This window comes from Rhinolophus sinicus, chromosome 3, assembly GCF_057876585.1.
Source record: "Rhinolophus sinicus isolate RSI-liver-muscle chromosome 3, RSI-T2T, whole genome shotgun sequence".
In the NCBI taxonomy this organism is placed as follows: Eukaryota; Metazoa; Chordata; class Mammalia; order Chiroptera; family Rhinolophidae; genus Rhinolophus; species Rhinolophus sinicus.
The window spans coordinates 138,149,015-138,210,224 of record NC_142503.1 but is presented as its reverse complement, the minus strand read 5'-3'; the positions used below and the strand labels follow the sequence as shown (position 1 = coordinate 138,210,224).

Here is a 61,210-nt window from a genome sequence, read left to right as displayed (position 1 = left end):
TTAGGAAGTGGATGTATGTGGGAAATAAGTTCAGTTTTATGCCTGTTGAGCTTGAGGTCAGCTCATAAAAAGGGCAGCTCCAGAAGTGATTTCTCTCTGGGATTTGGAATAAAGGGTAGGGAGCATAAGCAATAACAACTTGAAACTGTTCTCAAAACTTTGGAGTCCATTAATTCTTTATTCTGGTAGTGAACTTGGGAGTTAGACCCCAGTCTTACTGGGCACAGGCGGACTGATGAGTTCTTGGTCTCTGGCTCCTTTTTTCTTTTCCTCCTTTACTGTGTAAATTACATTTTCTCCAGCAGGTTTACAATACATATCACAAATGTGCATGCCTTAAAATAGTAATAAAAGAAAATATTGCATCATACACAGAGAAACCCCTGGGGAAATAAATACATACCTAGGTATCCAGTTCGCTGCCAGTTAGCTTGAATAGGTGTTAAGCATTCAGGTAGAAAAACAACCTAAATAAGGCGCAGCTATCTTTTTACTCCAAAGGAGTTTTCCTAAGATATAACCCCTAGATTTCTCTCCCAAAACATGTCCTTGGAACTGAGACCATGGCCAAGATGATCCAAAACGACCAGGCCAGCTCCCCCATTTCTAGCCTCCCTGAAGCCGGGTGCCCTTCTGTGAGGCAGGGTCCACCTTTTGATGACCTGATTATCTCTATTAATTGGTTCAGAGTCTGAAAAGTGGTTCAGATCTGAGAGTGGGCAAAGGATGTTCACTTTTTATTGGGGCAACTGCCCTCAGCCCCCTGATCAGCCAACTTTGATTTCTCCTGATTCAAAATTGGAGAGCACCCTTGGCTATCCATCTATTTTGCCCTTGGGGATGCTATGTTCTGTTAACCATCTCCATAATTCTCTGAGGGTCAGGCCTCCTTGGTTGTCATTCTGAGCTCTCCACTCATAATAATTGCATCTACCTGGCTTCTGGCAGTTAAGTGCTGCCACCTGGCCTCTTGTGTCAAGGTCCCGTCACCCCATGACTGTGGTTAGCTGAGTTTTGTAACAGCTTCTCCTACTGTCAGTCCTGTCCTACATAGGAGAATCACTACTGAACTTTCAGGGATTCCTGTGCACCTTTTACCTTCACATTCCTGATGGCATATCCTGTTGGTATTCCCATGGAACAATCATTTGGGGGGATTCCTGACCTTGTATAGTAGATCCACTTTGTACTTCTCAGCTTTTCAATCCCATCCTACACCATGTGTTTTGGCAACTCTGGCTTTTTTTTTTTTTTAACTTCATGTGGGCTGTAGAGTTTTCCATGCTTTAAGAGTCATACTAATAGCAAATTTGCACCATTTCCTGGGTCCTCAGCAGAGTGATAATTTCTATGGCCCAGGAGAGTGCTCCCAATCAATAAACACTCCTTAATTCAATTTTACAATCTGGTCCCCTTGATTAAGCACTCTCAGAATCCAGCGTCTTGCTACTCTTCCAACTTTTGCTATTATGTGCTTAGCTAGTTCTTGCAGCACCTTTAGGGTATAGTCCCTTTCCTCATCAGGTTCAATCTGTCTCCCACTGGGTTATGTAATGTTTTAATACTAGTTATTGGCCTATCCAGGCGGGAGATAAAGGCAGATGCGGTCTTATTTGGTACAGGTCTCTGCACTGTCTAATAGCAAGATGGGAGAGCTGCATGGTGAGCCATTTCTGCAGGTTCAGAAGGCTCAGGAGAGTGATCATTCAAGATCTTCAGTGGCATCAATCATAACCCCAACTCAAATGTCTGGTCCCATCATTTCTCAACTAGCGCCTTGGTTTAGATGACCTGCCTGGCTTGGAAGTATAACCTTATTAGAGCTCAGACTATTCTGCTCATTGTCCAGGGCCTCAGTTTCCCCTGCCCTCCCACAGTAGGTGTTGAAGCCCTCTTCATATGCAATTAAGGAGGCCCTCCAGCTTTCACACTTGGCTTTCAGTAACAGTCACCCAATTATACTATCATAGTTCCTATGCCCCCCCCCCCCCGATATTTTTAAAATTCCTGATACATCCCACCAGCTGGTACCTTCCATTCCGCCAGCATACTATCCCTATTCACCAACAATGCAATATTTAACAACTGGACCATCAGATCTTCATTGCTAGTTGTGTGCTGGGTAACCCAGCTTCTAAACATTATTTTATTACCTCCTTTCTCAGACCACTCCTGTTGCAGGTTGGGTGCTCCAAGAAGCAGACTCTGAGATGGAGTTTAGTGTGCAGAATGCTTATCAGGGAGTGTCCATGGGGTTGACAACTGTGGAAGGGAGAGAAAGTGCATACCTGACTACAGAGTCAACTGATCACGTGGGTACTCTGAAGCTAAAATAGATGGTCAGAGTTGTCCCACATTTGGGCTGAAATGGCCAGGCCTTTATAGCCCACATATTGGTGGGGGATGGATTAGGGTTTACCTGCCTGGAGTCCACTAAGATGAGTCAAAGGAAAATAATATGTCTGTGTCCAGATATTTATTAAAGTGTCATAAAAATATCTGGCCTCAGCACTGCAGATAGAAATATCCCCAAATAAGGGTATACAATTCATTTTGTTTAATGGAAAATCTGCTTGAACTGCCAGCTCTAAGTAGTTGACTCTCATTACTTCCTAGTCTGTGTGGATTGCAGGGTGGGCTTCCCCATCAGGAGGGACTGTCCTGGATAAATGGCCTTGGATCTCAAATCAGGCCCACTTTCTGTTGTAGGTGAATGAATGGTCATTCTGGTTTATCGTGTCTCCTCCTCTAAAGTTGCTTGGCATGAATGAAGTAATCCTCTGAGTAAACAGATACAATCAAGTTACTGGACTGACAGCAGAGAACTAACCCTGGATCTGTAATGACACCACCATGACCCCAAATTCCCATGAGGTAATTTCCTTTTCTGAAACCATCTATTTCCTTTGCCAGGATCATACCCTGATCATCCTTAAACTCTGAGGGGACCCCATCAAGATATGAAACTGCTGAATCACATTAGCCTCTTGCCTGAACTATTACAATATTCTTTGCTGGCCAGTATCACTACAGCCCTACCTAAAAGTTTGCATGAAATTTGTCCTTTGTTCGGACTCTGGAGGCAGTCCCCATTCTGTGTCTAAATTTGTGCAGGTTATTGTAGAACGTATGTAGTTTAAAGTATATAATAAAATCAGTACCTTCGAGGTTTTTACCTTCCTGTTGAAGAGAAAAAGGCTTGTACACATAAAATGACGAATGAGCAGTTTAGTCATGTTTATAATCTAGTTTTCATTTGAACATAATTTAATGTCAGAGTGTATAGCATAAAGAATAGATACTGGCTGTCAGAAGGAGAGTATCATTTGAGATGGATGTATTAGGGAAAGCTTTTAAGGAGAACATGGGATTTAAGGTGTGTTCTGAATAGGTGCAGTCAATGTATCAATTAGGACCTATTGGTTGCAAGTGATAGAAACCCAGCACAGGTTAATTGAGGAAAAAGGAATTTATTGGTGCTTGCAAGTTGAGGAAAGACTAAATAGCCAAGCCATATGAAGACAACAGATGCAGCTGGACCTCAGGAACAACTAGAATTGGTAACATAAAGGCTCACTTAACCTTCTTTTATCCTCCTATTCCTGTCTCTCAGTACCATTATTTTATCTTGCTGCAAACCGGTTTTGTTCACTATATTAGTAGGTAGCCCAGGAGCTCCACAAGAGCCACCAGCGTTAAAAGGGCTCTTTTCCCATTTTAGTTCAGAAAATCCCTCGGAATAACCTGATTGGCTCAGTGCAGACCAAGTGGTTACCACTGGACCAATCAGCTGAACTGCGGAGAGTCATGTAAACACCTGAGATCAAACTTTGGAGATGCAGAAGAGGGAGGAATGCTGAGCAGAAAAAATATTAATTCGATTTTTGAGGAGGAATGAGTGTGGTTTAGGCAAATAGCAGCTTGGATGAGAAATTGAGGATAAGTATGAGTATTACAGATGGAGTAGGAGATTATGGAGGGTTTAGAATTTATACACTGGTGTGTCTGGAGGCCAAAGGAATATGGTATTTAGCTCTGGGTGCCACATTTTAAAAATGAAAATAGACAAACTGTTCTGTCCAAAGCAAGGCAGTTAATAGATTGAATGTAAATTATATAAGGGCAATAACTACCTGGGTTTCGCTGGGTTTGGAAAGAAGGAGCAGAAGATCAAAGACAGCAAAGAGAGCTCAGTAAGATTTAGGGTTGTTGAGAGGAGGGCTTAAGAAGAGAAGCCAAAGATAGCCAATGATTTCCAGCTTAGAAGGACGTGGGCTTTTACAGAAACAGGGAAGATAAGAGGAGGAGTTAATATGGGTAAAAATGATAGTTCAGTTTTAGACATACCGAATTTGAGATGCTAGTAGTATTACCCACTGCTGGAACTGCTATCAAGAGGTTGGAAATGTATGCTGGAGTTTAGGGAAGTAGATTGTCAAATTGTCTTTAGATGACTCATCTGAAAGTAGAAAAGAGGGAGGCACAGGCTGGGCTTTGGAGACAACCTCATTTGAGGTTGTGGGAAGAGAAAGAAGAGGCAGTGAAAGTGGCAGCTAGGGAAGGTCCCAGGAGGTAGGAGAACCAGGCAAGTGTAAAGACTAGAAAAGTCGAAGCAGAATTTCAAGAAGGAATAGGTCGTGGCGTGGAAACCAGTGATGGAGGATAATTGGAAAAGGCCATTATATTTGGTGAGGTCTTTCAGAATCCTGGGAGAAGAACGGTGTTAACTGCCAGAGGTTACAATTCATTCAAATTCATGCTGAGAGCTTAATTCCTGCCAGCGCCATCCTAGGTTCTGGAGACCCAAAGAACAGCGCAGTTCTGGACCCAAAAAGCTCACAGCGTGGTGGAAGAAGTGAGAAGTAAATGATTAATAATCAAGATACTATATTGAAAGTGCTTAAACAGAGGTGTGCACAAGATATAGAAGCCCTGCGGAGTGGGCGACCCCACCGGGCGGGACTGGAAACGGCGGGTAGGACGGTTTGCTGTCCAGGAGCGTGGTGGGTTTCCAAAGATTCCGCGTGGGCAATTCCAGCAAAACCAGTCCTCTGAGGTCATAGACAGCTCTCCGGCGGCTGCGGAATGATGGGTCACGAGGGGAGCCTGGCGCCTCGGGGCGAAGGAGCGTTAGCAATATTTGGGTCCTATTTGAAAGATGAGGGATGGATATAGCAGCCAGAAGATGGGATGCAGGAAGAAGAGGCGACAAGCTTTCCTAAATTCTCTCCTTTCTCACATAGGGCAGAAAAAATCATGTGGTGTGGAAACCGGGCGTTTTTGGAAGCTAGTCGGCTGAAAATCCTCAGGTCTTCGGGTTTGGGGATCCTTGTTACTACGCATACCCCGGCCTCCGTATTAGGCCGGAACTCTAGTATCATAATGCCTGTTTGGCACCGGACTGTAAAAGCAGATGGACCTACACGGGAAAGGGGAGTGCGGATAGGGAAAAGCTGGGGACCGGGACGGAGTCCACTCTTGACCCGCGGCTGCGGAGACAAGCCGGCGGCTGGGGGCTATTGGTGCGTCCCGGACGTGCCGCGGCGCCAGAGCCTTAGCAGGTAAGGGTTGAGCCGCCGCACGGCCGGGACTGCTCCCTGACTGTAGAGTTAGTTTTGACACATACCGTGTTACCCGAAAATAAAACGTAGGAGGACTATCAGCTCTAATTCGTCTTTTGGAGAAAAAATTAATATAAGACTCGGTCTTATTTTACTATAATATAAAATCTGGTCTTATATGTATAATACCCGCTCTCATTTTACTATAAAACACGGTCTTATATAATGTAAGACCAGGTCTTATATTAATTTTTGTTCCAAAAGACTCATTAGAGCTGATTGTCCGGCTAGGTCTTGTTTTGGGGGAAACACGATACTAGGTGTATGATGTCGGGCAATTTTGTCTTGGAACCTCGGTTTCCTGGTCTCTAATATGGAAATAATAATAGTACCTCCCTCAGGGTTGTTTAGAATAATAATAGTGCCTCTCTTAGGGCTGTTGTGAGGAGTCAATGAAAATAACACTTAGAACAGTTTCTGGCACATGATAAGCCTTGGCTGTACTATCTGTACAGACTTCTTTTTGCTGCGTGCATTACGTCGCTGTCAAAACTCACCAACTTCGGGCCGGAATCATCTGTTAATGGGTTTGATTTTATTGGTTGGTAAAAATATGAACCAAAACATTTATAATTAATATTTTATTATTAGAGAAGTAACAACACTACTGAGGGTTTGGAAAATAGGTAATAAAAAATTATTACTCGTAATCCCATCATCCTACATGTGACTTTAAGCCTTTTTTCTTCCCCCCCGAAAATATTTTTTTCTGTACATTGTTATACTTGTAATGTTAGCACATAGCAAGTTTCATTCATCCTTATTTGCCTCTTAGTAGGGTAGCTTTAGTAAGGGGTTCAGGAGAATAATCTTTATGATTGCATAAATTCCACATTATGGGCATATCATTTATTTTCCATATTTCTGTATATGTAGAGGTAAGATCATTTAAATACTATCAGTGAGGGAAATTTAAATATTACCTATGATTCCAGGACCTTAGATCAACTTTTTATTTTTCCTAGTTTCTTTTCATTTTTAGTCCATGTGAAAACACTTATTTACATGGTTTTCATTTATTCAGCAAACATTATGAAGCATCAGTTATGTTCAAACCATAATTCCTAAGATTACGGAGGTCAGGTCAATTAGTTAGATAAAAGTAAGAGTCTAAAATTATGTAAGGACTGTGAGAGGTATGCGCAGGTTCTTACGAGAATATGGAGGAAGAGCAATGTCAATGCCCTCCGCAGTCAGAGGTCACCAGGAACATGCCTATAGTTGAACAAGTTGGGTTTATTGCTCCTTGTGAGGGAGAATACACACCATAGGAAACCATGGGGCATCTCAGTAAGAGGGTGTTAGAAGGCATGTATTATAGACATGCTCCACTTAACAACAGATACACTCTGAGAAATGCACCGATAAGTGATTTTGTGGTTTGGACATCATAGAGTGCACTTACACAAATGTAGATGGAATTGCCTATTACACACCTAGGCTATGTGGTAATAGCCTATTTCCTCTACACGACAAGCCTGTACAGCATGTGACTGTACAAAACAACACAAGATTAAATCAAGCACAAGAGAAATGATGCAATCAAGAGATGTGGTAAACATAAGATGTGAGAGGCTGTTGCTAGTGTAACGCGGCACATTGTTTTACAGCAGACTTTTTTTTTTTTTTTTACAAGTAGAAAGAGTCCACTCTAAAATAATGATAAAACGTATAATGAAGTACAAATTGGTACCACAAAATAGTCATGGGGATGTGAAATACAGTATGGGGAATATCTATAATATTGTAAAGATTATGTAGGGTGTCAGATGGGTACTGAATTTATTGGGGGGATCACTTCATAGATTATATAAATGCCTAACCACTATTCTGTACACCTGAAACTAATATAAAATGATATTGAATGTCAACTATAATTAAATATATATATAGTCACGGGATGTGAAGCACAGTATAGGGAATATAGTCAATGGTACTGTCATAACTATGATGTCAGAGGGGTAGTGGACTTGGGGACGTTATCACTTTGTGAGGGGTGTAAATGTCTAATCATGTTGTTTTGTACACCTGAAACTAAAAAAAAAAAAAAATACCAAAACACCAACAAGGTAACTCATGAGATTAAAAAAAAGTATAGTATAGTAAATACATAAACCAACAACATGCCCTGTTTCCCCAAAAATAAGACCTAGCCAGACAATCAGCTCTAATGCGTCTTTTGGAGCAAAAATTACTGTAAGAGCCAGTATTATATTATTATATTATATTATACTATACTATATTATACGTGGTCTTATTGTAAAATAAGACTGGGTCTTATATTAATTTTTGCTCCAAAAGACGCATTAGAGCTGATTGTCCAGCTAGGTCTTATGTTCCAGAAAACACGGTAGTCATTTATTATCATTATTAAGTATTATGCATTGTGTGTAATTGTATGTACTTTTATACAACTGGAAGCACAGTAGGTTTGTTTACATCAGCATCACCACAAACACGTGAGTAATGTGTGACACTATGACATTAGGATGGCTACGATGTCACTAGGCAATAGGAATTTTTCAGCTCCATTATAATCTTATGGGATGAACTTTGTATACTCAGTTTATTGTTGACTGAAACATCATTTGGCATGGGACTATATTGGATTTAGGCTTGTGTTAAGTAATTTTGGAGAAAGTAGTTAGGAGGTGGTCATTCTATGATTAGGTATCTTAGATCTTACGTAGGAGAGAATCTTACCTGTCTAGAGCGAGGCTAATATCATGACTGGTCAAGATACAGCAGTCGCTCCTATTGGCCAGGATAACAGAATGTTTGGCACTTTTGTGGTTTGAACAATGTTCTTTGTGTATATGTGTGTGGGTGTGTGTGTGTGTTTAGATAAGATTCCAGTTGGTCTTAATAGAACTGAGGGTGTTGCTCACGGATGTAAGGAGAAGGTAGGTCAGGGAGTTGGGCACTTTTTGGAGGGCCTTGTGTACCACTTTAGGAGTTTGAATTTCTGGAAGAAATTGCTGATTTATTATAAGGGGAGTGCAGTCATATTTAGAAATATCCCTGTTGCCAGGCAAAGGATGGATTCGGAGAGGAGGGGGAGATCGGAGTCAGGGAGATGTGTTAGACTTGGCTGCTTAAAGGATGGTATTCTATGGGCCAACAACAAGGGCATCACCTGGGAGCTTGTTAGAAATACAGAATCTTGGGCCCCATCCTACACTTACTAAGTCAGAATCTGTAACAAAATTCCCAGATGATTCATAGGCACTTGAAAGTTTGAGAAGCCCTTTGTTAGGGGAATTATAATAGTCCTTGTGAGAAGCAATAAGGCCTTGAACCAAGACACTAGTGATGGAGGTGGAGAAATGTGGAGATGTTATTTAACAAATATTAGAAGTCTTCTGCATGCCTGACACTATCCTGGGAGATGGAAGTACCATAATTAAGATAATCCCTCCCCTCAAGACACTTCCAGTCTGGTGGGGGAGACTGACAAGTGAACTGGTCAGTAAACTGTAGCAGGGAAAGTGTAAGCCTGGGATGCAGTGAGACACATCAAAGGGATGTGGGGCGTGGTGGAGTTGAGTAGTAAAGGAAGGTTCTTGGAGGATGTAATGGACATCAAAGCTGAGTCCCAAAGGATAAATTAGCCAGGCGAAATCGGTAGAGGGCACTTCTGGCCTAGGAGCAGTAATGGACCAAGGCCTGAAGGCCAGAGAGGGAATACTGAGTGGTGCTTGTTGGACCGCAGGTGTTCTCTGATTGGAGCACAGAGTGGGGTGTGAGGAGAGGTGAGGTTGGAGAGATGAGCAGAGGCCAGACCTGGAGGAGTGTTCTATACCCTGTGGAGTTAGCTGGGCTTTATTCTTAAGACCAGGAGGGAGCCTCTGAAGGGTTTGAATCAGAGAAGATAAATGATGAGTTTTGTGTTTTAGGCCTTTCCAAATGCTGAGTAGAAGGAAGAAGTGGGGGTTGCAAGCCTGGAGGCAGGGAGCAGAGTGCAGTGGACAAGGAGAGAAGTGCTGGTCCACCTGCTGTGGTCAGTGAGGAAGGAGGGCATTCTGGGAGGATGACCTGTCCTGTTGTAGTTAAAGCAGTTGGGGTGTTATTTTGGTTCAGACTCTTAGGCCACTGAGGCAGGTCAGCTGGATTTTGGCATTTGGGCCCCCCCCCCTTTTTTTTTAAAATTACGTTTTCAGTGTTCCATTTAGTTTCTCACTGAGTGCCATATTCTGACTAGTGGGTGAGTGAGTGTTTTTTTCTCTCTCCTGGTCTTGGGCCAGGACAGGAGAAAGACAAAGAAATTGGCATTGCGTATTTTATTTCCTTTTAGCAGGAGCTGGAACAGGTAGGAAGGGGGACTATTTAGCTTTCCTCGTTCTGGTAGCACTTCCTGCCAACACTCATTAAATGTTGCTCCTAAGAGCAAAGTTGTTTTGCTAGGGCTATAGAAGTTATATTGCTAATGTTTTACATATAGAGAAGCAGTAGCATCTCGTGGAAGGATTTAAGGCCAGGGTTCTAGTTATAGCTTCCCTATTGATTAGCATTGTGAGCTTAGGCAAGTTACCTCACTTGGTATCTCTTTCCTAAAGGAAGGAAATATCTACCTGCCTTGTCTTATAGGAGCTGTATGTGCATTAAATGAGATAATATGTAAGGGTGATTTGAAAATATTAAGAATGGTATTTAAATGTGGTGGTATTAGTGCTATTTATTTTCTATCTTTGAGGAGCTCAAATAGTGACTTCTAGTCAAAGCTTTGTTACTCAAAGTGTGAGCCTTGGACTAGGAGCTTGTTGGACATGAAGAATCTTGCAGATAATTGTCTGACTTAACTGGATCAGAGAACCCTCTTATAGCCATCATTCCATCTGAGCTTCAGAAGAATCCCTTAAGTAGGTAGGGGAGGTGTTAACACAGTCTTACCTCAGGAAATGGAGGCCTCAAAAGAGCAACTGTTTTACCTGAGGTAACAGTTTTATTAGGGTTAGCCATGTGAAACTGCCAATATTCACAATATATCCTAATAAGAGGGCAGAGCCAGGTGTCTTAAGTTTTCTGACTCCACATACAATGCACACTGTACTCCCTGTTTTTATAGATAAAGTGCTAACATGTCAGCTTAGGTCCTGGAGTGAATTCATTGAATATTTTATTTTAGGAACCAATTATTTCTTTAAAAATCCAGCATAAAAATTTGTTTTAAAATTGACACAACCTTTGGAAACACATACTTGAATTATTTTGGGGTTGATTATAAATTCCATGAGGGGGACCTGTGTTTATATTCATCTTGGTATTTTTTCACACGGCAGTGGGATGCATTACGTACAGTGCAAACAGTATTTGCTTCATAGTAGCCCTGGGTAAATGTTTATAGAATTAGAAAATAAGTTCATGAATTTCACAATGCATGATCCCTGTTGAATTTGAAATTGTATTCATTGCTACCCTGGTAACTCTTCAATGTCTCTTCTGTTATAGGTGGAGTTGGGCTATTTGCTGAAGCTTCTTTCCCTGATAGCCCAGGGAGAAATTTAGATTTTGACTTTTTCTTACCATGGCTTTGGTTCACAAATTGCTGAATGGCACATATATTCTCAGGAAATGCCCACAGCCAAGTGTTGCCTCGTGTCCATTTTTGAGTACTCGCGTTGCAGGCTATTGTTCCAAGAGTCTTCAGAAACCAGTGGCTACTCCCAGCAAAGGCCCCTCTCAGAGGAACACTGAAGAGTCTATGCAAGGACATCACCAGAGAGAAGTTGCTTTGGATATAACTTCTCCTGAGGAGAAGCCTGAAGTTAGTTTTGATAAAGCAATTACAGATGAAATAAAGGACCATTTTAGGCGGTTGAAGGATGATATTGTGAATCATTGGATAGGGCCTGAAGGCCGCCCTCTGCAAGAGGTCTTGCTGGAACAAGCCAAGGTTGTCTGGCAGTTCCGTGGAAAAGAAGATTTGGACAAGTGGATAGTGACTTCCGATAAGACAATTGGAGGCAGAAGTGAAGTGTTCCTGAAAATGGGCAAGAATAACCAAAGTGCACTGCTGTATGGAACGCTGAGCTCTGAGGCCCCCCACGATGGGGAAAGTGGTCGCAGTGGGTACTGTGCAATGATGTCCAAGGTTCCCAGGGTAGGTGAGGCCCAGGAACCTATTTTCTAGTGAACTGGTGTGAACTTTACTGTAGCCTGAACTATAGCAGAGAACTTTTGTTTCTGTAAATGAAAACACGTGGCATCTCATCTGTATATGGGGTTAAATAACTACTGGGCACAAGTGTAAAGTGGAAGCACAAGGGGAAGTGGTTCCCGAGGAGGGACTGCTTGTTTCTGGGCATCGCTTTGGGCCAGAGTGGGGCATTCCTATGTTTGAGGAGCCCTGAGAGGTTAAACATTTGAATAATGATCAGGGGAGTTTGCATCCCGTCTTCTGTCGGCCGCAGACCTTGTAACGGCCAGGGGTTCCTTAGAGTGGATGTATGGTCAGCCTGTGGCTTTTTTTTTTTTTTCAACTTTTAATTTTAGAATGGTTTTCATTTTATAGAAAAAATTGCCAAGTAGTGCAGAGTTCCTGTATGCCCTCACCTAGCTTCTCCAATTGTTACCATCTTATATTGTTACAGTGTATGTGTCACAAGAAACTAACATTGGTACATTACTATTAACTAATTGCAGACTTTATTTGGATTTCCCTAGTTTTTCCACTAATATCCTTTTTATGTTTTAAGATCCCATCCAGGATACCACATTATAGCTAGTTGTCATTAGTCTCTAGTCTGTGACAATTTCTTAGTCTGTCCTTATTTTTCATGACGATTTGAGAAATACTGGTCATGTATTTTTATAGAATGACCCTCGATTTGGGATTTTCTATTTTTTCTCCTGGCTAGACTGGGATTCTGGGTTTTTAGGAAAAATGCCAGAGTAAAGTACGCTTCTCATCACACGTCGGGTCCATGCCAGCAATGTGACTTATCACTGATGTGTTAACCCGATCACCTAGTCGAGGGAGTGTTTGCCAGGTTCCTCCATTGTTACTTTTTTTTCTTTTTTCTATACTCTGATCTTTCGAAGCAAATCACTAAGTGTACCCTACTTTCAAGATGCAGGGTAGGGCATGGGATTAAGTTCTATCTCCTGGAAGACATAGTATTTACATAAGTTATTTGGGGTTCTTCAGAAAGGAAGATTTGTTTCTTGCACATTTATTCACTCAGTAATTTAGTATGGACTCACACTTCGAGTTATAACCCAATATTATTTATTTTGTTGCTCAAATTGTTCTAGCTTTGGCCATTGGGATCTCTTTTAGGTTGGCTCCTGTTCCTTTGATATGATTTTGAGCACTTTTTGGCACTACAAGATGTTCTAAACCCATCTTGTATTTTCCCTGTCCCAACCCTAGAATTAGACATTTCTCGAAAGAGTCCTGGTTCCTTTTTTTGGAGAATGGTATCAGAAACCAAGATCTGGGCACTGAGGATGTTTGTTGCTACTGGGCTGATACTACTTCTAGGACATCTCCATGGACATAGCTAGGTAGCATATGTATACATACCCAGTTGTGGAAGCGCGTCTGTAATTATATCTGTATCTATATTAAGCTAAATGTGAGTCCATACTAAGGCTCTGACTCTAATTTAGTACCACGTGGTTCAGGCTAGCCTTACCCCTCTAGCTTATCTGTAACTTCCCTGCGTAACGGTGAGAAACATGTTTCCCACCATTTACTTAACTCAACCCCAGTATACGTGTAAAGCAATTTCAGAATTTTTAACTCATAAACCTGAGAGAGACAATTTTACCAACTAGAATCCAGTGTTTATGTATAGTTTCTTTTGTCTCTAGCCTTGCAGTTTCCAGTCAGAAAACTATTTTCCATAATTACTTAGGTCAGTTCCTTTATCTCGCTTCTGGCCTATGGCTTTTTGCCAATTTGCTGACCAGGTGTTGTTTCAGGGCTGCTCTGGATAGGTTTCCATGCCTGGCCTTGGTCACAGCCCCCGGCTGTTTGCTTAGATATTGTGCTTTAAGGAGAGAGGGAAATGTTTGGAGTAGTATTAGGCTTCCCTCTCTCCAGATAATGATGAAAAAGAAAGGTATGTATTCTTTCAAAGGCAACAAACTATACATACAAGATTTTTTTCCAGGCCTTGAAAATCCACAAGATGGCTTTGATCAGTCCACATGTGAAAATAATTCTGTGGCTAGATACTGTGGAGTAATGAAAAATGTTGATAACATTTAAGTGTATCCTGCCAGTCCTTGTGCTAATTACTTTATGTATGTTATCCCTTTTATTCCTCACAATTTTGTAAGGTATGATCATCCCAGTTTTACAGATGAGGAGACTGAGGCTTGGGGAGATTTAGTGATTTGTCCAAAGTTATACAGCTACTGTGTTTCCCCAAAAATAAGACCTAGCCAGACCATCAGCTCTGATGCGTCTTTTGGAGCAAAAATTAATGTAAGACCAGGTCCTCAGTTGGTTACAGCGCGGTACTCTTAACAAGGTTGCCGGTTCGATTCCTACATGGGTCACTGTGAGCTGCGCCCTCCACAACTAGATTGAAACAACTACTTGACTTGGAGCTGATGGGTCCTGGAAAAACACACTTAAAATAAATAAAAGTTTTTAAAAAGAAAAAGAAGACAGATTTTGGAGTTAAACAGCCCGGGTTTATCACTTACTAGTTGAGTGCTCAGTTTCTTCACCTATTAGCTGGAGGACAATGATAGTAGCCATCTCCAGCTGTTGTGAGGATTAAGTTATATATGTAAAATGCCTAATGTAAGTTTTCAATGGATGGTAGCTGTTGTTATAAAAATATCAATTTTAAAACTTGGGCTCTTTCATAGTTTTCTAATTTATGAGAAAGCAGTTGCCATTAAGTTGCCCATTCAGGAGCCATAGGACCAAGGAAAGAAAGTACATATAGCAGTTCTTTTCCATTCAGTGATGCACGTGAGTGCCTTCCTCATGTAAACACTGTCCTGAGCCAATCATGTCTTGAACATTACCTTAGAAACATGTAACTATATCAGTATTTTGTACTAAAATAAGAATCACCAGCTTTATCTGCCTCCTTATGGTGACAGAGCCCAAGGAGACAGACAAATGGCTAGTGGATCCTTTCATTGCTACAAAAGGTGATGACTTACATTTTGCTAATAGTGGAAAATGAGGTGAAATTAACTTTCCTTTCTGTGCCGTAGGGCCCTTTTGAGAGAAAGAGGTCTTATGATTGGTCCCAATTCAACACTCTGTATCTCCGTGTCCGAGGAGATGGTCGGCCTTGGATGGTGAATATCAGGGAGGACACGGATATAATCCAGAGGAAGAATCAGATGTACAGTTACTTCATGTTCACCCGTGGGGGGCCCTACTGGCAGGAGGTCAAGGTAACAGCACAGTTTTTCCATGTATGAAGTCTTTTGAGATCATGATTACATTGTAGCTTTATTATTATTACTTCCTCTAGGAAGGTGTGGGAAGGGAAAGAAGGAATAGGACCTAAGGAGGAGATTTACATAGTTGACTTTTCCTTTCATTAACATAAATGTTAACCAGGATATCAAATATTTTTGGTAAGGATATGGCTAGGCACATGCTAACTCATGGGTACATCTCTGCTCTGTGCCCAAGTAGATGTTCCTTTTTAAGTATCTGCCATTATCACCTCTTCCACGCAACTCTACTGGTGTCCCTAGCTTAGTAGAAAGGCTCCCTTAAGAGGAATAAATACTTCATATTTTACAATCAAAATTTTTATTTATTTCTTGATAGTATAAGGCCATCTTATTTGGTAAATGAGAAGCAGTGTTGAGAAGGTAAAAAATGTTAACCTGGAGGAAAGTAAGTGGAAATTCAGGGAGTGAGGGCAAAGTCAAGTGCCCATTCCTGTTTTCTGACTAGTGCAGGTTTTTAATCCATAAACTCAAAAGAAAACTCCCGTATTGCTCATACTTAAATCTAAGGCTCATCCTTGGGTTCTTTGCTCCCTCATCCCACATCCAGTCTATTAGCGAATCCTGTCACCTCACTTCCAAAATAACACCCAGAATCTGACATTTCTAGCCATCTCTTCCACACTCACCCTAGTTCAGGCCCTTAGATTACTGCAGTAGCTTCTTTGTGGATTTCCCTTTGTCCTCTTGCCTCCTTAAAATCCACTCTGCACACAGCAGCCAGAGTGAGCTTTCTAAAGCGTAGCTCAGATCCCATTACTTCAGTGGTTTCCCCTTACAATTACGATGAAGTCCAAACTCCTTAACATGGCCTACCAGGCCTCCAATACCTGACCTGTCTTCATCTTTCAGTCTCCTTTCCTACCTGTCTCCTCCACACTGGTCCCTTTTCTGTGGGTCAAACTCAACAAGCTTACGTCCATCTCAGACCCTTGGTACTCATGTTGTATCTCCTGGTGTGCTCTTCGGCCGTATCTTCACCTGCTTCCTCTTTCCTGTCACTCACCTTTCAGCTCAAAAGTTGCCTCAGGCCTTTCCAGGTCCATCTAGCTAGAGTTGCACCCTCTAATCCAGTCACTTTCAATACCACCACGCTGTTTCATTTTTTCAAATAACATCAATATGCAAACTTATTTTGTTCATTAATTGTCTGTTAATTGTCACTCTCTATCCTGCTCCCCTGGAACATTAATTCTGTAAATTTTGAGAGCAGGGACCTTGTCTGTATGTTCGCTGTTTTCCTTGTACCTGAAATGGTGCCTGGCACATAATAGGCTCTTGATACATATTTGTGCACTAATACATATAATTATTATATTTGTAACACTTGTATACAAGTAATATGTATAATGAATTATTAAATAAAACAAATATTTATAGAAAATTTGGAAAATGCAGAAAAGGAAAAAATGTTTTGTAGAACCACTACCCAGAGATAAAATAACGTTTTTATTTTAGTATGTACCTTCAGACTTTTATACTTTTTTTAATGAAAATGGCATTGTGCCCTTTTATAACATGTATATGCTGTTTTATAACATGTATTGTTCACTGAATTTTATATACAACTTTCTATTGAAATATATTTCTACATCATTTTAAATAAATGCATATTTTATTATATAAATAGACCACAATTTACTTAATCCATCCTCTATTGTTGTACGTTTAGATTGTTTTCAGAGTTTTTCACTATTGTACCAAACACTGAGGTAAACATCCTGAATCATTTTCTTAGGATATATTCCTGGCTGTCAGCTAGGAGCCACTCTCTCAGCTCCTAGAAGTTACCTATATTCCTTGCCATTCAGCTCCCTCCGTCTTCAAAGCCTGCAGGGAATCTTCCTCCCCATCATTGAATCCCCCTCATGTGGCTAGTCTCTTTCACCAGTTGCTTATGGACTCAAGTGATTAAGTTAGGCCTATAGAGGATAATCTTCCCTATTCTAAGGTCAACTGATTTAGGACCTTACTTCTGCAGTTTCTTCACAGCAGCACTTAGATTAGTGTTCAAGTACCTGGAATAAGATATGTGTACACCAGAAGGTGGAAATCTTTGGGGGCATCTTAGAATCCTACCACAATTGCCAGCTGCCCTCTAAAAGAGTTGTACTAATTTGCACTTCTACTAACAGTATACAGGTGTGCCTGTTTCTCCCCATCCCTATTTTTCTATTGGGTTTAATCTTTTTCTTATATGTCTGTGATCTAGTGACTCGCCACTTGTCATAACTGCACATATTAAATAATTTTAGAATTAAATGTAAACTGTTCTTTTATTATTGCAATTGCAAATGCTTCGGTTACTTACATTTCAGCTATGAAGTACGTGGTTTCTTTTTTTCAGATTCCTTTCTCCAAATTTTTCTTCTCTAATCAAGGAAGAATCCGGGATGCTCAGTACCAGCTTCTGCTTGACAAGGTAACATTTTCCTCTCCTTTCACTCAGAACTGTATTCTCTTTAGTGAAACAGAACTGCTGTGAGGATGAGTTCAGTTCATTTTGAAGACTGGCAAAATGAAAGGTGAAAATTCCTACTCCAGGCCACCCCTGTAATACCCAGACATGCTGACTCAGACCTATTCTTTGAGTCAAACCCTCTTCCTGGAGAAATTTCATTATGGTCTTCTTTTCAGCATGCCTACATTTTATTTTAGCTTTAAAATAAGAAAACAGTATTAAAGTTCAAGAGAGTGTCAAGGCACTTCCGTTAGTCACCCACGTTGTCCTCGTTAGTCGTAACTGGCCCTACATTAAAGGGAGAAAAGTAGAATGTGGTAAAAGCAGCCCTGTACTTCCTCTTATAATTTGCTGTAGCATATGAGAACTGTGGTATACTTGCTACGGGCTGACAGTGTACAGAACCAGCTATAGTAATGACCTCATGGAATTTTAACATTCTAGGAACAACATCAGTACGTTAGTATATGTGATTTTGATAAATTTTTCTATTTTAAATTTAGATCTCTTCTATTGGATTCACCCTGGCTGATAAAGTGGATGGTCCATTCTTCCTAGAAATAGATTTTATTGGAGTGTTTACTGATCCAGCCCACACAGAGGAATTTGCCTATGAAAATTCTCCAGTGCTTAATCCAAGACTTTTTAAATAGAGAGCACATGGTGGTTTTGTATGTCTAAACTAAGGGTGGTAGTATCCACGATAACCCAGGCAAAATAAAGTATTTCTTCAATGGCATCCAATCAATGGCTGGTATGTATTCTCTAAGACAAAACTAAATGCTGCTGCTAAGAGGTACCATACAGAGGGAAACAGCATGAAACCAGTTTCTAAGCTGTACCTCCATGTAAAGAATGCAAGTACTGCTGCAGAGGTGCTTTGTTTACATAGCATGTTTTTGGTTAGAATGATTCCTGTTAGAAACAATTCCTACATGAGTAGGTGGTTTCCAAAGCAAGGAGTCTCTGAGACGACTGTTGATGGGCTTCTACCTCTCTATTCCTTATAGGTTTCTTCTGTTTTCTAATCCATCTTTGAGGAAAGGAGACTGCAGAAAAATATTAAGATAAAGATACTATGGAAGTCACCAAGAAAAGACATACCTACTCTTAGACAGCTTGGGCTACTATAACAATTACAATAGGCTAGGTGGTTTCAACAACAGACACTTACTTCTTACAGTTCTGGAGGCTGGGAAGTCCAAGATCAATGTACCTGCACATGTGGGGTCTGGTGAGTGTCCACTTCTTAGCTTGTAAACAGCTGCCTTCGTGCTGTATCCTCACATGGTCTCTTTTTCTTACAAAAGCACTAATCCCATCCTGAGGGCTCCATTCTTACGACCAAATTACCTCCCAAAACCCCATCTCCCAAGTACCATCACATTGGGAATTAGTGTTTTCAATATATGAATTTTGAGGTGACAAACATGTCCATAAACACCTAGAGAGCTGGTCTGCCAAAGATGCATAATTCTTACCAGTTCTTGCTTTATAGTGACTTTTAAGGTAACCACTGGAGAACTAATCAGGTATTAGACTAATGTCCCCAAAGCTTCCCCAGTCAAAATTTTAAGTATTACAGAGATTGCATATACCAAAAATAAGACCTTGATTGACAGTTTAAATTGATCAATTCTTGTCATCTCAGAGGAGGTAGGAAACTATAATATAGTCAGTATCCTGAGAGCCAAGTTAAATAGAATATACAAAGGCTCATAGCTTTTCCATCATCTTGGCCTAATCTATTTTGTGTATTTTCTTGTAATTATCTTTTTAACAGCTTTATTAAGTTATAATTTACATAAGTCTGCCTGTTTTAAGTATACAATTCAATGATTTTTAGTATATTTACAGAACTGTGCAGTCTTTACCACAAGCTAATTTTAGAACATTTCCATCAGCCTAAAAAGAAACCTCAATACTCCTTTGTAGTCACTTTTCATTCCCATCCCCAACCCCCAGTAACTACTAGATTAGTAATCTACTTTTTCTCTATAGGTTTATCTTCTTTGGATATTTCATTTAAATAGAATCATACAATATGTGATCTTTTGTGTCTGCCTTTTCACTTTGCATAGTTTTTGAGGTTCATCCATGTTGTACCATGTTATCAGTACTTCATTCCTTTTTAGTGCATGTTTTTAAAACCATTCATCCATTGATGGACAGCTGGATTTTTCTCCACTTTTTGGTCACTATTATACTGCTATAAATACTTGTGTACAAGTTTTTGTGTGGACGTGTTTTCATTTCTCTTGGGTATATATACCTAGGTATAGAATTGTTGGGTCATATAGTAGACATATATTTAACTTTTTAAAGAAACTACCAAACTGTTTTTCAAAGTGGTTGTATCATTTTTACCATCCCAGTAGCAGTGTATTTGAACAGTTACCCTGAGGTTTCTTGATTGATCTGATCTCTGCCTCTTGATAGCAAAATCTGAATTTATTAAGCACCCAGGAGTATGTCATATTCTGTGGGTTCATATATGTATAACAATAAGTACAACAATCTGTACAAAAGGACACGGTCATTTCCTCTTGGGGTGGGAGTGGGTGGGCAAGAAAGGACGCATGAGGGATGTAAGCACACTCTTGTTAATTTTAGCTGGTCACCTAAATCTTGGAAGCCAAAGTGTTTACAAAGAATGAGTCTACCACCATGAGAAAAAAAATTTATTTATGAAAATCTTAAGCAGTACAAAACTCAGAAACTTCACTTAGGTGCAACATGGATATGATACTAAGCAACGTTAGTCCTTCCCATAAATTGAATAAGATTTAGGTTTGACAGAGCATAGTAATCCTTAAAGTAGCACTCCTCAAATTGCAGTATGGCCCTGTGTATTTTTAAATAAGTAAGGCTAGAATGAGCTATAGTTTTTAAGAATCTATTGAATGACGGATGGTAATTACATGAAGTGATCTGAACAAAGGTGCACATAAGCTTGAGCACAACTCTTCACATAGGTAAAATACTGATGCCATAATCGACCCACATGGCCCACAGATTCACTAAGACTACTAGATTCTCTAGAGGATGAAGTGATGGTTTTTCCCAGCTTACAGTATTCATAACACGTTATCGTTCAACTTCTATTAAAGCCTGTGGTACAACTAGCTACCATCAGGTAAATGCTTTTGCCTAGAAGAGAACTGCAGTTTTGTTCATGTTAGTGCCAGCAGAGGGAATTTGACATTAAAAATTTGGTCAAAAATCTATAGAAAACTGAATTGTACAGGGACTTAGGTTAAAAACATTTTGCAGAATTTGTGAGCTTTAAGGTAATAACATCTTTTCAGAGTAGCATGTGAGGAACCTACCAACACAACACATTATAAACAAAGAGCAGAAAAAGATCTCGACTAAAGTGAGGACAGTATGAAAATATTTACAAAACAAAAAGGTTCAGAATAAAGGAATATTTACAGAATGCTAAAAAGCTATTAATCTGCAGCCATAATGAGGCCCCTCCGAGCTCCCAAAACCTTTGTTTTCTTCTCCTTTCGTGCTTGCTCATGTTTCTTCCGTTGCTCCTCCCTAAGAGGGACAGGTACACGTTAGGTTCTAGTGAGGCTGCACAACAGACCACTTCAAAGCACTTGTTGTTAGACTAACGTCCAAACTTAAAACGACATCTAGCACACTTGGAGGATACTCACAGGACACTGCCCTATCTGGTGTCCCTGTGATGGAAGCCACACTTGTAAATCACTGTCTTGTTAAAGGACTGGAAATTGGTGTTTTCCTTTTCATCTTAATGCAGATAAGATGGTCAAACAAGGAACTGGAACCAGAGGCACCTTGGTGATTGACTCTGACCCTTATAGTTGTTGTTTTAAATGAAGTCTCTACCTCAAAGTCAAAGGTCAAGCTCAAAATTACAGTCTAGTGAAAATGCTAGAACTAGGAACTAGGGTCTACTGACTTAAGCTACTATGTTTTTCTGAAAGGGATTGGGGTGGGGGGGGAAGCCCAGGATCATGTTAATGATCTTAATAGCAAATATAGTTAGTAAAGGTCTTGATGGCAGCTGAATATAGGCAAGTGAAATGACAGGTACCATATGTCAGGAGGGTTTCATGCAGGGAATCGACATAGCCAAGATCAGCTGTAGCTCAGGGTGAGCTCTGGCTTGAACTTGGTTTTCATGCAGAAGAAAGTCTAAGGACCATCCCGGGGTTTCCCCTGGGTAGGGCGTTGAAACCGAGGTTTCGCTGGGAGTGAGGAATTTACATCCACCTGCACACCTAGGTACCCTGGGCACTTGGATTGTGTCTGGAGGGGTATCCAGGTGCATTGTGTGGGCAGGTAGGTCACATAAGGGCCATACTCTGAATCTGGGTCCTCTTCTGAATCACCATCACCTGTAGAGCTTCCCAAACAATGCAGAAGCTTGGGCCCCACCTCAAACCCGTTGTGTAGAACCCATTGTGGTGCGGCCTAGGCACATGTACTTATAGAAAGTTCTATATGTGATTGCACTTCTAGCCTCTTTAAACACCACTTATTGAGACTCGCTATCCCTCAAAGGCTCTGCTTTTATATACAGTCTTTCAAAATTAAAAGACTTATAGAACTGGGTAATTATGTACTCACCTGGTCTGGAGACAAGGCTGTTTGTAAGTTTTCTTACGGAAGCTAACTCTGTTTACATGCTCGTTATTTTCTTTAGATGATCCCCATGGTTTCAGTTTTCCTAGTTTAGAACAGAGACAAGGACAGATTTATGACGGTTCTTGTATTTATCTTCCCAGTTTGGTTCATCTATGGCTACTTACTTGCTATCACCATTTTTACTTTTTAATAGACATTTGCCAGTATAAGTCTATTAATTTCAACTTCATATTCCAGATATAAACCACATTTTTTTCTCTGAAAAAAAATATGTGTTCTACTTTTTAATCCTTGGAAAGTCACAGGAAAAATCCTAATACTGAAAAAGTCCAACAACTCTTCTTTAGCACATTAAAAGAAGCCATCACAACCAAGTAGTTTATCCCAAGGTTGCATTAGGTATTATGTTTAATATAAAAGTAGCATTTCACCTGTGCAGTTTGCTATTACTGTTATCTATTAAATGCATTTGGGATAGAAGGAGTAGGAATATTTTGTTGGCTTCAGAATTTGGACCAAATTTCCAGATGTTTACGTATTGCTGTAGTTTATGACTTACTTCCGAGTACCAGTGATTGTCATTGGTGGTATTGCCCATTTTATAAAACTCACTTTCACACCCCTTGCATCATTTAATTACCAACATTTGAAGTAGTACTCATTTTCCCTTCCATAAAGGAACTAAGTAACTTGTCTTGGATATGAACATAAGAAGCACAGATGAAGTTCTCATCCCGATTTTCTGCTGTCAGTCCAAGTTAGTGGTGGGCACAGTCATTCCTGCCACAGATACTTTTTGAGCAGCTGGTATGTGCCAGGGACTGTTGTAGGTGTTGAGGACACAGCAGTGAAACAAGCAATCAAACACCCTTGCTGTCCTGGGCTTCCATTCCAGTGCTAGAGGTAGGTGGCAGTCAAGTCACATAATATTAGGTGGTACCACATGCTAGGAAGAAATGTAAAACAGGATGAGGAGTAAAGAGTGTGGAAGGAGGGAAGGAGGGCAGGGAGGAAAGGCCTGAGTTGGTGACAGCTGAGTACATGCCCCATTGAGATGAGGGAGCAGCTATGCAAAGGTCTGCGGGAATAGCATGTATTCCAGCTGGAGCAGAGGGATAACAAGTTCAAAGACCTGGAGGTGGGAATAAGCTGGGTGTGTTTGAGGAGTTGAAACACCTGTGTGTTTGGCACAAAGTCAGGGAAGGGAGGAGGCGACGACTGAACTGGGGAGAGAGATGGGAAACCTTAGGAGGTTCTGAGCAAGGCAGTGATGTGCTCTGGTTTGTTTCTAAGATTGCAGTGGGGTAGAGAGGCTATTCTAGAAGCCTGGGTTAGAGATGATGATGACCTCGACCAAGTGGATTAAAGATCTCTTTCAAAGGTAGAGGCGAAAGGACTAGCTGAGGGGCAGGATATGGGGTCTGAGAGAGACTGGGGAGCCAAAGAGGACCGCTAGGTTTCTGCCATTGCCAAATATGAGAAAACTTGGGGAGAAAAAAATGGGGTGTGTGACAAAAGATTTTTACCAGTTTAGTTGACTCTCACTGCTAAATAAGATTTTTGTTTTAATTATATTTGTTATATTGACATTAGTAAGTTAGAGACAAACACTGTTACATAAACATGATTCTTTGTTTTAAAGTAATTCCAAAAGTACTGAAAGATGGATCACATTAAGTATTGATATTTTAAATAGATATAAGGTTACTTTAATATATGCCCAAGAGTGACATCTGGCCAATAAATTTCCCAGGTTGTTGGACTGGTGGTTCCCAGCCAGCCTGGGATCCTTTGAAAGCTATAAAGAGACCATTCATTTACCTACAGGCTAACTTCTCTAAGTTTCTTGATTTTGGCTGAAATTTTATTAATTTTTTATAGTAATACTGATTAGAAACTATGTCGTTGATTAACAAAAAAATTAAGTGGAATCAATTATTTAGTATTTAATGGACATTCTTTTTAATTATGGGTCATAGGGATGTGGGGGCAGGAATGGCTGTGGTCACGTACTGCTGCCACTGTCACTAGAATTTTTACATCCTCAGATGCAGAGTTGGTTAATCTTATGTCATCGCATGTCTTGTACCTCAAAACATCCCCACATACCTTTGTGTGGCTCATAGCTGAGGGGACGAGACAGACTTGCTTTGAGATCAAACACTGGTTTCCTATGGGAGACTGGAGTCTGTGCTGCTTCAGCCATGAACTTGAAAGGGGTAACAACTAAAAAAAGCCAACACAGAAAACCCAAGAGTTTAATTAGAAAAAAAAAAAACTTGCTATCCTGTTATAGTTTATTAAAGTATCATTCTCGATCTTAGAAATATAATCTATATGAACAGTCTGAATCAGATGGAGGGTTAAAAAGGAGAAAAGGGGAGGAAAGAATAACTGAGGAGAGCTAACCACTGAGATTTGTTTCCTGTTTATTAGCAGCTCCCCAACTAGTCTAAACATTATGACATTTTCTAGGACCCTCAAGAAGTTTAGAATCCTGTTTGAAGAATTAACTGGGTAATTTTTCAGGCCATTTCCCTGATATTAAGTATCCTTCTTAAAAATGATATATTATTAATAGTAACATTTTCATTAACACAGATGTAAGCCTGCAGGAACCTAATCACATTAGAACCTAATCACAGGAAAACATTCATGGCTCTGGTTGTTATTAAGAAAGGCTGTTATTTAAGAATGAAATTTTGTACCATAAAAGTTAAAAATACACCAGGATGGTATAATTCAGTAAGCCAAATTTTTGCTACAGTGGGGCACCATATATCTGGCACACATTTTATAATCCTTTCCGCTCACAGGCTGCACTCAGGCCATTGTCAAATGTTAGCACGTGCCTATATGTGATCTAGCAGCCAGGATCTAGGACGATCTAGTTAAACATAACAGAAAAGCACAAAATGCCTATGCGTAAGCTACCCCATTGTATCAGTATAAAGTGGTGGGAGGGAGGGGAGCAATGGGGCGGTCACAGTGCTGATGAGCGTGTAAATTGGTACAATTCAACCGGTGCACTAAATGTCTACATACCCTTCTCATCAGCAGCCCCACCCCAGGTCTAGAGAAACTCTTGCACATTGTACAGGAGACATGTTCAAGAGTGGTCATAGCTACACCATACGTAAGGAAAGTTGGAAATACTCACATGTCCACAAGCAGTAAAACTAAAATTGAAATAACTATTTAATTGATAATTGAAATTAACCATACCAGTGAAAATGAATGAACTTTAGCTCATTTCTCAACAGGACGATTCTTGAAACATTATGCTGAGTGCATAAAGCAAATCACAGGGAAAAAAAATCATAGCTTGATTTTGTTTCTATAAAATTCATATTTGATAATTGGGGGGAAAAATCCAATCCTAACTGGGCACACCCCTGATTTACTTAGAGGAGAAAGCTCAGAATATGGTAAACCTTTCATTTCTGCCTCCTGTCTTTATCTGTGAGCATGTGTGAGCCCTTTCTCATTATAAGGCAGGTGGCTACTGCTCAGTGAGCCCAGGCAGCGTAGTGCTCTTTGTAAAATGACAGTGTCATACCTTAGGCAAGCCCACTCTCCATCTTTCAGCACTCCCCTCTGCCCCTTTCTTCCCATCCTACAGGATGACCTAGAATGTTCCATGGAATGTTTGTTTGCTGGTCTAGTTAAGGTTTAGGGTGGGAATGAGAGCGGAGGAATCATATAAACTTACTATTCCCACCTCTGGATTCTTGAAATTTCATTGTCAGTCTCACTATTCAATTTAGGTCTCTAAGGCATGAAGAAATCCTCAAGCAGAGTCCCCACACTGATTATTACCAACAACAATCCTCTCCTCTAGTCTGAAGAGCCTGCTAGATTCCTCTAGTGTCAGGGAACCTGACAATCCTTTCTGTGTAATCAAGGCTCTCGACTGACATATTCAATAGGACTCTCAGGAGAATCTTGACGTACTCAGTTTGAATACAGGCCTCAACCTGTACTGTGATACTGTTTTAAACCTTCACACGGCTATTACAGTTCTTTTGAAAACTGCCTGGTCCTTGTAGATGATGATGAAGTACACAGTGGTTACAAGAGGATCTAGCTGGCTTATGCTGGCTAACCCAGGGTACTAGTCACCAGTGTAGCACTTAGTCCAGGAACTCTGGAATCCTGTTAGTTTCAGAGTCCTGCAGGACCGTTCAGAGGCTGGAATGAATACCGTGACCCTCCTAATCCATTCCTGAGTCCAAGAAGGGGCTGAATGCTCCTCAGGGAGGGTCACCATCTCAGAACTCCTTCGGACAGGATGGAGTCCTCAGGCAGATAGTTTTTCGTTTGTGTCTCTGGCTTTTCCCTCACCAGTATAAATGAAAAAAATGCTATGGTGAAATGTTTGCTTTTGATTTTATAGATACGCAGAGGCTTTAAGGAAACAGATATACTTAATAATTTTAGGAAGTTACATGGCTTAGAGATGAACCAAAAGTTTTCTTGTTTTCATTTTTTTTTTTTTACCTGCAACAGAATCCCCCTTTGTGGTCTTTAACTTGTGTGTCCCAAGCACAGCCTGGTCTTTTGGGGTACTTCCAGATATGGTCACATGTGGAGACTTTCTGGCCGGAGTCTTGGTTAGTGAACGCTTATGCTCATTATCTTTAGTAGTGGCTGAAAATCTAAATAGGACGGTGGAGTACAAGACATTGAGTAACTTGCATCAAGCTTATAAACAAAAGCTTTTCCATCACTAAGCAGTGAAAGGGCCTCAATAAATACTGTTACACAAATGAACCTCTTTTGCAGAATAGACGTGGTCTTAAAACCCTGATGCTAATCATTTATCAACTTTGGCTATTTGTAAAATATGGCTTTGTATTCTCTTCTCTCCCAGTCTTGGCTAACGATGATCGTACAAGGCAGAGCTCGAAAGAGATGCCCACAGGCCTCAAGTTATAATTTAGGAGGTGCTCGAAGAAGCTCCCCTTATTTCTCCTCTTCTTGGTGATGGCAAGTCAGAGGGAACAGGAGACTGCTGTGCCAAGTGAGTGGTAAGAACAGATCTTACATCTCATCAGAAGAGTATCATTCATTTGAATGGCACATAAGCCTATTCTCTACTCATAGCAAACTGCCATAAATGAATTTCATTGGTTATCTGATGCACAGTTTCCCTACATTTTAACATCTCTGAAATTGGGATGTGTTTTACACCTTATAACATGTCATAGTTAGCTGGCAGTGACTATTCTAACGGGTTCATAAAATAATGGTAAGTCTTCAGTTGATGGTATCTTAGGTTTAATGAAAATCTAGTAATGACAGATAGAAAATATACAAAGGGTTTGTGGCGGAGCGTTAACAGAAGGGGACTTCTGGCCTTACAACTAAAGATTTGATGCTGATCCTGAATCAACACCCAAAATTACCAAAGGCTACAACAGAGTAAAAAAAACTGGATGTGCGAGGACAGACGGTGTGAAGTCCAGGCTGTTCTGTACACTGCAATGAAACGAGGGCTGACGCCTGACCATGGTGTTCTTAAATAGTGTTAAATACAATCAGAACTGCCAACTATAGGTACCTCATATTCCCAGCTAACTCAATAAATAGAACTCCAAACTTCAGAGTGTTTTTAAGATGTAGAAACTATGTCAGATAATTGTACATGTTGGGGAAGTGTTACCATGCACCAGCTCTATTAGATGCTGCAAGTGCCCTTAAAAAAGGAGAATACAATTTGGGGGAGAGTCATAGTTGAGGGCTACCCTGCTGTCCGGAAAGGTACAAGAAAACAGGGCTCAATGGAGTATGATATAGCTATGATACTGGAGTACCCGTTGTGCTATATAGTATCTATACTTTAGGACGAGTCCACTTTTTAGTTCACTGCATTGAGAGATTTTCTGTAGGGCTTTAGCTTCAACTTTAAGTCAATGGAAAATTTCTCTTTACATATCTTTGCAGGCATACATTAAACCAATAAAATGAAAAAATATCCATATATACCTTATTTTCTATCTTTAATTATGAATCAAATGTAAGCTTAGGAAAGTTGGATGAAACAAGAAAACCAAATACAACTTTAAAAAGATCAGAACTTATAAAGCCATTTACTGATTTTTCTCTGTTCCAATCCTCATTCTTGTTCTTGCTCATCAACCTGAAAACATGTTTGACGTAGTCCCTGTGACGTGTACTAGAAGATATACAGCTCTGAGCCCTTGTCCTCGGTCACATTTTGGAGCTCCGCTTTACCTGACATTCATTTTAGTTGCCGAGAGAGTGGAGCGCTTGACCGTCCCCTTCACACACGAGGTGCTCCGACTTGCAGCGCCCCGCGACTGGCCTTGAGAGCGCCGCTGGCTTGTGGGGGTACAAGCCACAGAGAGTCTTCCTTGGACACCAACTGGAGTTGTCACCACTCCCTTCGTGACGAGCTGCTTCTGAACAAAGGGAAATGCACTGTTGAAGCTTGGTCTCTTAATATTGTCTTTCTGGCAAAGTGCAGAAGAGCACCCATATTTATCCTTGTTTCATCCCCACTACCTCATCCTATCCTACCTGCCTGGCAGGTTTGGCAGTTCCCTACACCTGTGTCGCTATGGTGACTGACTGAAGAGTAACGTTTGGTTGTGCTGAGTAATGTGGTACAGAAAGCCTTTCTCAGATCCCACGTACCCATGGTAGTTTTTAACTAGAGAAAGAACGTGGCTTAAACAGTCCCGTGTGGCCAGAGAGGGAGAATAACTAGGTTCTCTAGTGGACACACGGTAACTTTGAGAGCACGACATGCGGTTTATTAAATATGAACTCAAAGAAGAACCTATTATATAATTAGCATGTGGAATCTACGAGTAATTCCACCCCTACCTGTCCCCTCTACCCCCAACAGCTTTTAAAATTTCTTTGGGGGTGGAGGGGAAACAACTAAAGAAAAGAAGGGAGGGAGGGAAATGCTTTCTTTGAAATGGCTGGAAAGAGTTCCACTTGGGTTATTTTTTTAGATACTGTCAAGGCACAAAGAATAATTGAATGGTTTGCTATCATCAGGCTAAGCTCTGCTGCAAGCAGAAGAAATCTAACTTCATTACTTGACAGCAGAGGAGGACTACTGAAACTGACAACGTAAAGCCAAAAGATAAAAAATTCAATTATATCCTATGAAATACGAACAACTAGAGAATTATGTTAACTTCTCATCTGACATACAGAGGAGATTCTAATGTTGAGACAAATTTAAAACTAAAATATTTGGTAAATACACATCTTTACCGTAAGAGAACCCAAGTTAGATGTATTAAGCATGTTATATTTAATCTCACCTTTTATGCCTTCTCTCTCTTCCCTAAAATTCCCCGTGCCACACTGCGTCTCCTCGCAGTTCACACTTGGTGACAGGACCATCAACTCTACATCTCTGTTCGAGTACCTTATAATGTATCAGTGATTTTACTTGCACTGAGTACCAATCATTTTGACTTTTTTTCACATACAACATTATACTGCTGACACTAGTAGTATTAATTCATTTTGTTAGCAATGTAATCAATTCCTCCCTTTCTTTTAGCAATAAAAATCTTGTTCTAACAAAGCAAAGAGCTCAATCATATCAGATCATACACAAAAATAAAAATGTGGGTTAAAGATTAGGGAAAAATAATAAAAGCAATAAAAATAAATTAAAGAGCATATTTTTATAATCTTGGGACAGGGAGCACATGAGAAAAAATTCAGAGCCTTCAAAGGAAAAGTTGGATAGATTTAACTAAAAACAAAAGCACCTTCCACAAGGTAAAAGACACTATTAATATAGTTATAAGATAAACTGTGGGAAAATATTTGTAACATATGTATCATTAATATAGATTCATGGCTCATAAATATGCAAAAATTAAGAAAAAGCAAATTCAGAGAAACAGCCAATTATAACATATGAAGATATATAACATACAAACAGCATGTAACTGAATCAAAGAAATGTCAATTCAATTGGGATTTTTTCATATTATCAAAGATTAAAAATTTTGATCATTCCCATTGTTAACAAAGTAAACAGCCATCTCTGGGACACAAGCTTTCTGATCTTTGTAGAGAGATATTTGGCAACCAAATTAAACAGGTCTTCCTTCTCTGATCATGAAAGTCAAGGAGAGACTGGTCACGGGCAGGATGATTTTCTCTAAGATCTTGGCTCATTTATCACTGTCTATCACTATCCAAATGACTAATCCCAAAACATGTCAACTGTCAAGAAAACTTCATCTCAACTATGGCAAAGTCACTGAAACTGTTTTTATTCTCCAGTCTCCAGGTAGGTCATACCAAATAACGCATCTGATTGGCCAGTTTCTTAAATAATGAGTGGGGTGGGATTTTAGAACTCATTCAGATGGGGCTGTCACTAAAAAAATAAGATAAGCTACTCATTTATTCAACACATCTTCAAGGATACACTCAAGTTTATGGTTGAGGCAGTTGTTCTGCCCTTAACTTTTACCTGGAAATTTTTTTTTTTTAAATTAAAGTTTGTTGGGGTGACAATTGTTAGTGAAGTTACATAGATTTCAGGTGTACAATTCTGTATTACATCATCTGTAAATCCCATTGTGTGTTCACCACCCAGAGTCAGTTCTCTTTCCCTCACCATATATTTGATCCTTACCCGGAAAATTAATTCATCAATATTATGTAGTACAGAAAGCTTGATTTTCAGTCAAGTACTTAAGTAGACCCAGCGTCATGATAAGCAAGATGAGTGGCCCTGCTTCCAGGCATATCTGCAGCTAGCTCATGCCTATGTAAAAAAGGAAGCCAAATGCCGACTTTCTATAAAGTGTCAGCATAGGCCTGTTGCGCCAGTATTCAACTGGGAATGTGGTGATACCCATTCCTAGCTAATATTTAAGAAAGTCTCATTATGGGCATCCCAATGATCTCCTGTCTGAATTCTCCACCCTTGTGGTTAGATAAGCATGAAAGAATGGAGATGTTTAATGCCAGGACTTGGCTTTGGCGCTGTTTGCTAGAAGGTTGACAAACAGTGTCTTCAAGTGTGATAACAGTGGTTTTATAAATACTGTTTAAATGAATGTTTATTATCCGAGACTAAGTTTCTCACTAAGAAGCTTGTTTTTTTTTTGTGTTTTTTTTTTTTTTAAATTATTTAGAACTTACCATCCAGTGCATTTCCTTACTGGCACTAGTATCAGAAAATTCAAAACTCAACCAAGTGAATGATATAATAAACAATGTACCTGCTAACAGTGGCATTTTCTGCCCTTTTAAAAACGACATTTATCGCTTCTCGGCCTTTTGGCTAAGATCAAGTGTAAAAACGACATTATACTGTTTTGCGTTGTGTGTAATACAATGAATTGCCTCAAATTCTTTTTGAGAAAGAGGCAGATTGTTATGTATTATTAAATTATAAAACAAATGTTTCCCGGCCCTCTATGTGGTAGCCCTTTAACACCAGATACCACGTAGGACAATAATATCAACTTTCTAGGATGTTATCAACTCACTACTCTGCTAACTCAACCTCGGGGTTGACTTCATCACCTTTTCTTACTTGAAGGGGCTTTGAGTCCAGTAGGACCTGGACTGAAGGCCTCCCAGGGAGCTCAGTTATCACTGGAAGCCTTTAAGTTAGCCACTGTTAGTCACCCCTTCCTCCTTTAGGTGCATGACAGGGAAAGAAGATGGCTTCAGCCAGGTATCAGTCCATCCTCAGCAAAAGTGGTAGGCACAGTGCCTGACTGTGGAAAAGAAAACTCGTTCCAACTTGGAATTGGTTCTATATAGTGAGGATTCACTCTTTTATCTGGAGGGTTATGAAAATTCTCATGGTGGGAAGTTAATTTTAGATAATGAAAATACATTAAACTCAAACAAATCCATTCCACTAATGTAGTGACGGAAAGCTAGCTGTGTTAACCATGGTGTATACACGGTATCAATGTTAACTTCAAATAGTTTATTCCCATTAAGAACATAATTACCTTCGGTTCATTAAGTAAATTGTGTTGTTCAAAATGTTTCTTTTTTCTCTCAAAATATTGATCAATTGACTCCATTTCCTTAAAACGAGCCTCATGAAGCTTCTTAAAGTCTAGAACGTTCCACAAAATATGAAAATTAATAACAAGACAAAATCCATTTATTTACCTGCCCTTTGTTTTCCTGTTAATATTTATTCTCTTCTTTGCATCCCTGCCATTCAATTTCAACATCATCTTTGCCAAAACTTTAACTTTAAAACATTTAGTTTTTGCAAACTCAGGGACAAAACATATTTATCTTAAAAAGTATCTTGCGACAACATGGATGGACCTAGAGGGTATTATGCTAAGTGAAATAAATCAGAGAAAGACAAATACCATATGATCTCACTTATATGTGGAATCTAAAAACCAAAATAAACAAACAATCAAAACAGAAACAAACTCATAGATACAGAGAACAAACTGATGATTGCCAGATGGGAGAGGGGTTGGGCGACTGGGTGAAAAAGGTGAAGGGAATAAGAAGTACAAATTGATAGTTACAAAATAGTTACTGGGATGTAAAAGTACAGCGTAGGGAATATACCATGTTTCCCCGAAAATAAGACCTAGCCGGACAATCAGCTCTAATGCATCTTTTGGAGCAAAAATTAATATAAGACCCAGTATTAATTATATATATTTTATTATATTATATTATACTATACTCGGTCTTATATTAAAATAAAACTGGGTCTTATATTAATTTTTGCTCCAAAAGACGCATTAGAGTTGATTGTCCGGCTAGGTCTTATTTTCGGGGAAACACGGTACTCAATAATATTCTAATAACTGTAAGATGCCAGATAGGATCACTTTGTAAGTTACATAAATGTCTAACCACTATGCTGTACACCTGAAACTAATATAATCTTGAATGTCAACTGTAACTGAAAAATAAAAAATGAAAGAAAATAAAACAAACTATCAAACATTCACCATCTCTCCGTTGTCCATTTCACTGCTAACTGGCATCTTTGTTTAGAGGATAAGAAAAGAATAACAGATTTGTCCTTTCCCCTCACCAATTAATCAAATGGCCTTACTTAATCACAAATTTGACATTTTAAAATGCATAGAAAGCTCTATGCCAAGCACAGGCAAACTTTTTCTGTAAAGAGGCAGATAGTAAATATTTTAGGCTTAGAGGCCATGAATGGTATGGCCTCTTATATTTCTTTTATACAACCCTTTGAAACAGTAAAAACCATTTTTAGCTTAAGGGTTCTAAGGCCAAGGCGGGCAGTAGTTTGCTGACCCCCCACTCTGTGCTCTTCTAATTAAGTATAATTAAGTATACAAATTTCTAATATATGCTGAGCAGCATTACAAGTACTATAAATATATAACAATCAACATTCTATGTGCCAGTCAATACGGAAGACAAATTACATGCTCAGAAATGGAGTCCCTTAGACTTATTATTAAAAAATGAAAAAAAAGGAAAGAAAAAAATTTATTACAAGATGGATATTATGCCAAGCACTTTGCAGACATTCAGTCTCAGATATTTACTGAATACCTGCTACATGCTAGAAGCTACCATGCTAGGAAATCAGAAGTGGAAAACCAGTCTCAATAAATCTATATGTCAACCTGATGAAACAGGCAGTAATTAAAGAAAATAAAACAAACTATCAAACATTCTATCAATCTCTCCATTGTCCATTTCACTGCTAACTGACATCTTTGTTTAGTCCAGAGGATAAGAAAAGAATAACATTTAAGAATAACCATTCTCACTTTCAACTGAGGAAGTGGATTTACTGAGGATAAGTACATTGCCCAAGGTCTGAGCTAGAAAATGACAGAACAAGGATGCCAGCCCCAGTTCCAGTATCCCAGCTTTTAAAATTGTGACAATACACTGCCTCTCCAACAGCAGCCCAAGGGGGACCAACCATCATGTTATGTTTCTTTGTGCACAAAACTTACTTGGAGTAGTACTTGCAGTTCTTTTAATTTTTCTAGATTTGGAAAATCCATCTGTGCAGAGAAACCGCTTTCTTTCTGAAGGTACCTTTGAATCTTCATTACCTGAGTCCGAAGATATAGAATTAATGAAAGATTTCAACAAAATTCTTCCCATTAAGAAATGTTTGAAAGTTAACAGGAAGCATATTCATGTGATGGGCTCTGCTAAGGTGGTGGGAGAAACTGCACATAAGAAGCACAAAGAATGAGCTACAGTATCACTAGTTTTAGCTCATATGCTTCAAGGAGGCGGAAATTTTATGCTTCCTGTATAGAAGTTATTTTCCAGAAATTTAAACATACTTTTTCAGAGCTTTTGCTATGAATATGTTATTTTTTAGAACTAGAATGACAGAAATCACATCATCCCACCAGCCTAAGAAACACCATTAGCATTTTGGAGTATTTCTTCAGGTCCTTTGCTTCTACACAGGCAGACCTCAGAGATACTGTTGGCTCGGTTCCAGACCACTCCAATAAAGCAAGTTGTAACCTTTTTGCTGGTGGAGGGTCTTGCCTTCAATATGCGGAAAAACAACGTCTGTGAAGTGCAATAAAGCTAAGCACAATAAAGCAAGGCGTACCTGTACTTGTTTTGTTTTTTAAATCCAGTTATCTTGGTGTGTATAAGGTTTACTATTTTCCCCCACCTATAATCATTTTCCACATTCTGTTATCTTTCTCAACTTGAGGCAATCTACTAAAAAACATGCAAGTGGGGTTTTCAAGAAATATCACTTATCAAGTCACCTATCCCTAAGGTTCCCTAATACATCCATAAAATAAGGCAAAAAGACTATTTGATAGAGCATATTTGATAGAGCAAGAGGAATTCCAGGGGCTTCTGCTTGGACCCTGCCTCTAAAACCATAGAACAGTTCCATGAAAAACAGGATATTTACAGACTCAGAGTCACTCCTCACAAGATACTATTACAAATGGAAAAATAGTAACTTTACAGAGGAGCAACTTAGCAGATACCACTATAGCCAGATGATGGGCGTTAACACGACCAGTCACAGGACAAACCAACATGGGTGCCTTCTGGGGTGCTGTCAGCATCACTGCACAAGATTATGGCCAAAACCATCACCACGCATTAGACAAACCAAGTCCAGGACCAAGAAACAACTGGCCTGTATTTAAAAATGTCAACATCCTGAAAGACAAAGGAAGACGAAGGAACTATTCCAGATTAAAGTAGACTAAACAAACATGACAATGAAATGCAAAGGATGAGCTCAGATCTTCCTTTGTTTTAAGGAACAAAATTGATAAAATTATTGGCATAATTGGATGAAAATATTGGAATAATTATTGAAATAATTGATGAAACTAAATACGGTGTATCTATAGATTAGATCAGCTGTTCTCATACTTCCTAGTCTCAGGATTCTTACGTACTTTCAAAAATTATTGAGGCTCCAAAGAATTTTTGTTCATGTACATTAGTTATTATCTATCAATGTGCCATATTAGGTACTAAGACATTCAAAAACATTTGATTCACTAAACATAATATGCCCATTAAAATGTTAACATAAATTTATGAAAAATGGCTAAAATTTCTAACAAAAATATTTAGTGGTTTTTTTTTTCTTCAATTTAATATTTGGCTTAATAAAAGGCAGCGGGATTATTTTATCTGTTTCTGCACACAACATGTTACCATGTTGTTTTGGTTGAAGTATATATGAAAACAAATCTTGCCACATACAGATATATGGTTGAAAGGGAAGAATATTTTAATAGCCTTTTCAGATAATTGTGGATTCTTCTCTGATACGACACTAAAACTTGACAAGTGGTAGTTTCTTAAAAGTTAGCTGCAGTGTGGAATATGAAGCCACATCAATAAACTTTTTGTATTCCGTACATTTGTGAGAGAAAGTCCTTGTGTTTTAAGAAATACACACCGAAGTATTTATTTAGGGTAAAGGGGCCCATATCTACAACTTACTCTCAAACAGTTCAGGAAAAAAAATGTATACAACACATATATGTGTGTATATAAATATAGATAAAGAGGAAAACATGTATTAACATTTGGGAAATTTAGATAAAAGATATATAGGAAATCGGTACTATTCTTATAACTTTAAGTGTGAAATTATGTCAAAATGAAGTTTTAAAAATTCTTCACAGCCTGTATTTCGTTAGGCAAACCTGGCTTAATGGGTCCACCCTCATTTTCTCCACACCATCAAAAAGGAGTCCCAGAGCGAAGTCTCCTTGATAAAATGGTTGGTGGAACAGCAACATTTGGAATTCCACCCTCAGCTTCTGACTGTCGTATTTCGTAACAACTTGCTCTAAATCGTGATTTTAAAATGGGTTTATGAGGCATATGCACCAAAATTACCTGGGGTGCTTATTAAAAACAGCAGACTCCCAGGCTCACCTGAGACCTACTGAATCAGAACTTCGACCTCCTAGAGGTAGATTTAGTAAGACACACAAAATTCTGGGGAAAATGGGAAGGTTCAGCATTAGAATTTCTGCATTTAACTCTATGGTGGACACTAGAATGGATCACCTTCTACCTTGATCCCCTCAGGCAAGCCTCAGGTGCCCAGACAGATTGGCTGGGGTGAAATGAACACTGAGACACTGCTGTAATTGGCAGGCTTCCTGAGGAATGAAATCAGAAAGCACCAGGTCCTGTTAGGTGTGGGGGAATTGAAATTTTCTGGTGTGCATGAAACAAACTATTAGTTGAGAAAGTTTAGGGAAGAGGTTTTTAGGGAGTTAGAGACTAAGAAGAGAATGCATTTATCATAATAAAAAAGGCCACACCACTGGGACTTTGCAGCCCCCTTTTGACTGCCCTGGTTGAACAGGCAAACATGTCTTTTTGTACCTGTCTCTGGAGTCAGCCAGGAGCTACTGGACAAAATGCAGGCTCTCCTCATTACTGAGTAGACATCAACTTTCCTAAACGTCCAACTACCATTTATTCTGGTTTCTCAAGTTACTAAAGATGACCTGATGGCCTACTGTATTTGCTTCTAACTTTTGCTTTAATTGCCAAATCCTTAAAAGTTATAATGATGTTATGGGTTGAACTGTGTCCACCCCTCCCCCTGCCCTCAATATATGCTATAGCCTTAACGTCTAGTAACTTTGATATAACCTTATTCAGAAATAGGGTCTTTGCAGATGTAATCAAGTGAAGGGGAGGTCATTAGGATGGACCCTAAGCCAATATGACGGGTGTCTTTTCAAGAAGACAATGTAAAGAAAGAGACACACAGGGAAAATGCCATGTAATGAGAGAGGCAGAGATTTAGAGCAATGCAGCTACAAACCAAGAAACGCCAAGGGTCAAGAGCCACCACCAGAAGGTAGAGGCCAGGAAGGAGTCTACCCAGAGTCTCAGGAGGATGGCCCTACCGACACCTTGATTTCAGAATTCCAGCCTCCAGAACTGTGAGAAAATAAACCTGTTCTTTTAAGTTGCCCAGTTTGTCGCACTTTGTTATGGCAACCCTAGGAGATGGAGTTATGGCTACTGTAGCAATTTTGGATATATATATATATATATATATATATATATATATATATATGCTGTTTAGTAACTTGGCATAGCATTTATCCCACTTTTTCCCAAGGACACTGCATTCTCACCTCCTTGGCTCTCATCTGGTGGAGAAGGAACTTCTGCTACAGTTTTGAGGCCCTGGTTTTCCCACATTTCTTGATTCTGGAACTCAGCTGGATCACTTGTTTGTACCTCTGAATGTTCCTGCTACAAATTTTAAAAGGAAATGATTTAAATGATAAATAAGAAGTGACATATTTGAAAGTCACTAAGAGTAGATCTTAAACGTCCTCATTACAAGAAAAAAATTTTTGTAACTGTATGGTTATGGGTGTTAACTAGACTTACTGTGGTGGTCCTTTTGCAATATATACAAACATCGAATTACTGGGCTGTACACCTGAAACTAATGTTACATGTCAATTATACCTCAATCAAAAAATATACCACTAAAACACTATTGGCCAAAGTTAAAAAAAACACGAAAAAATTTTAAAAACATTGCTTATAGTCAGATATTTAAAGAAAAATAGAAATAAGTAATCACTGCCTCCCAAAGATAGGTATCAAACCGAGGGGGAAAAGAAGTTAAAGGTGAAAAGGAGAGTAAGATTTTTGAGTGGCAGATCTGGCTCTCTTCCTCACCAAGTGTCATGAAAGTATGATTTGGGGACTAGGAGATACAAGGGACCATGGCAAGATTGGCTCTCTTAGGGATGAGAAACTAACACTAAGAGACCCAGATAGGCTAACGACGAGAGACTGTACAAAGCTAGAACATAAGTATGAGGACCACGTATTGTAAAAGTTACGTTTGAATGAAAAGATAATAAAACCAGAGCGCTCTCAAAGCAAGTGAGGGAAACCCCTGGAATCACATGTCTACTCTGCTGAAAGACTAAGAAAAGCGTGACTGCCAGGTCTGGCAAGCTAGGAAAAATTTTAAAAAGTGCTATTTGATGTTGGTTTCTCTTTCCTTCTTACCTACTACACCTCACTTAAGTAAACACTTAACGAAGGTTTGTATTTCTTCAACAAGTATTTCATTTGTGCTTAACACTTAGTGAACGTTTCCCGAGGGCCAGCGCCCAGGGGGTGATGACGAGCAGCCTAGACTCGGGTCTTTGCGTTCAGGGAGCTTATAGCACACAGCGTTTACCACCACCTGGTATCAGAAGGGAATTAAAACTAAGTTCCCTAAGTATATACCAATTTTGACACAGGTGGTGGCTCGTTTTCAGTTTGCACACTTCCATTCATCTGAGAGTCAGGATTCCTGTGGACAGTCTTGCGCCTTCTCATTTTGGTGACGTGGCCGGCCGGCTCCCCCTCAGCTTGTTCCTGGCTGCTAACATGCATCTCGGTCTCATCACAAGAGGATGCAGAAGTTTGACTTTCATCCTGAAAAGAGAGACATTAATCTGCCATGTCCTGTGTATGTTCTATGTATATGTGTGATAATGCTCAGAAAGAATCAGCATTTAAACAGAATAAAAAACATATTACATACGTAAAATAGTTTTAAAATGCTCTAGCACTAAATTATAGACAAGGATAAGAATTACAGAGTATTCAAAAAGAAACAATCACATTTAATAACCCAAGCTAAAAAAAACTAGGTTAGGAAAGCATTCAAAGTTATCTTAGTGTGAGTAAATAAGCAAATTATTAAAAGTTCATTCATTTATTGAAGATACACTATATGCTAGGCATATGCTATAACTGATAATAATTACAGCTAATACAACTTTATTGGACTAAGTACTAATATTACCCACAGTTCACAGATGGGGAAACTGAGGCTTAGAGAGTCCAAAGTAACTTGTCGAAGATCAAAATAAGAGTACGGTAAGAAGGGTACTTGAAGTATCAAACTAATGTAAAGCTACATTATCGAAACAGTGTGGTACATGTACCAGAACATTCCAAACAGACTGTTTATATAAGAAATCATTGTATGACAATGGTTGTGCGTCATATTTGTGGGGGAAAGTTGGATTCATTTAACACATGATGCTGAGAAACTGTTTTCAATGTTTTTTTGTGGTAAAGGGGCAATGAAACGTGACCATTCTCTCACACCAGAATGAAATCTGGATGGATGAAAGATTTAAATGTAAAAGGTAAAACTATAAAAGCACTAGGAAAAAATAAATGACTATATTATCATGGGTGTGAGGAAGCCTTTCTTACCTAGCGACTATAAAGGAAAGGCTTTGCTTGTTTTTGGTGTTTCTGGAATTTTTTAATACAAAAATTCTAATGTTTTGAAATAAACTAATACATACATGTGCCTTAAAAATCAAATACTAAAGAGATTATAAAGGAAAGTAATTGGTTCTCTGCCTACCCTTCCTATTTCTAAGGCTTAATTTCAGGTGGTTACTTAGATGTCACTAGTGATTTGCTGATGAGATATTCATTTATATTTTCAATAGCTATTCTTAGTAGCTATCATGCTAAAATTTAGCTCATTTGTACCACTTTCATCTCCCATCTTCTTCCTAACAGAATAATACTTCAGTCATTCTATTAGTTACCTTTGCAGCTTTAAATATACTTAACACCTTGAAATCTTGTTCCACAACTATATACACCTACCTTGTAATCTGCAGATATTAGCATCCATATGTATTTCCCTTCACTTATTGTCCTCCCTTTATTTCTCAACTTCTGTGTTCTATTCTCTTTAAGTATCAAAGTAAACAGTATTTAAAGCCTGTTATGTAACCTTAATTGAATCATTTGTCTTATTTGTGTAGCTTGATTCTAAGAGTTTATAAATCAATAAGTTATTGTAGGGCTTTATTTTATTTTATATTTTTTAAAGCTTTTGTTTGTTTTCCTCTGTTTCCTTTAGGGTCATCTTTTTCTTTATCCTAAGTTCTCTCAAACTGCAGGCTTTCCTCAGATGTCTGTGACTGTTGGTCATCTATCATTTCAGAGCAAAAACCTCATTAAGAGCTTGAATGTGTGGGGGTGCTTGTTGTCTGGTGGGATCTGATCTACTAGGTTCCTTAGGTGTGGAGGAATCTATTGTGCTGGGGGGACCTTGGATGTCAGAAGGCAGAGGTCTTTGCTTAATAACCATTTAATTACGTACAGAGAAATCGTCTACTATTTTAGAGGGCAGTAGACACCCAGTACTCTGAACATGGAGGGAGGGGGGTAGACTGCTTTGTATCCTGACTTTCCAGTCCATTTCACTACGGTGCCTGGACCCCACCCTCTGAGAGCGATTTAGTTGGCCTGGGGTACGGTGCCTGGACCCCACCCTCTGAGAGTGATTTAGTTGGCCTGGGGTTTGGTGAGGCCTATATATCAGAATTTTTAAAAAGCTCCCCAAATGATACTCCCCTACAACCTGGGTTGAGAACCACAGTACAAAGTAAATGTGTTGGGAATGAAAGACTAAGGGGGCTCAGACAGGGGAAGGTTTTATTTAATCAGAGATGATATATTACAGTACTATATATGGTTCCAAGGGATATGAGGTCCAGGATATGCCCAAAGAAGTGGATGGCTGATGAATAGTAGAAATGAAAGTCACAGGAGTTAAGGAACCAGGAGGCAAGGATCGTAAGGGACATCCAGATGCATTCACCCAAAATAAGGTCAGGTCATAAGGCGATAAGGAAGACGAGACAATAAACACTGGAAAGCAACCAGGAGGTGAACAGGTGAGTAATGAGAACAGGTGAGCACAGCTTTCTACAAGACCGTAGAAAGATGCTCTCTGGATCCCACTTCCCAACGCCCTGGATAGTCATGATGAAGAAAGTGAAAAGAAACTTTCCACTATAGAAATGGTACCTCTGGGTTACACCACATATTGCTGGAATGTTAAAAAATTTTAAATGTTTATAACTTGGAATATAAAGAGTTATAGAAACTATAAAGACAGAGGAGAGGAAGTTCATGTTTTTATTTCCTTCATTTCCAGATATATAATGGATGCTCCCTGAGGCCCAGTTCCTTAAGGCCTTTCAACATTTTTCTCTATTTCACGTTAAGAATCCTGGCCCTAATGAAGCATTCATTGATCCATTTAGGTGTCATGACTTGTCCAAAATCTCTGGTGTGGGTCTACAGCAGCCATGACAACCCCTCCCATCAGCACTGGTTTATAGTTGACAAGTCACTTTCACAGTTATCACTTAATTTGATTCTCACACGAGTCAATTCAGCAGAGCAGATATTATTGTTATTTTATACAACAGGAAACTAAGAATCAAGGAGTTTGAGTTTTCTGAGGTCACACAAAGAGAAATGACAGAGCTGCTACTTAACCTGGACTTTTCAGATGTTGAATCCATTTCCCTTCCTAGGCATACCATGCAATCTCTTGTAACTTTTGGCATTTGTATCAAAGTTAACCTGTGCATTTGTATCAGGTCTTATTCAACAAATTACTGGAAGGCAGTTTTGCCATTTATAACAAATAGTTATTATGAAAGGAGTTACTATTTCCAATAATGACCTCGTTGGTAATAAATAGCATGTCTTAAAAGTCATCACTAATTGTGTTTCTCATTCATTAACTAAATATGATTGTTTTGCTGTTAAATAGGTGATAAAAAACCTTACCTGATTTTCGTTTTCTGTTCTTGCTTCCTGTTTAAGGTGGGCTTTCAAGGCTTTTAACAACTTGTCTGCCTGCAGAAAAGTTGAAGATCTTAGCAGTAAAACCAAAAATCAAATAAGCAAGACAGATATATTGAACATTTTCTCTTGTTCTTATATTCATATAAAGTCCTTTGGGTAGGTTCTGGGAATAGAATGATGTCCAAGACAGAACTGGTCTCTGCATTCACAGATTTCATAGCAGAGTGGAGAAGTCAGACAAGGAAAGAGGCAATGGCAATGCAGAGGGCTCAGTGCCAACACGAGGACGCTCAGGCTATTGTGAGAACATAATTGGGCTTGGCCACCAAGCTGGCCCACTAGCAGGTAAGTGGACATGCCAGTTCTAAGATAAAGACGTGATGGCTCTAGCTGCTGAGGTCTGAAGGACGAATAGGAGAGTGGGATGCAGGGAAAGGGTAAAGAAAGCATGGGAAGGAAACATGAGAGTGGAGTTTGAAGAACAGAAGTTCAGTGGGGCTGGAGTATGGCGCTATTGGAGGAAACTGTCAGGGAGAATGCTGGGAAAGTTGGCAGGGGCCTGATCCCATCATGCCTTGTAAGCCTCTTCAAATTTACCCTCAGGATAAAGGGCAGTCTCTGAAGAGTCTGCAGCGGGGGAGTGGTGACCAATTTTGCATTCCTCAGAAGGATCATGGCTGAACAATGTGCAGGATGCATTTGATGGGGGTAAGATGGAAGACAGGGAAACAGCTAGGTGGCTGTTGTAGGAAACCAGGGATGACTGGCCTGAACTAAAACAGGGCTGAGGCCGTACAAATGGATTCAAAACCTTCCTAGGAAGTAAAATCAGCATAAATATGGGGCTTGAGGAATAGGGAAACTTCATTATACCTGGATTTCTGGCTTGGGCAGCTGGTGGAACGTGGAGTGGGTCCCTAAGATGGGGAATGCCAAAGACGGGGCAGTCTTAGAGAGGAGGATGGTTACAGGGTCCTGGGGGACGGCAACTCCTAGTTTCTCTTCCCCCTCAGGAAACTACCTTCTTATTCCTTCCCGAAAAAGGAATGTGAATCGGCATCGTCATGTTTTCCTATGCTTAACGGGTCAAGCATATTGGTTGGGATGGTCAGCGAAGGCCTCTCTGAGGTAGTGACTTTTGAGCTGAGATGTGAACAAGAGGCAGCAGATGAAGATGTGAGGAAGGAGCATTCCAAGCCGAGGGACACCAGCTCAGGGGCCCTGAGATGGGTTGGTGAATGTGAAGGAAAGAAAGAAGGCACAGGTGAGCACCGGGGCAAGGAGGGCAGGAAGCTCAGACAGGTGACGAGAGCCTGGGCCAGCACTTACAGGTCAGTGAGCAGTATGGATTTCTTCCTCCTAACTTCTTACTGTAAAAAAATGTCAAGTCTATAGGAAAGTTGAAATGGTGTAGTAAACGCATTTATACTCCCCACCTAGATGCAACAATCGTTCTTATTGTCTCATATTTGCTTTCTCTATATATTAATATGTATTAGGTTGGTACAAAAGTAATTGCAGTTTAAAAGGTTAAAAATAATTGCAAAAACTGTAATTACTTTTGCACGAACCTAATATTTCTTGCCAAGCTATTTGCAAATAAGTTCCAGACATCATAATACTTTGCAACTAAATACATCAGCCACATCTCCTAAAAACAAGGGGATATTTTCCTACATAACCTCTATGTATTATCATACCTAGGAAAAATATTAATTTCCTAATATCTTCTGTATGATACCTAGCCCATAATTAATTTTCCTCAAATGTCTCCAATGTTAGCTGTTTTCTTTTAAAAAAATTTCCCTCCAAATCTGGCTCATGCCAAGTTTTTTCATATTACTTTTGGAGGAGTTCAGATTTTATTTTAGGTGTAAGGAACGTCATTGGAGGGCTCTGAGGAGGAAAAAATGACACACTCGAAGTTTCAAATAGCACCCAAGTACCAAGAGAATACTACTGTGAGGCAAGAGTAGCGGCAAGGAGAGCAATAGACAGGCGGAAGCAGGGTCAGAGGACGAGGGTGCTGTGGTCCAGCCCTGCGCACTGGACATGGTGCACAGAGGTCAGATGTCAAAGATACTTGGGAGGAAGAGCTGACCAGGATGGACGGGTGTGAGCGGTGAAGGAAGGAACGACAGTGATTTGAACCATTTACTGAGATTGGGATGAGATCTTAATTGTGGTGAAATGACAATGCTGTTGAAGATGCACTTAAACACATGAGTCAGCAGCTCAGGGGAGAGGTCCCATTGGAGAGGTGGATTTGGGAGTCATTAGGCCTAGATGAATTTAACATTATGAGAATGGATACGCTTCCCAAGGAAGAAAGCACAGTTAGAGAAAAGGCCAAGGAGAGAACAACTCTGGAGCACTCCACATTTAGAGATTTGGCAGAGAAAAAGAACCAGCAAAGGAGCCTAGGAAAAAGTGCTAGGAAGGCAGAAGAAAATGAAATCTGAAAGAAGTCTAGATAAGAAAGTGGTGTGAGCAGAAGGAAGTATTCAGTCACGCCAAACTCTGCTAATGGGCAGGTAAGGATAGAGACGCAGGGCACGGTGGCCTTGATAAGAACTGTTTCAGTGGAAAAAAAGAGAGAAATTGGACAGATGAAGGATGTGGGGTCAGGACAGGGTTTTTGTTTCTTTTTTTAAAGATGGGTGATATGAAGATTTGATTACATGCATACGGAAATGAGCCAGCAGAGTGGGAGAAATTGATGTAGGAGAGAGAAGATAATTGCAGAAGTATAACTAACAGTAGAGGAGGCAACAGATTTCCCAGCATAAACAGCAAGGCTGCCCTTTTACTGTAATAGGAGGGAGGCAGCCTAGGCGGGGACAGGTGAAGGCTGTCTAGAGGGTTTGTTGGTGAAAAGATGAGGTAATTCTCAGCTGATTCCATCTATTTTTTCCATGACCTATAAGGAAAAGTCATCAGGTGAGGGAAGGGAGCCAATCTGAGGCAAGAAGACATGAAATAACTGTCCTCAAAAATGGGAAAGTTAATGACTACCAAGGAAGTGTAGTAGAATCAAATGCTCCCTTTATGATTTATAGTCATAAATTTAAATTAACTTCAGTCAACAAACTCAGGTGATTTTTCTCCAGCCAGGATCAACTGGTTAGGTACAGGCAAAGATTAAGCACACAGCTGGGTTTAATCAGGCTTAGAGTTTTGCCAGGTGAGGGAGGGGAGCTGCAAGAAAGTGGAAATAGTGCCAGTCTTTGTAATCTAAGCTTGCAAGAAGGAAAGTGAGGGCATGAGTGAGAAAACGACCAGTGGCCATACAATAAATATTAGTAACTGACTCCTTCATTTTGCTTTATCATTAATAATAGAATCTCGAACGAAAGAGCTAATTCTCTCTAAATTTATTTAGAATGTTATCATACTGGTAAAATTTATTTAAATCTTATTGTTACATTTGAAAAAATAAATTAATAATTTCTTAGAGCGATTTACTCATTTTTGTTATGTAGCTGGAATTTTAAAAGCTCATTTGATTTAATAAGCTCCTGGGCTGTACCAACTGTAAATAATTTAAAACATTTTAATTATGGAAATTTTCAAACACATACAAAAGTAGAGAGAATAGTATAATGAACGCTCATGTATCTATCACCCAGTTTCAACAATTATCAACATTCGGCTGTTCTTACTTCATCTAGTCCCTTCTTTTTCTGAGTCTTTTATACCAAATCCCAGGCATCATAACATTTCACCTGTAAATACTAAGTAGGATGTACAAAGAGATAAGGATTAAAAAAGAGAGAAGCATACCACATACAATTGTCATACCCAACAAAATTAATAATAACCTTAATATAATTTAATACCTAGGCCAAGTTAAATTTTCTGTCCCAAAGGAGTCTTTTTATAATTGGTTATAATAAGGCTTTGTAGGACCAAATCTGTCTGGGAAATAGTACCTCTCAACAAATATTTGACACCTAATATGTGCCAGCCAGATATTGTGTGCTAGGCAGGCAATGGGGTCTGTAGCGGCAAATACTTCTCCACCTCTATGAAAACAGATGATTAATTGACCACCCCAGATCACGTGCCTCAAGAGACAGTGATAGGACTTTCAGAAAAAGATCTAAACTTGGCAATAGCCTTTTAGAGATCCAAATGGTTGTGGGGCCTTACTGTTAGCCAGAGCTCTGAATTCAGGTGGCAAGCCTCCACTGTAACCCTCTTGCTACCCTCCGGTGCATTATTCTAGTACTGCCAAAAAGTACTAGAATAGACTGCACAATTATTCATCATCTCCTGTGCAAAATGTACTGCACTTAGTGCTGTGAAGACTTCCAAGGTGGATGGATGAGATCCTCATTCAACTTTTAGTAGAGAAGATAACATACATAAACAACCAGAGTACAAGGTGTGGAAGGCTGTAAGTGCTCAAAGACACTACTTGAAATTAAGCTGTTTAAAAAGCACAGAGGGCTCCTGGGGTGGTAGGCCTGCGGCTAAGGGAATGAAGAGGGGATAGGACGAGGCAACATGTAAGTGATGACATTTCAGTTGGACTGTGAAGAGTAATTGGAAATTATTCATGTAGATAAAGAAGAGGGAGAAAGAAGGAGATCTGAGGCCAAAGGGTCAAAATTAGCAGACACAAAGATGGACAAAGGTACCAAGTGTTCAGGGATGCAGGACTGGATAAAAGATGCCAGCTAGATGACAAAAAGCCTAAGGGATTTAAGCTAATACCCTCTGTTTATGAAGTATTAGGGAACCATTGAACACCATAGCTCATAAATATCTCCAAAGACACTCCTTTATCAATCAGCCCTAACAGGTACCTGGACACTGATTATTTTGTTTAAGCCATTTAAAAACATTTGCGACGCCTGATTTTAGGCATTGGCTCAGTGTAAATACCACAACCAGCAGAACAAATATCCAGAGTATACATTAGCATTATGTGGGAAAATTCCATTAGACTCTAATACAGAACCCCAATCCCAAATTGAATCCCCACATTTACCCTCAACATTTTGCAGCCTCAGAGTCAAAGACTGTACTGGTGTGGAAACAGAACACTACCACAATAGTGATCAATAAATTAACGATCATACTAGATCAAGGCTGCATTATAGAAAATGTATCCACGGGGGTGGTCCCCAAATAAAGTAGCAAGAAATTTTGGACGCTATTACAATTTACATAACTGTGACTGTTTGGAATTTGCCAGAATCCAAGGCAATTATTTCCACGACTGCCAAACAATCGGGATTAGACCCAGCATTCCTTGAGGTTTCTGGGCCTGCATTTCGTAATTGATACCCTTATGTGAGCCCCCACAAAAATCAGCCTCAAAATAAGGTGAAGACTATGGCTCCCTTTCCGTCCAACTTTTGCAGAGTTGGAGGGACCCCCGTGAACCAAATCTACTGCCCCAGGGGCGGACTCGGTCCCTCCCCACCGCGTCTACCTAAGGCCGCGCAGTCCCTTCCCAACGCGTCTTCCCCCGCCCGCCACCGGCCCCGTACCCTCAGGTTAGCCCGTAGGCCCAGACTCTTGGCTAAGCTCTGCAGGTCACTGTACTTGAAGGAGTCCAGCTCCTCCAGCGACGGGACGGTCATCGCGATCCGCAATCCAGGCAACCCACGCACACTGTATAGATCCCGCAACCTCAGCAGGACGGTTCAAAACTCTGAAGCCACTGTAAACGTTTACCAAGCCACTTTTATAGACAGTTTAAATTAAGAATGCTACACTTCCATTGGTTAAAAAGGTCTTGAAGGCGGGGCTTCCTAGCGTTGACCAATAGAAGGGCTGATTCCCCTCCACATCAGATGCACGTTCTACCCCACCCCTCACCAAAGCTTAGGCGCGGAAGGGCCCGCCGAGCCCACCGCCCACGATGTCCAATGAAGACGCGGAAACCGTGTTTGGGGCGGGGCCTGGTGCGTGTTCGAAAGCGAGGCGCCTTGCTGCTGGAAGATGGCGGCGCAGCCCGGGCTGCGTCGCTTGTGCTGTGTAGAGCTGCGGACGGATGGCTGTTGTGAGGGCACTAAGACACTCGACGAACCGTCTCTTACGTCTTCCATGGAGTGGGACACTCAGGTAGTGAAGGGGTCCTCGCCACTTGGCCCCTCAAGGCTGGAGACGGAAGAGCCACCATCCGGCCCACAGCTGCCGTCGTGGCTGCAGCCCGAGAGGTGTGCCGTGTTCCAGTGCGCGCAGTGCCACGCCGTGCTCGCTGACTCGGTGCACCTCGCCTGGGACCTGTCGCAGCCCCTCGGGGCCGTGGTCTTCTCCAGTGAGTTTGGGGCGGCGTCTGGGGAAGGAGGAGGATGGCTTTCTCACTGGGTGTCTCACTGGGTGTCCGAGAGCCGGCTGGGGAAAAAAACAAATTGGAATCTGGGAATTAAAGCTTTGCCAGGGATGGGGGCAACTTTTCTTGATTTATGTGACCACGATGAGCCTGTCTGGAGGGGGTAGGTTTTTCCTTTCAAGCCCTCACAGTTACTCAGAATTCTGACCCGCTTTTTTTTTCTTCCCAGGAGTCACAAATAACGTGGTTTTGGAAGCTCCCTTCCTAGTTGGCATTGAAGGTTCACTCAAAGGCAGGTATGTACTGAAAATTCCTGGTTGGTCCCTAGTCCCTGACTTAATGATACCTAGGAACGTGAAATCGACCTGCACTAGGAGAAAACGGTTTCTGTCTTGTGCTAGAAGAAAAGTTTATTCCATCCGTGTAATATTTTGGAAGTATGCTCCTTTTACCTGTTTGAGTCTTGTACGAACTTGATGCATTAACGAATGGAAAACTTGTATTTGTGTGTAGATTTTAAGATCTTTCTGAGGACCACATCTCCGTAGTGGCTTGTGCAAATGAAATGAGGCTAATTAAGAAAGATATGTCTAGTAGAGGAAAAAGGAGAAAATTATCCTTTGGTGTATAGTGAGAATAACTTACTAGAAACTACTATCATCTGTGATAATTAGAACTTTTAAGTTTGCATTTAACCTGGAGTTTGTAATAAGCAACTCCAGGACTAATTCTGCTATAACCCAGGAAACAAGAAAAACACAGTTAAATGTTACAGTAGTCCCCCCTTATCCGTGGTTTCGCTTCTGCTCTCAACTGCAGTCTGAAAATATTAAATGGAAAATTCCAGAAATAAACAATAAGTTTCAAATTGTGCGTCATTCAGAATAACTTGTTGACATCTCGCAACATCCTGCCCTTTGTCCAGGGTATCCATGCCGTACACACTACCTGATGGTTAGTCACTTACTAGCCGCCTGGGTTATCAGATCAGCTATTCTGGTATCAGTTCTGGTGTTCAGGTTACCCTTATTTTACTTAATAATGGCCTCAAAGTGCAAGTGTAGTGATGCTGGCAATTCAGATATGCCAAAGAGAAGCCGTAAAGTTTATGTTTGTATAGGAGAAAACATAGTATATATAGGTTCAATACTGTCTGAGGTTTTGGGCATTCACTGATGGTCTTGCAACATATTCCCTAACGATATGGGGATACTACTGTACTGCACAGTGAACTTTGTATCTTGCCTGTAATGTGATTTACAAGTGACAACAATGTACTCAGCGAATTTAGTATTACAAGGTTCCCCAATTGTGAGTGTTGGCTTTAACAAAAAGACAACTCATTCTGACTACAGTTTGGTTCAGTTTTAGGATTATAGCAATTTTATTTTATTTATTTATTTATTTTTTAAATTGGGGACTATTCGGGAACAGTGTGTTTTTCCAGGGCCCATCAGCTCCAAATCGTTGTCCTTCAATCTAGTTGTGGAGGACGCAGCTCAGCTCCAAGTCCAGTCGCTGTTTTCAGTCTTTAGTTGCAGGGGGCACAGCCCACCATCCCATGTGGGAATTGAACTGGCAACCTTGTTGTTGAGAGCACTCACTCTAACCAACTGAGCCATCCAAGTTGCCCCTCCGGAAACTCAGCAGCAGTTCGTTGTCTTCAGTCTAGTTGTGGAGGGTGCAGCTAGCTGGCCCATGTGGGAATCGAACCCGCAACCCTGTTGTTCAGAGATCATGCTCTAACCAGCTGAGCCATCTGGCCCAGAGTTATAACAATTTTAGTTGCTTTACTCAGTAACCAGGAAGAGTTCTTCTGTTCCTCTTTCCCAACTGAAAGACAAACACTCCCTATCCTTACTGGAATGTCCTCTTCCCACCCAAAGGGAACAGAGAAGAAAGAAGTGGTGGCCTCCGACTTGGAATTGGATCATTTGCGGCCAGAGGCAGAAGCTCTTTGAATATTTTCTTAGAGAGGAAGATAATGCATCTAGACCCGTGTTATCTAATACTATAACCACTAAATATGTGGCCATTCTGACTTGAGATATGCTGAGTGCAAAATACATAACTGGATATTGAACACTTGGTACAAAAAAATTAGTAATTAAAAATGTTGATTATACATTGAAATGATTTTTTGGTATGTTGGGTAGCATAAAATATATTAAAACTAATTTCACCTGCTTTTTTTTTTTTTTTAGCAAGACTAATAGAGAATTTTAAATTTATTATGTGGCTCACACTATTCCTATTGAACATTACTGATTTAGATGGTTTATAAAACACTGGAGGGAAAGTCCTGTGTGTTTGGGTATTTTTGGAATAAGGGGAACGATGGGACTTGGCAGAAAGAGATTTATTATCAAGAATTGGCTCATGCAGTTGTGGAGGATGAGAAGTCCTAAGAGCTGTAGTTGGCCAGGCGGAGACACAGGAGAAGCCGTGGTTTAGTTCTAGTCCAAGTCCACCGGCCTGAGAACCAGGAAAGCCAAAGGTGTACGTTCCAGTATAAAAGCCAGCAGGCTCAAAACCCAAGAAGAGCCCACGTTTCAGTTCAAATCCACAGGCAGGAGAAAAGACAAATGCCAGAGCTGAAAGAAGTCAGACAAGTGTTTCCTCTTACAAATGAGAGGGTCAGTCTTTTTGTTCTATTCAGATCTCCAACTGATCAGACGAGGGCCACCCACATTAGTCTGGGTAATTGCTTTACTCAGTCTACTGATTCAAATGTCAATCTCTTTCAAAAGTACCCTCACAAACACAAAATGTTTGACAAAATAACTGGGAACCTTGTGGCTCAGTCAAGTGGACACATAAAATTTAACTATCACTTGCTAACTTGGCACCCACATGTGTCTCCTAAAATCATACTTAATTTTCAAATAAAGACACTAACCAGGTCATAATTCTGCTTAACATGGTACAGCTATCCTGAATACAATTGAAAATGCACTAATGCCTTCTCCAGAAAAGGAGGGAAGTCCATAAGTGATGTTTATTTTTCTCCTTGATTTAAATACTATTATGTAAATTTAACAATACATAAATACTGTGATATAAAGACATCTTATGTTGCGTGATAAGGGAATAAGAGGAAAGAAAACAGCAGAAGAAAATAAACACATATACACATAAATATATGCATAACAAAGAAGAAATACTCATGACAATTACGGTTCTTGGTTCTATAACTGGTCACATGGTTATAGCTGGTATAACTACCTTCTTCCACTACCTGTTATGTATTCCCTCTGCCTTCAGCAAGCACTCAACTGGTTATAAGTCTTTACCTGGTGTGGTGATACAAACCTTTATTTGTGAAGGACCTGGGCCCATTAGCAGACAGATATTCAAGGAAATATTTATTTTATATTGCATGCATAAGAATAATTTTGGGATTTCTTTACATTTTGTTCTGTGCCATATATTTCTGAGACATTTGTCTCTGTCTGAGACATTTGTCTGTAGGTACTGTATTTTGATATAAATTCCTACACAGGAGTTAATTCAAATTAATGTAACTTGATTTCATGGCTTGCCTTGTTGGTTGCCATATTTTAAAAAATGCAGTACTGCACCTGTGCTATGGGACTTCATTTGCCAGTAAATTCAGTATATTTTGTTGCTTGGTATTGTTTAGTATCCACTGACATGAATCTGTTTCTTTTTAGCCATGTGATTTTTATACTCTAGAATTTTACTGCATAGTATATTATATTTGTACAAATAGTTTTTCCCCTTACCAAGCCACTTTAAAATTGCTTTCAGTACATGCATGATGAAACATAGTTTATTTTGTCCTAAAACATTTCTTTGTAATATTTGGATGTTCTTACATACCAGCAAATATGGTAAGTGAGTTGCCCAAGTGGTATAACTAGAACTAAAAGCAACATTTCCTGATTCCCCATCTAATAATCTTTCAGAAGATGAAGGAAGAGAAAATTGATGGCTTGCTAGGGTAATAGGATTCCTTTTCTTTCATTTCCATTTTGACTGGGTAATTTTTTGTTACTTTTTTGTTATATCTGTATAAAAATCCTGATTTGAATTCTATTAATAAATTGTTTAGTAAGCCGAAGTCAACTTGATTATTTTACTTCAACTAATTTAATGGTAGCTAATTTGTATGGTCATGTGTAGTTTTATATGCTTAATGTTAATCTGATTGGTCAATTCTCTTACTCCTTCTCAAAGGTAAATTACTCTTCTCTAATGAAGTGTCATTTGTACATCCATTTCTTTTGTGGCCAGAATCCACAAGGATATCTGTAATCTAGGGTGTACTTATATTAAAGTCTGAGTTAACCTTTCTTCAACGTGACATTTCTTCATTTTCATTCCTATTATAGCATAGTTTTAGGAATGCTTTCAGAGACTGGTTATTTTGTATTTGTTCCCTGATTTTCTTTCTTACCCATATCCTGTTTGTTCCTCCCAGCATTTACAACCTGTTATTCTGTAGCTCATGTGGGATTCCCATTGGTTTCCATCTGTATTCTACCCATGCTGCCCTGGCTGCCTTGAGAGGTCACTTCTGCCTCTCCAGTGATAAAATGGTGTGGTGAGTAGACTTAGATATTCTTTTTCAAATAAATTTAAAAGATCGTCCAGAAAAGGCAGAATGATTTTACCAAAGAAGATGCTGAAGCCAGGCACTGTCTACAGAAAAGATGGCAGTGGGACCAAGAAACAGTCTCATAACATTATGATTACTTTATTTTTTTAAGTTCTCACAATAGTGATTTTATTAAATTAGTTGCACATTTTAGATGTTTTATAATCATACCATGTCTTCATAATCATATTGTGGCATAATCAAGAAGATATTCTTTCATTACAGAAATTTCTGGAACTAAACTGTTGCAAACTGTTGTAGTAGATACTTTTTGGGTTGGTGCCCCACCTGTCTCCCTCCCATAGGGTGGGACCTTGTGGCCATGTTTGAATCATGTGTTATATCACTCCCATGTGATGGGATCAAGAATGGATACTTGACCTAAGCTAAGCCTAGGTTTTCTATCCTAGGAATTTGAAATAAGGACCCAGAGACATCGGTCATTTGTAGATGGTACTATGAGGAAGTTGGGAAGTGAAAGCTTCCCAAGGTTTAGGGTAGCTATTTTCTACATTATGCATATAGATAAAGAGAAATCTTGTCTGCAGAAAAAGAAGAGTGAAACAGGTACACAAAGTAAAAAATAATGAGACCATGTGGCTTCATAAAGTCTGAAAAAATACCCTGTTGGCTATCTGTTTTATGAATTACTTTGGATATTTCTTTATCTTCCTAATAAATTCACTTTCTACTTAAGCTTTTTTGTTTATTACAATAAACTGAAACATCCATTAACGTCTTTCTTGACCATTAAAAACAGCTGTTGATGACCTAGTTTGTGCTAGCTATGCTAACTTCACTGAGTTCGTAATAAAAGAAAACGGGCTCAGAGATAGAGGAGCTGAGATTTGAATTCATGTCTTTACTCCAAAGCTCATTTTCCTTTCATGAAACATACAGTTTCCTTTTTCTCATTTGATGTGCTTAGATAGGTATTTCTAGCTGAGTTATGGATGACACAATACTCATAAAGCCCATCCTTTACCATGAGTGTATTCAATGTGTTTTGGGTATACCATTTGTTCTTCAATGCAGATTTTCAAAAAGAAATATATACTTGAGATATTTTACTTTCAATTCTAGTTTCTTCTTACATAATTTCTATTTAGAATTAAGTTTAAAGAGGGGGTGATAAAAGTTATCTCTTAAGTGTGTGCTATTAGTAACCTTAAATCTTTTTTAGAAATAGTTATAAGTAATTGTTCCAGCAGAACTGTAATTGAGTTTTTGCCAAGGGGAAATAAGCTTTTAGTAACAAATTTTTAACATAAATTTGAAAAGCATTATGGGATTCTAAGTAATTTATTAATCTTTAAAATGAGGAGTTGGACTCAAAGGTCAGTATATTCTTTTTAAGTAGAAATTGGGAAAGTATAAGCAGCATGAGTCTGGGAAGATAATCTATATAAGTGTTGGTTGCCAGTCACAGAAAACCTAACAGTGGCTTTAACAAGTAAGGGGTGGGGGCGGGTGGCCACTCCAGGAGTCTTCTAGTAGCTCAGCTGTGACAGAAGCATCTCTGGCTTTCTTGGCCTTTTCTTCTTGGATGCAAGATGCTGCTGCAATTATAAACATTATATCTATAGAAAGTAGCATCCCCAACTGGAAGGTAAAGGATATGGGAAGTATGAGAATGGTCTTTTATCAGCAAAATAATTATTGGCTAGAACTATGTCACATGATCTCCTTAAGCTGGGAAAGCAAGTATGTGACAATGGAATGATTGCCACAATTGGCTTAGAACAGTTATGGTTCATTTCCTAGGACTGGGCACACAGCTGCCCTAAACAAAATCTCAGTTCCACTAGCAACAAAGAAGTGAGAAATGGCAACTAGCAGTATTTGTCATAATGTGATTGCTTTTCTTCTAACTGCTACAGGATCTACTGGTGGAGTGTGAAGCTTATGATTATTCATATGACCCTGGTTTTTGTCTTTAGTTTTTCCTGGGATAATTTTGTCTCCTGTATTTGGCTGGCAAGGAGAATCTTTCTGATTGGTTAATGGAGAATTTGTTTTTCCTACAAAATACATTATGAATCTTGAAATGGAAATCAGAAGGCAGTCTTTGCTTGACAGATATTTCTTTAGAGGGCAAGTTTGGTTCATTGATAATCTTGACTGTAGTATGGTACTAATATTTTCTCTGTCTCTTTTCTAGCTATCTCTTAAAAACAAAAGCCATAGTAAAGGCATCTGAGATGGATATTCACAACATGCCTCTACCAGAAAAGGTTGCAGAGGTAAAATTTCATGATTGTTGGGTGTTTCCTTTAATATAGACAACTTCTAATAATTTGTACCCATGAACTTGGGACGATGCAATGGTGTGATACTCCACCAGTCCTTCATACTTGGTTTGACATGCCTTATTGAATTTGTGACACAAAGCAAAATGTAAAAGCCATGTTGTAAGGCCTAGTTCAGGAGGAGGTAGAAAGCTTCTCAGCTCCTGCATTCCTATGGTCTCCTCTATGCTGGGAGTGAACACCATCGTCTTTCATAGATCTGCCCTCTTTGCAAGGACCATATACTTAGATGTCTGCAGTGTTCCATGGATGCCCCTTCCCCAGCAAAACAGCCACACTGAAGAAAATTATAAAGAAAACAACCATCTTAAATCTGTAGAAATTTTCCTCAATGCATAAAGCAAATGAAGAGACTTTTTTTTTTTTTTTTTTCAAGAAAATCTACTAAACCTTGGTAAGAACAGTGACAAGCCTATGGTATTTGAGCCATAACCTGCTCCCTCCCTCCCATCCCCCTCCAGCTCAGAGGGAAAGAGGTTCCGTCTGGGCAGATGCAGGGAATCTGGGAACTTTTCCCTTCTAGCTCCCCGTCGAGGGCTGTGGTATTGTCCCAGGAGAGGCAGGCTATCATCGCTTCTCATCAGAAGCTTATTCCAGGCAAGAACAGCCAGCTGTGTGTGCAAGTTCTACCAGAGGCACCGTAGGCTAAGAGTACTGGGGGACCCATCCACCCATGATGCACCTTGCTCATAGGGCAGAGGTTTCCTGTTGGCAGAGGCAAGCTAAGAAGACCAGAAACTACTGCCTCTGCCCAGCACCCTGCTTATAAAGAAGAGGTCTCTTCTGAGAGACCCCGCTCCTACCCCCAACTCGGGATTCCAGGATAAGAAGCACATTGCAAAAACAGCTCTGAAGCTCTCCCAAGGAATTGACTTTTTTATTTTTTTATTTTTTTATTACAGTTGACAGGTAATATTATATTAGTTTCAGGTGTACAGTGTAGTGGTTAGACATTTATATAATTTATGAAGTGATCCCCGTAAGTCTAATCCACTGGGTACCATACATATTTATTACAATATTATTGACTGTTCTCTATGTTGTACTTTATATCCCCTGGCTGTTTTGTAAATGCCAGTTTTGTACTTTTTAATCCCTTCTTCTGAACCCCCTCCCATCTGGCAACCATCAAGTTTATTCTCTGTATGAGTTTGTTTCTGTTTTGACTTTTAGATTCCACATATAAGTGAAATCACTTATTTGGTATGTCTTCTCGGTCTGATTTATTTAACTTAGCATAATATCCTCTAGGTCCATCCGTGTTGTTGCAAATGGTAAAATTTCATTCTTTTTTGTGGCTGAGTAATATTCCATTGTGTACAAGTATATGTACCACATCATCTTTATTCAACTGTCTATGGATGGACACTTACCTTGGCTATTGTATATGAAATGTCCTTTTTTGTCCTTTATGATAGCCTTTGTATTAAAGTCTGTTTTGTCTGATACAAGTCTTGTTACTCTAGTTTTTCCCTTTCATTTCAATTTGCATGAAATTTCCATCCCTTTCAGTCTGTGTCTGTCGATCTGAAGTGGGTCCCCTGTAGGCAGCATATGTATGGGTCTTGTTTTCTTCTCCATTTCAGCCAGCCTATCTTTTGATTGGAGCATTTATTCCATTTAGATTTAAAGTAATTATTGCTACGTATGTAGTTATTGCCATTTTATTCACATTTTTTACCTTTTTTTTTCCCTCAAAGAAATCCCTTTAGCATTTCTTGCAATACTGGTTTGGTGGTAATGAACTCCTTTAGCTTTTTCTGGTCTGGGAGGAATTGACTTTATTTGAAACAGTGTGTGGGATATTCAAGTCTAAGGGTGCTGCCCCAAAAGAAGGAAGTTTTGGTGATAAGCAACTCAGAGAGGGCTGGTCATTCCATGAGAGCAAACCTTAGTTTATAAAAGAGAATCAGTGAAATAGACAGCTAAGAAGAGCTCTCCTGGGTTTGGAAGTAAAACACTGGCCTTAAAGACTACCCTTGCCCAGGGGTCTGAATTTAATTGTGTTAGACTGTGGAGCAATTTATGTTCCAGAGCATTGTCAGAAACAATAGAGCAATTACCCGGCAGTTAATGGAGGCTAACAGCCAGGTGTGATGCTAATGGCGGCAGACAGCCTCCACAGAGATCTGGGAAAGAGGGAAAGTGTCCTGCTAAAACCACTGTCATTCCAGGGTGTCTGCACCTGGCCAAGGCTGTGCCCTCTGAGGAGCGACTTCAGAGTCTGCACACTGAAGGAAACAGACATCAATAAAATAGTCTAGCCGGCTCACTAAACAGATAAGCAGACAACCACAAGAAGGGGTGTGAGTGTCGTGTTTAGTATGCAGAGTTGCTACAGTATATTATCCAAACTGTCCAATTTTCAATAAAAATTAGACACACAAAGAAAATATGATCTATATGCGGGATAAAAAGCAGGCATCAGAAATTGTCTTTAAAGGGCCCAAACGTTGGGCTTAGCAGACAAAGCCTTTAAAAGCAGTCATTATACGTCCAAAAAACTAAAGGAAATCATGCTTAAAGAAGTAAAGGAAGGTATGACAATGTCTCATCAAATAGATGATATCCCTAAAGAGAGAAATAATAAAAAAGAACCAAATAAAAATCCCGTGAGTTGAAAAGTACAATAACTGACAAAAGATTCACTAGAGGGACTCAATAGATTTGAACTGGCCAAAGAATCAGCAAACTTGGAGATAGATTGATGAGCTTATGCAATCTAAAGAGCAGAGAAAAAGAATGAAGAAAAATGAACTGAGCCTGAGAGACCTGTTGGGTACCAGCAAACATACCTAAATATGCTTTGGTGATGGGAGTATGAAAAGAAGAGGAGAAAAACTTTTCAAGGAAATAATGGTTGAAAACTTTTCAAATTTGATGAAAAACATTAACCGACATATTTGAAACCTCAACAAGCTCAGGTAGGATAAATGCAGAGAGCTCTAGTTCAACATATCATAGTAAAAATGTTGGAATATAGACAAAAAGAAAAAAAAATCTTGAAAGCAGCAAAAATAAAAATAAAATAATTCATTACATCCAATGGCACCCTAGTAAGATTAACAGGCTCTAGAGCAGGGGTGTCCAAGCTGCGGCCCGCGGGCCAACTGCAGCTCACAATTGTTAATTGGCCCGCAGCAAATTCCAAAAATATATTTAGTTTACTTAAATAAAGCAGGTGAGGCAATACTTACTTCACCTCGAGTGAGTGGCCCGGCTGTTTGTGTATTTTACCGCATATGACCCTTGGTGAAAACCGCTGAAAAAAGTTTGGACACCCCTGCTCTAGAGTTACCTGTTTAAGCAAAAAAATTTCCTGATGAATTTTGGGTATTCTTGTATCTTGGACCATAAAAAGTAGATTTAGTGTACTGTGCCATTTATGTCAGAAATAAGACTTACTTTGGTTAACCCTGATTTCAACAGAAGACTGTTACCCGTTATTCTGTACTCCACGGTAAGTTTATGAGTCTTCAGTACATGTTGCAGGTGAGTAACACCACTAAGTTTGGTTCTAGATATAGCTATTCTAAGGTTAAAGAGCTATTGAAAATTATCTAATTACAACAAACATCTGTGCTAAACCTGACAACCAGAGCTACTTTTGAAGACCATTAGCAGAATATTAAAGAAAGGTGTTTTTCTACTGTGAACAAAGAGTTAGGTTCTTGCCACTAGGAAAGGAGGGAAGACTCGTCAATGCTTCTGTCTCCACAAGCTTTCTTACCCCAGTCTTGTCTTCCTTACCGATTGTTTGGAGTTTCAGCCTGGTGAAAAGGGGTAAGAAGGAGGGAGACAGAAGCTGTAAAGTTCTGCAATGGCTGGTCTTTTGTCATGTGAAACTTTGTATCTGAGGATCTGACTGTACTCTGTGGTATAAACTTCTTTCAGAAAAAGAACCAATGTATTTATGAAATGTGTGGAGATATTGCCAGCTCTCAATCACTCACTTAAATTTGAAGTGATTTCTAGAACAAGCAAATTGAGAGTTAAGTTTAAGATGCCCTGATACCTGTATATTTCTCTTCCCAGCTGAAAGAGAAGATAATGTCAACGCATACTCACTTAAATTCACTGATGGAGATTCTGAAGGAAGCGACTCCTGACCAGTCCAAGCAGGAAAACTGACCCCAAACCAAAGCTTGAGTATCAGAGTCAGGCCTTGACTGCTGTCTTCAACAACAGGTGCTGTTTGATCATTTCTTGAGAAAGATCGACTTTAAGAATGGATATGAAAGGTGGTTTATTATGTTTGTCTCTAGGCTGATTTCCCAAATCATGTGTGAAGCTGTTTTCTAGGAGGTGAGAAACTTCTGTCCAGGTTTCGAAGCTATTTGCCTTAAGAACTTATTTTAGCTGCTTTTCAGTATCATAATACTTATTTCTGAATATATCTTTAACCGTAAATTTAGGGATTAAGAGGCAATGTCCCATGAATGCGCTGATCTAAAGATACATGGTTGGTCTGAAAATAAAGTTGTACTTAATGTTGACGACTATGATTCCTGCATGGAGCTGTTAGATGAATACTGAGAATCATTTTTTTCTTATCTAAAATACAGGTACATACATATTCTGTAGGTAATATTCAGTAAGTTGTATGATGTACAATTTTTCTTTCTCTTTTCATTTGAAAACTGAGCTTAATAGGGTGAGAATGAAAGGCATAATAAGACCTCAAACATTCTCCTATTTTGTTTTACATAGCACTTTGGCTCAGTAGCTTGTATTATTCACTTAATAAATATTTATAATATGCTAGTCGCTGGGGATAAAAGGTAAGCAGAAACAGCCACTCTCCTCACAGAGCGTCTAGTCTAGTCAGAGATGGACGGTCAAATAACCACACGAAAACATGTAAAATTATAACTGTAGTAAGGGTTTAAAGAAAAGGGACATAGAGCTGCAGCACATGTAGTAGGTAACTGACCTGGTCTTGGGGTCCAGGAAGGCCTCTGAGGAAGTGAAGTTTCAGTAGTGGTCTGAGAGAGAAGGAAGCGCTAAGGTGGTGGAGGGAACAGCCTGTGCAAGGCCCTGAGGCCCTCCCAAGGCCTGCAGGAGTTCTGGTGGCCAGAGACCAGGAGATACAAGGCCTCACTTGTACTCCTGACGATGTTTGTTTTTATCCCAAGAACAATGGGAAGCCCTTAAAGAATTTTAAAGGAGGAGGCCTATGACAGGATCATTTTCTTTTTCAGAACCTCATTATGGGTGTCCTGTGGAGAATGGGTGGGAGGGGCGTTAAGCTCACCACTAAAAAGGGGCTGACACTAGCACGATAAAGAGATGATATAATAAAGCCGAGCATGGTGCATAGAGAGCTTAAGTTGGTTCATAATGTAGCTAGCAGGTTTTTTTTATGGTAGATTCTTTACATTTTATACTGCATAAAGCGTATTTTCCTTTAAAAATACCTTAAACTGGAGAAAAAACATCTGATTTGCTTTATGCTTTTCAGGTGCGAAATATGGTTCTATAAGCAAGGGTGAAAACTGTGGTAACAAAGAGTACAAGAAAATACTATATTGAATCATCCTGGGGTTTTCATTGTGTGTGGGTTATGTTTGCCTCGATATATTTGTCTAAATATAAAAGCAGTTCTTATGTAGCTATTTTCTTTAACCTCTTATTGCCATTTTTTGGTAGACTTTCAGTAGAAAGTTAAATGCTTGAACTTGACATCAAATTAAGCTGGCTAGTTTT

At 39.6% G+C, this 61,210-nt stretch overlaps 3 protein-coding genes across 4 annotated transcripts; 2 read left to right on the top strand and 1 right to left on the bottom strand.

Moving 5' to 3' along the window:
• The first annotated feature begins 5,090 nt into the window (after window positions 1-5,090).
• NDUFAF1 (NADH:ubiquinone oxidoreductase complex assembly factor 1) lies at window positions 5,091-19,746 on the top strand. Its single transcript, XM_019725451.3, has 5 exons — window positions 5,091-5,561; window positions 11,070-11,721; window positions 14,805-14,990; window positions 17,404-17,478; window positions 18,021-19,746. Exons 2-5 carry the CDS (start codon window positions 11,146-11,148, stop codon window positions 18,168-18,170), a joined length of 987 nt encoding a protein of 328 aa, XP_019581010.1. The 5' UTR covers window positions 5,091-5,561; window positions 11,070-11,145; the 3' UTR covers window positions 18,171-19,746.
• Window positions 19,747-20,183: 437 nt separating this feature from the next.
• NUSAP1 (nucleolar and spindle associated protein 1) lies at window positions 20,184-47,981 on the bottom strand. Of its 2 annotated transcripts, none has more exons than XM_074327897.2 (11): window positions 47,787-47,981; window positions 42,268-42,336; window positions 38,890-39,081; window positions 37,767-37,887; window positions 34,101-34,202; window positions 32,124-32,233; window positions 28,378-28,562; window positions 26,641-26,798; window positions 24,250-24,366; window positions 22,123-22,222; window positions 20,184-21,063 (listed from the first exon to the last, which is right to left on the bottom strand). In XM_074327897.2, the coding sequence occupies exons 1-11, from the start codon at window positions 47,877-47,879 to the stop codon at window positions 20,970-20,972; spliced, it is 1,341 nt and encodes a 446-aa protein (XP_074183998.2). In that variant the 5' UTR covers window positions 47,880-47,981; the 3' UTR covers window positions 20,184-20,969. The 2 variants fall into 2 exon arrangements, with proteins under 2 accessions (XP_074183998.2, XP_019581011.3); XM_019725452.3 differs by having other exon boundaries at window positions 28,378-28,565; window positions 47,787-47,980.
• A 175-nt stretch (window positions 47,982-48,156) lies between these two features.
• Window positions 48,157-60,000, top strand: OIP5 (Opa interacting protein 5). The gene is made up of 5 exons (XM_019725453.3): window positions 48,157-48,559; window positions 48,804-48,870; window positions 53,019-53,141; window positions 55,357-55,438; window positions 59,540-60,000. The coding sequence occupies exons 1-5, from the start codon at window positions 48,241-48,243 to the stop codon at window positions 59,633-59,635; spliced, it is 687 nt and encodes a 228-aa protein (XP_019581012.3). The 5' UTR covers window positions 48,157-48,240; the 3' UTR covers window positions 59,636-60,000.
• The last annotated feature ends 1,210 nt before the right edge of the window (window positions 60,001-61,210 follow it).

Coding starts and splice junctions, on each gene's coding strand:
- NUSAP1 (XM_019725452.3), bottom strand. CDS start 47,879: ATGACCGTCCCGTCGCTGGAGGAGCTGGACTCCTTCAAGTACAGTGAC. Junction 39,082..42,267: donor GAACAGAAAACGAAAATCAG/GTAAGGTTTTTT, acceptor CTCTCTTTTCAG/GATGAAAGTCAAACTTCTGC. Junction 26,799..28,377: donor GCAACTAAAATGAATGTCAG/GTAAAGCGGAGC, acceptor CGTCCTATTTAG/ATTTTCAGCCACTACTAAAG.
- NDUFAF1 (XM_019725451.3), top strand. CDS start 11,146: ATGGCTTTGGTTCACAAATTGCTGAATGGCACATATATTCTCAGGAAA. Junction 14,991..17,403: donor CCTACTGGCAGGAGGTCAAG/GTAACAGCACAG, acceptor TCTTTTTTTCAG/ATTCCTTTCTCCAAATTTTT. Junction 17,479..18,020: donor ACCAGCTTCTGCTTGACAAG/GTAACATTTTCC, acceptor TTTTAAATTTAG/ATCTCTTCTATTGGATTCAC.
- OIP5 (XM_019725453.3), top strand. CDS start 48,241: ATGGCGGCGCAGCCCGGGCTGCGTCGCTTGTGCTGTGTAGAGCTGCGG. Junction 48,560..48,803: donor CGGGGCCGTGGTCTTCTCCA/GTGAGTTTGGGG, acceptor TTTTCTTCCCAG/GAGTCACAAATAACGTGGTT. Junction 53,142..55,356: donor TCCAGTGATAAAATGGTGTG/GTGAGTAGACTT, acceptor TCTCTTTTCTAG/CTATCTCTTAAAAACAAAAG.